The sequence below is a fragment of the Amblyomma mixtum genome, chromosome 1, assembly GCF_055824585.1.
Source record: "Amblyomma mixtum isolate Tamu chromosome 1, ASM5582458v1, whole genome shotgun sequence".
In the NCBI taxonomy this organism is placed as follows: domain Eukaryota; kingdom Metazoa; phylum Arthropoda; class Arachnida; order Ixodida; family Ixodidae; genus Amblyomma; species Amblyomma mixtum.
Window position 1 is genome coordinate 171,723,477 of NC_143012.1, and position 60,948 is coordinate 171,784,424.

A 60,948-nucleotide genomic window follows, 5' to 3' on the forward strand; every position below is an offset into this window, starting at 1 on the left:
TCTTTATATTTGTGCGCCATTGCATGAAACCTTAGTTTTCAATATCTTTATACCTTTTGTACTTCGATTTATGAAAGTGTGAAACCAGCAGTAAATGTCACATTTGGCACGCCAGTTCCATACTATGTGTAAGTTTGTTCCACATCGCACGCCGTTACAGGCGCGCGAGCAATGGCGGCTATTTTCGCAAGCTGCTCATGGAAGGAACTATATTGTTAAAAAACGAGCAGGCACGCTGCCTCATCGCAGCAACGAAGAGGCCGCGGTCAAGCCGTGCTCATAAACCGAGTCTCGTTAACAGTCACAAAAAACGGCTGCTGCTGCACAAACCAGCGCCAAGTACGATCAACCCCCCGCTTCCCTCATCATGGGCGATAATACTTCGAACAACACCATGTGAGACAAGAAAATTTTATATTGGTGAAAAGAAATTCAGTGCGAGGAAAAAGATGAAACACCACAAAGAGGCATTTCACAATGATTAACTGGTTCCTGATTCCCTTAGTAGGCAATGTTTTGGCTTGGGACGCGGGTGGGCAGCTCGAGCCGTTGACTCAATGTGGGTGCCGTCTGCACGCTCAATTAATGTATATGTACAGAGGGCAAAACACATGCCTGGAACAACCAAACTCTGCGTTCCGGAGCTCCCAAAGCCGCTGCAACCAAGAAGGCAAAAAATTACGATGAAATTCTATGAGTTTAACAGCCCATGTTTACATCCAGACCATTTTTAACCTAATCTAATCGCTAGTTATCGCGTGTTACGCCCGAAACACGCTCAGAGCGTGTTCTAGATATGCGTTTTGCCCTCTGTACGTATGTATGTCAAAAGAAATTCAGTGACAGGAAAAATATAATACACCACAAAAAGGCATTTCACAATGAATAACTGGTTCCTGATGCCCTTCGTAGGCAATGTTTTGGCTTGGGACGGGGGTGTGCAGCTCGAACTGTTGACTCAATGTTGGTGCCGTCTGCACGTTCAGTTAATGTATATGTATGTATGTATGTCAAAAGAAATGCAGTGACAGGAAAAATATAATACACCACAAAAAGGCATTTCACAATAAATAACTGGTTCCTGATGCCCTTAGTAGGCAATGTTTTGGCTTGGGACGCGGGTGGGCAGCTCGAGCCGTTGACTCAATGTGGGTGCCGTCTGCACGTTCAATTAATGTATATGTGTGTATGTATGTCAAAAGAAATGCAGTGACAGGAAAAATATAATACACCACAAAAAGGCATTTCACAATGAATAACTGGTTCCTGATGCCCTTAGTAGGCAATGTTTTGGCTTGGGACGCGGGTGGGCAGCTCGAGCCGTTGACTCAATGTGGGTGCCGTCTGCACGTTCAATTAATGTATATGTGTGTATGTATGTCAAAAGAAATGCAGTGACAGGAAAAATATAATACACCACAAAAAGGCATTTCACAATGAATAACTGGTTCCTGATGCCCTTAGTAGGCAATGTTTTGGCTTGGGACGCGGGTGGGCAGCTCGAGCCGTTGACTCAATGTGGGTGCCGTCTGCACGCTCAATTAATGTATATGTATGTATGTATGTCAAAAGAAATGCAGTGACAGGAAAAATATAATACACCACAAAAAGGCATTTCACAATGAATAACTGGTTCCTGATGCCCTTAGAAGGCAATGTTTTGGCTTGGGACGCGGGTGGGCAGCTCGAGCCGTTGACTCAATGTGGGTGCCGTCTGCACGTTCAATTAATGTATATGTATGTATGTCAAAAGAAATGCAGTGACAGGAAAAATATAATACACCACAAAAAGCCATTTCACAATGAATAACAGTGGTTCATGATGCCCTTAGTAGGCAATGTTTCGGCTTGGGACGGGGGTGGGCAGCTCGAGCCGTTGACTCAATGTGGGTGCCGTCTGCACGTTGAAATTAAGGTATGTGTATGTATGTATGTGAAAAGAAACTGAGTGAGAGGAAAAATATGAAACACCACAAAAAGGCATTTTACAATGAATAACAGTGGTTCATGATGCCCTTAGTAGGTAATGTTTCGGCTTGGGACGGGGGTGAGCAGCTCGAGCCGTTGACTCAATGTGGGTGCCGTCTGCACGTTGAAATTAAGGTATGTGTATGGATGTATGTGAAGAGAAACTCAGTGAGAGGAAAAATATGTAACACCACAAAAAGGCATTTCACAATGAATAACAGTGGTTCCTGATGACCTTACAGGGTGTCTACCAAGTTGACGTTTCCAAATTCCCTGAGTTTTCCAGGTTTTGCCTGAGTGCATGTGTTAAATTCCCTGAGTGACACATTACTTTGGTTTATGCGAAAACAGCCTAACACAAAGCCGCCTGATGGTATAACTCTCCAGTAAGCATGTTAAAAAATAAAAAAAAAATAAAAAGAACCCTTTAGTTCTATTTGAATAGTAAGGAATAGCGTTTATTTCATTTAAAAAAACATAAGGGAGAGAGTAGCAAAATGCATAACAAATCGAATATCGTCGAAACAATGCTAAAACAAACTGCGAATCGAAATTAACATTTTCAAATACGAAATAAAAGGAAGATGCGTGCGGAAAGAAATACTTTCAAATATTAGATATTTCTATCTACTGATAGTAACCGCGATGGTGCGATTACCCCTCAGCAAATTTATTCAGAAGAACTGCGGATTACAGAAATCTTAGTTTGTAGAAAAGAAATAGTGACAAACCTCAATGTAACACTGAAAACTCAACCTCAAGTTCGTGCACAACGCTTTCTTTTTGTTTCAGTTATGTTTCACTGTTTTAGAGAGTTTATTTTAGTTTGGATGAGTGACACTTGCATCTCGGCATCAACCAACACTTTGTTTTTTCAGCTCAAGCTCTGTCACAGAAGCGGCGGCACGCTTCCTTTCCCGTTCCTTCCTCACTGCATCAGCCCTTTCTGCTCTCGTCCTCTCCAGCTCCTCTTTCCACCGTGCGTTCGCCCCACGGACCATTTGGAGCATCCTCTTGGTCAGCTGAACGTTGGCAACTCCTCCAGCCGAATTACGGCGTCATAGACGATTCGCTAGGCGACCAATGATTGCTCCTTCTGATTTTCAACAAGGCATTCTTTGTTAATAGAAAATCCCCGCTCGACAGACGCATCTCCGTGCGAAACAGACAGAATCATTTTCACAAACGTGAAGAGTTTTGTTCGAACCACAGATGCCTGCCCAAATCCAGCCGATGCGTGCTCCTATTGAATTTTTTTAATGTCGCTTGCGTCGAGGCTAAGTAGCATACATGCTTGTAGGACCGCATCGCCCGGTCAGCTTCTGTTCCTGTCATCCACTGGTGCTCCATCACAACTTCAAGTGCATGAGTTAGACGCCGTTCCCCGAGATCGGGAATCAGCGCGCACGCGGTATCCAGAGATGACGATCGCCTCGTCAGCTTGAACCTCAACGGCGACCTCTCCACGATCTTTTTGGCGCAGTTCTTCACGAAAGTGGCGCAGTCCCTTCTGAACCCCAAGATAGCCGAATCTGAAAGTTTCGGGGCCTTTCGGAGCGCATTCTTCATAGCAAACCAAAGGTCAACCTTGGGGGTCACAAGTACGTTGGCAGTCAGGTCCATGTCCGCCTTGATCAACTTCAAAGGAGTGTCCGCTGTCATTATTAATTATTTCTTCACTATTCTGCACATTAGTAATCGTAGAAGGTTCTCCAGTGCTGCGCCAAGAAATGGAAGCATGGGCGAATCGGTCTGGAACTCAGCCAGGAACGGCTGCAGTTCCTCCGCGATGCCAAGCATAAAGGTTAGCTTTGCAGACAGCAGAGGATCGCGAATAGCTGTTTCTACCACGCAGTAACTGGAGCTGGTCGGTTGGTTATCCTCGTTTCGGCACGACTCGACGTACACTTTTAGGTACGGTAGAATCTCAATAGCTCTTGAAATTACACGAACATTTTCAAGCCACCGCACAGCGCAAATCTTCATAGGGTAAATGTTGCTCCCGGTTATGCGTGCGTATTCAGCGCGTCGTGCAGGTACACATTTGAATAAGTTGTACAAAGCCCGAAGAAATTCCACGAGTTGCCAACCTGTTGCCGCATGTCCGGTTTCGAAAGCGCCGTTCACAACATGAAGGCCCCACCTACCAACTTCGAGAATACGACGGCCGTCGCTGGATTCACAAAGTTCTTGTTTGATCTCACGGAGAAATTCTGCATTTACATTTGGCCCATCCATTGAGATCTGAAGAATTTTAGATCGGGAGAGTCCATCTGTGGAAGTTTTAAAAGCGGACACCAATTCTTCCGCCTGCGTGCGCCCCAGATAGCTTGACGTCAAGTAGCGCGTTTTGACGCTCTGCTCTGCATCCGACCAAAAGCGAACCAACACGTCCATTTGCTCTCTTTGTGCCGCTTTGTTTAACGATTCGTCAAACGCCACATATAAGTGGGAGGCTTGGCTTACTTCCGACATGAGGTTCTCCTTGAAGAAAGGTGCTAGGCCATAGAAAATAGTATATCCTACCTTGTCTTTGCCAAGCTGCATTTTCTTGGCTGTAGCTGATGATGGGAACATCAAAGGGAACAGAGAAGCTGATGCCGCGGCAGAACGGAGTGATGTGTGTGTCACAACAGCATTGAGGCACCACGTTACTTCAGCATTTACGACTTCTAAGTCACGCTGAAAGATATCCTTTGCTGTACGGTCGGGCTCGATGTTCGTCGCCGTAGTTGAAGCACTTGAAGGATGCGCAGAAACAGACGGCACTGGCTCGGCATTGGCCTCAACGGTGGCCGGCCATGTCAAAAATGAGGCTACAGAGGGTGTCCCGGCTCCGGTAATGGCCAGTCGGTGCTTCTTACTTTCAGCGTGACTTGTCACCGCTCGTCCTCCCCTGTTGCTGAGCGAAAACTGCTTTCTGCATAGCGCGCAGTACGCTGCGTTTGGGTTACATTCGACGGGTCTAATCCAGGCTGCAAATTCGCAATGTTTCGCATTCGTCCAGTCCTGGACGAAAGTGCACTTGAAGGCCATCACGCTTGACACGTCGCACACAGAGTGCCTGCGGCACCACAGCAGCTATTAAAACTAAGTCGGTTCAAAACGGCGCAGCTAAGTACGGAGAGACTTCGTTGCTTCGCCAGCGTCGCCAGATCGCGATAAGGCGGGAAACTATCCCCCCCCCTCCCAAAGCTGCGCTGCTTGCGTCGCGTGTGTGCACCCCCTGCGGCAGAAATGGACGCTTCCATCAGCGAGACGCGCAGGGAGGAAGAGTTCACTCAGAAACACAGGAAAACAAGGGGAGGCCGCTGGCCGTCGAACAGCGCACGTGCGGACAGAAGGAACCGTGCGCTCTGTCGTCGCCCACTGAACCAATGTTCGCAAGCTCCGACCCTCAGGCCTCTCCGACCAGCCGCTCGTCGTCGCCTGACCGTCATCGATCTCCCTCGCCCCAACCAGCCGCCCGTCATCTCCTGGCCCGTATGTTCGATTCCGTTCGGAAAACTAACGGCTTCAGCGTGAAAAGAAATTCAGCGAGAGGAAAAATTTGAAACACTGCGAAAAGGCATTTCACAATGAATAGCAGTGGTTCCTGATGCTAGGGGAGCAAAAGTGCACGAAACAATTCCTTTTAAACTTGAAGCCTGAGTGCGCTGATTTTGGTGACAATCAATATGAATTCACTCATTTATATCACTGAGCATAGAAATGTTTCCAGGACAAGAAAGGAAAACTTGTTCTTGTGTAAATCATTGCGTGTATATTCCAGCAGTGTTAGTGGCTGGAATAAAAAAAAATGCCAGTGGCTTACCTCCGGTTAAGCCTGGATATACAAGCGAAAAGCTGCAGTTACACTTTCTTTGACGTAATGGCTGTCGCAGTTCGCGCACAATGCACTGGGAGCACCATGGTAGCGGTGCAGATTTTGAGCCAACTCCCTCGCTACCACTTTTGGGTCTTCTTTTCTTCCTTCCATGGCGAATGTCTGCGCCTCTTCTACGGCCGCCGCCGCCGCTCACGCGTGCGTTCTCGCTACGCCTTGCGAAAGAACCTTCTCTCGGGAGGGAGACCGCCGTCCCAACCGTCCGAAGCGGTTAACCGATGGCGAGGAGAAGTAACGACGGAGCGCGCGCCACGGCGCGCGGCCTCTTTTATGTCCGCCGCCGCCGCTCGGGCGTTATCGCAACGGCTTGCGATAACGCGATAAGAACCGCTAGCAGCGGCGAAGGATAAACCGATGGCGATGAGGAGGAAGCTCACCGCGGCGGCGCCGAGGGATGGCTCACGCGAAGCGCGGTGTTGACGAGCCTAGTGAAGCTTTTCGCTTCTAAAGTGAGGATAAGTAGGTGTTTTTTTCAGTATCAACCTAAACAGGTACAGATGTCAAATATTAAACCAGGTCACCTCCGTACCACCCGGCGCCAAGGCGGCGAAAAGCCATCCCTGTGTGACGTATGTGGAAAAAAATTCAGTGAGAGGAAAATTTTGAAACACCACAAAAAGGCGTTTCACAAAGAGCGGCCGTGGTTCCTCCTGCCCTTAGTCACTAGTTTTGCTAGGTACCATTTCCTATGCAAGCTAACGAGCTGAGTACCCTATGAAAGGTGTCAGTAGCTAACATGCATCATTAACTACATTCCAGTACAGAAGACAGCAAATATTTGCTCAACTAGGTCCGATAGGCCAGCTTTCCAGGCATGCGCTTTCGAGGCGAAGGCTGTCTTGTGCATCAAAGTTTACAGCCTTTGTTTAACCTTATCCTAAAACCTGGCAGTTCTCGGAGGTTGGCCCTGTGCTGCCCTGTTGGAGGTATGGGCTTAGCGTAGGCCTGATCACTAATGCTCCGTCTCGAGGACATTGCACGCTGTGCAGGGCTTCCTGGCCGACCTGTCGACCAGGACTCGGACACTGACGCACATTCGTGGTGCACCAATCAGCTGCAACCACTTCGTGGCCTCTTCTTGGCGGCGGACATCGGGCTACGCGTCCCAGTCAAAACGCACTACAGGAATTTACGACAGAAAACTTCTGTAGTCTGTCGTATATTGGGCTTGTAGTATTTGTGTAGTCTGTCTTCTGTCTCAATTCTGTAGTCTGTAGCATGGTGTTACCATGGTCTGTAGTGTCGTATTTCTGTAGTCTGTCTTCTGTAGTGTAGTGTTTCTGTAGTCTGTCTTCTGTAGTCTAGTATTTCTGTAGTCTGTCTTCTGTAGTGTAGTATTTCTGTAGTCTGTCTTCTGCAGTGACGTATCTCTGTAGTCTGCCTTGTGTAGTGCATTTCTGTAGTGTGTTGTATTTCTGTAGTTATTACCAAGTACGCTTTATTTGTCAATTAATATGCAGCTACAGAGCAGCAGTCCATGCATTCCTGCAGTACAGCCAGGAACAAGAACACCTCACTTGGAGCAAATCGGTTATTTATTTACATATATACAGAACTTTTCTTCAGCAGGTCTCTCTTGTTCAGACTGTCCTAGTGAAGAAAAAGAACAGTGCTATATATAGTATGCATGCACAAGAAATGCATGTAAATGTTACAAAAGTCATAAAGTGGAATCTCGATTATCCATTCGCCTTTCATGCAACGTCCCGCATTTTACGACAAATTGGCATGGGCCCGACGTAAACTCATAGGAATAATGCATTAAAAGCCTCAATTATACAACTGAAGAATATGCACGTGCCGCTTCATATGATGGCTGGCGGGAACAGTCCAGAATAGGAGAGACATTGGCATGCAGAGCACTTTATTGGCAGAAGTGACGTCAACCAAGCTGTTTCCAGACAGAAATCAAGGCGGAGACGTGCATGCAACGTGTGACCAATTGCACCGTGGCCTGTAATGACGGTTCTGTCGACGGCTTAGACTGAGTCCGTGCGTGCAACCCGCATCCACCAGTGCGAGGCGGTCCGCCTGGCCCGTTTTTCTGCGCGCTTCACTTACGAAGACGTTGGGGAAATAAACTGCATGTTCATAACACCATAAAGTTATTGTAGAGGCGGTAAAAAGATTAGACATTCCTGTGATCGTCGGTGGCTAGTTCAAAAGAGCTTCCCGCTACATCTTGAGTAAGGCGCAGGTTAGGCCTACAACACCAAGCAAGTGGTGTACTGTCAGCCGGCAGAACGCACATCACTGCAGAAATCGTGCCGAACTTGAACACTGCGCTTTCTGTTTTTCTTTACATGCGAATTCTTAGTACAGATACTGATGCCTTCTGCGTAGTGACAGCGGTTCTAGAGAAAGTTTGAACAGAAAGACATGTCACTGGCATGGTCGTATACTGCGCGTTGCACATCTGCGAAGCGTTGGAGTAGTCATATTCCTGGCGCGTCGTCCATATATTTTGTTCGAGATTCATCGACATCTACTTAATGTGCAGGAAGAGAGCGCTCGCATGCCTTGTCTAAAACCACCTTTTCGACGCTGAAAAGCCTGGCTGCGCACGGTCTGGAACAACGCATCTCCCGCTTGAAAGGTACCTGAGAAACAGGAAAGGCAACAGCGTAATGCTAACATACCTATTGTATGGCTATATACATATGCCGGCATTAGTATTGTGCGTTAGCGAGAAGATGAATAAAAGCCTGTTGGTGTCAGGCATGCCGGCAACAGTTGAAGTGCCTCAAAAAGTGCTTTACTGCAGCATTTGCACTATGAAATCATGGTCTTGAACTGTAGTTGTGAAAACGTGATGGTGCTTGGGTGTAAAAACAGTCAGCATGTTGACCTAAAATGCAGGAGTTTATTGTAGGAAATGCTTTGGCAGGTGCTGATTTAATTAAAGCCAAGTCAGCAGGGTTAACTGGAGATATGGGAGAAGCCTTTGTCCTGCAGCGAACATAATTAGGCTGATAATGTTTGATACATTCATAAGCGCCAGTGTTGGCTAAAATTGGCACTTTGTACCAGTGCAAAGCCAGAAGAAATTAAAAGACCTGTTGAAGGTTCCAGAGGGTCCAGTAGGTGCAAACAATGTGAACATGACGGTTTGACATCTCAGACATGCAAAAAAAATGCTTCAAATGTTCCTTTTATCTCAGGAGCTCCAATTATCTGCTGAAGCACGGCAAATGGAGGCCAACAGAAGGCAACAGTCGCTCATTAAGGAATGACACTCTGCCCGGAAATAACGACTGACAGCTTTTTTCATTTGGTAAAGTAGCGAAGCGAAAAGAATGAACTGAGAAGGCACTAGAAAATCTCTTTCACCAAAGGACCTTGCAACAGTGCCTGCAATTCCGTATGGGCACGAAAAATGACTCGGCTGCATCAGAACGGTATGCAATGGTCATGAAAAGCGTGGGACACAATGTACTGGTACGGCACTGTGGCCTCATTATTGACCCGAGCTCGCCATGGTTGGGTGCCAGTCCTGACAGGCTTGTGTTTGATCCAGAAGTGAATCATGGTGGCTTAGAGATAAAGTCTTTCTATTCTCTGAAAGACAGTGATGCTAGTGTTGTGGCTAGCAAGAGCTCCATTCTTACATTAGAGAATTAAGGCCCACGTCTCAAAAGGGACGCGGAATATTACTATCAGGTGCTCGGGCAGATGGCCCTGATAGGTGTCTGTGGGCTGATTTTGTTGTTCACTCCGAGAACTGGATAGTAGTCGTGTGGATTCGTTTTCTTAAGGAGTGGGCAAATGTGTTTATGAGTGGGCAACTTTTTCAAACTGCAGCGCCTTACTTTTCCAACCGGCAGACCTCAGCCACTACAGTTTAGCCATGTGACGAACCACTGCCTAAATGAATGATCCCTTTGAGTGTGTAGCGCCCGGCGACGCTATAACGCGCTGGCGCTGAGATCGGCGTTCCCGCGCTAGAGGAAAATAAAGATGGACAGCGCGTGCTGGGCGCGCACGCCCGGCACGGGCAGTCCTGAACTAGAAGCCTGCCACGCTGGTCGTCTCTCTCTGGTGCTCCGCTACGACCCCGCAAATCTTCAACAGTGGTGACCCGGCGAACCGTGCCTTCTATCCCAGCGGCGTCCTAGCATGGCGTACTGGTAGCACCCAAGTTTCGACCCGCCGCTCCCGGCGTTCCGGCCTGCAGGCGTCGGCGGGTGGTTCGCCCAACTGGAGGCTGCGATGTACCTGAACGGCATCACCATCCAGCCGTTCAAACACGCAGTCCTTTGCGACATCCTCCCGCCCGATCTCCTGCGTCGGCTCACCTACTCTGCCTTCGGCTGCCGACCATACGATGAGCTGCGTGCGGCCGTCTTGGCTCACTTCGGCGCCTACTATGTTCCGCCGCCGCTCTACGACGCAGCGGACCCGTTTTCGCCGCCGCCAGCCTCTGGCCCTGCACCGGCCTCGCTCGCGCCCACGCAGCCTTCATCAGAACCCGGCCCGCCTCAGCTGCCCCTCGCCGCCACTCCAGTCCAGCGTCTCCGGCCCAGCTTCTTTAGCACCGACCGCACCAGACGCTGCCGCATCGCTTCCGACAGCACATCCTGCTACTCCGGACACGCTAGCAGCACTGTGCGACGACTCCACGGCCCCAAGTCCGCAGTCGCTCCCTCAGCAGCTCGGTGAGGTGCCTGGCCCACCGCGGTTTGCCACGTCAGCGAACTCAGCGACTGATGCGCCTCGCGCCACCCTGTTGAGCGCCTCTGGCCATACCGCCTCCCATACGGACGATACAGCATCTACGGCACAGCCCGGTGAGCAACTTCTCTTATCTGCAATAGTGTCGCCGTCAGTCGAGCTCTTCCTCGACGAGTGCCCCACTCCGCCAACGTCTGTACCCTACTGCGTAGCATCGCTGCCAGCCGAACGCTCACCTACCGCCTCATCGCTCATTCCGCCAAAGTCGTCAGTCACTGACCTGAGCGATGGTGCTAAAGGCGAAGTGAGATTGCCGCCACCGCAGCATATGCCACATACCAGCCCCACTACCCCGCGGCCACACCGCCTGCCCAAGAGGCCCACCCCAAGCCCTCAGTATTGTCAACCGCTTCTCGGAGTCTGACCCTGGCAGCTCGACACTGTCGCAGCAAGCGTCTGTTTTCGTGCCTGACTTGAGCCACCTTCAGCAGCGAATGGTCCAGCTACCCACACCGAGTAGTGCGGCAGTTGTCCATCCAAAAGCTTTGTCTTTTGCTCCCAGCCAGCCATCTGATGTAGCAGTCTCAGCTGCACGGCCTGTCACTGCAACAACCTTTTTGCAGCCACCTACAGCCGACCATGCTCACACGTGCATCATCCCTGGCCAACCGCTCCGGACTGTCGATCCGCTTCACCCAAGCACCTGACACTGAGCCCTGCAACTTCCTCCGCCATCGTCACGGCTCTCACCGTTGTGTCGACGGTCACACCTGTGCCTAGAGATGTGAAGGCCTGAAAAAAACACTGCAATTTTGGAAAAAAAACCGTTTTTTTTTCGTTTTTTTCAGACGAGAAAAAATGGAAAGAAACATCGAAAATTTCACGCTGCAATTTCAAGGTCTTATGATTGCTTGCTTTCTCTTAGGTTTTTGTTATTCGTTTGATAACCATTACAGTGTGCATCGTTGAACGATTGGAGAGCAGTCGTCATCGCCGGTGCCAGGTAGTGCTTTTAAAATGTTCGTGCTGCGAGTACGCGGGTTGAAGGCCAGGTCACATATAAGATCCAGGTTTGACTTAAAAACACACTAATACTTGAACTCACGGCTGAAGTAGAACAAAATGGCTGGAAATTTTACAGCGCGACACACACGGCATAAATAACATAGGCTGCTGTGCACGTAAGCGGTTTTAGCCAAATACATGCCTAGCTTCTTGATTTCCAACGTGGCGGAGTACAGGACATCCGCAGGAATTTGATCCAGGACAGGAGTCTGGGACTCAGCGAATCACGTGGTCCCATCTACCTGGTGGCAAGGCCTTTGCATCAACCAGCCGCTAACTCACTGGCTTGTCGACTGCTGCAGATGCCACAATCAGTCGCCAGCTGCGAACGAAACTGGTCACGTTTCGGAAACGTGCGAACAAGGATTCGCAACTGGCTTTCAGGGGAACGCGTTCGAAAGCTCGCGTATGTGCAGTCGAACCTAGCTGTGGACATAACTTCAATCCATGCTGCTGCGCGTAGTGCCGCATCCAGCGACAGTGACTCTGAGTCCGATATGGAGTGACTTATGTATCAGTTTTCATGTTCCCTTTCTTGTCGCAATAGAACACGAAGTTCGTTCCACAAATATGATATTTAGATCTCCATATTCGCCTGAAGTGCAAATCATTATTTATCTTCTCGGTGCAATAGAACAAATTTGTTTCGCAATATGACATCTATAACTGCATATTCGACTGAACTTCGGAGCATTATTATTGATCGTTGCGCTGTTGCAAAGAAATCTGATTTTGACACGTTTTGCAAAATTTCCAATTTTTCATGAAAAAAACCCTGAAAAGAATGGTTTTTTTCATGCCGTTCAAAATTTCTTGAAATTTTACATCTCTACCTGTGCCAAATACTGTTACAGCTGCTGCTGTCGCAGCACAGCTGCTGTCAGTCCACGGAGCCGTTTCGCCCATTCCAGCGCTTGTGACGACGTACTCGGCGTGCCACATTCCCACCGACACCAGCTCCAACGTCCCAACACCGACGACACTTGTGTCCCCGGGCAGCACCACAAACGGTGACGGCCCGACCTTGGCCTTCCCTGCCCCCATGTCCTTTGTCAACTCGGCACCCAGCAGCATTCGCCCGCTGCGAAGCAGCCAGGTTCGTCCACCTGAGCCCGCGCACTCCACCCGACGGCTTTTCTCGGCCCCTGACCTGAACTTACCGGACCTTGGAGCGACCCCGTGGGGACACTGTTACTCTAGCTGCCTCCTTGGCTGCCGTGGCTACTCCATCTCTGCCCCGTCGGCACGTACATTCCGACGTTCCGTCTAGGCGGGGGGCCCTGTAGCGCCCGGCGACGCTATAACGCGCTGGCGCTGAGATCGGCGTTCCCGCGCTAGAGGAAAATAAAGATGGACAGCGCGTGCTGGGCGCGCACGCCCGGCACGGGCAGTCCGGAAATAGAAGCCTGCCACGCTGGTCGTCTCTCTCTGGTGCTCCGCTGCGACCCCGCAAATCCTCAACAAGTGCGTGAGGCCTGTTGATAGTACTACCATATTTTAAGCCGCAAATCTGCTACCCTTGTTGTACTAAAAAATGAGGACAACTTTTTGCTTTGAATTTCTTGCATTTATGCTGCGCGCATTTACGAGCGCATGTTATATATAATTGTTTGAAACAGATTCATCAGTAACATTACTCAGCTAGTTGACCTGCACAGAGCCATCATGTTTATAATAGGCATGCGTTAATTATGACCTGATGTACCGTTGGAGACAGTTATGTATCAGAAGAAAATATTCAGCATACAAATGTGAACAATCTTTTGTTTCACTGATTGAGCCAGCAGGATCCGTACAGGTGTGATATGTCGCACTCTTAATGGCAGTTGTGGCCAAGCTCATTTATTTCGCAACTTCATTTTCTGTTTGGACACTACATCAATTTGCATGGCCCATTCATATACCTAACATAAGAACATAATTAAGTATGAATAACAGAAACTGCAGCGCCCATGTCAATCAAACCCTCTAGTCTTATACCTTAAACCCACACTGAAAGTATATTGGACGGGCGCTCCGGAGGTATTTGTCTGTGTCCAGAGCATGCAGCTTTCCCTCCAAAAACTGCAGCAGCCAGTTTTCCGAGCGAAAGACAGGCGCGGTAGAAGCCGGCCGGAGCGGAGAGGAAGAGTGGCGGTACGTCGAAGGGGTTCGAGTTCTGGTGGGTCGATAATCACGAGGCGGAACAGAACTGGAGGGAGGTGAAGAAGAACGTCCGGAAGAGTCAGTGATGGAACGGCGCTGATGAGAGGAACCACTAGTTGTGTCGGTGCTTTCGAAGGCTTCATTCTCGCGACGTTCGTCTTCAAGGCGCCGACGGCAGAAGCGGGAAATATGGCCCCGGAAGCCGCAATAATAACAAAAAGGGCGGTTGGGGCGCCAGAGAGATTTGAACGGGAGCGTTGAGGTTGGAGGTGCCAAAGCTGTGACATGATGACGTGGCGGCTCTCGCGTTGGAGGCGGGCCATAGACGGGTGGCATGGCAGCGACCTGAGCGTACGTGGGTTTTGGGCGAGGAGCAGGAGTGTCGAGTCCGAGAGAGCCGGTGATCAACGCCAACTCTTCTTTAATCATGTTGCCAAGGCCAGCACTAGCAGAGGACGGAGCAGGAGGCGCAGGTTCAGTCAGGCGCGAAGAACCGTGTGTGAAAAGCTCTTCACGAATGAGCGCACGAATCAGGGCACGCAGGTTGGAGTCGGTGGGCAAAAGAAAGGCAGCCGGGTCAGGTTGCAAACGGATGGATTGCAGTTGATCGAGGCGCTGGCAGGTCTCTTTGGTTGCATCGACGGACGTAGGGTTTTGGACGGCAAGGGCATTGAACTCCATACAGCCATACCCTTGAGGACGTGGCGAACACGGTCAGCTTCCGTCACTGTTGCACTGACACGCCGGCAGAGAGAAAGTACATCTTCAATATAAGAAGTGTACGAATCGGTAGGGCGCTGGATGCGGTCAGCGAGAGCTACTTCAGCGCGAACAGCCGGAGAGCCAAAAATCTGTCGCTGCTGCTTGAAACTCTGCTGCTTGAAGCCAAAACTGCTGCTTGAAATTCGTCCAGTCTGGGATATGCGTCTCATGTGCGTGCGACGTCAGTCAAAAGGACACATCGAAGATTTTAAGGGGGTCGTCCAAGCGTTTGAAAGAACTCACGCGGTCGCAGGTATCAAGCCAGTCGTCGACGTCGTCGCCGCGAAGGCCAGCAAATATCTCAGGGTCGCGTTGACAGCTGCTCACGGTCCAAGTTGCGGGGCCATCAGAGGACGAGCACGAGTGACCCGGGCCGTCTGCGTTCTCCTCTTCTTACATGACGGTGAGAGTACACAAGCGGCGACCGGAACGCAACTCCAGGGGGAAGCATGGAAAGAGGATACGAGGAATCCAAGGTGCACCTCCACCACGTGTAAGGGAAGACCACGTCAGACGTTTATTCTAGCCCTCTGCCAGAGACGTGTTCCAAGCGAACAGCCCCAAACGATGACGATGGGAATTTACAGGTGAAAGAGAATGAAGTCGCAGCTAGAGAGGCGACTTCAATCCAGCTTCCAATCCAGCTTCAGAGGTTAAACCAGCGCGGGCACATTTTCCAACTAAAACAAAATCCACAGCTTAGGCATCTCTTTTCTCCACCCTTTGTTCCTGGATTTACGTTGCTGTAGATATTATTGTAATGTTAGGGGTTAACGAAGGTGGTAGAGATAAGGGAAGGACTCGAATGGTGCATTTCCCCACCAGCAGGTGTGCATTTCAGCTGATGTTAGAGAGAGACCATTTGATGGAGATGAATAATAACAGGATGACAAGCCTTGATACGCAGGTAAGGAGCGAGCCTTAATGAAGGTAAATTTTGACCTCAAAATGTCATGTTTAAGCTTAAAGACACATGCATTACAAATAAGGAAAAAAAGTGTGAATGAACGAAGTGTGATATGATAACCTTACAGTCCACAAGAGAGCTGGACTAAAAGCCCACCTTGCTTGGTAAAGGGACTCTCTTGACCGATTGTAGAGGTCCTGTATGCAGGTTTCAAAAATTAGGTTTGTTGCTCTTTGAAGTTAAAGCGGACACATGACAGGCGATATCAACGGGAATCAATATTAGGCAATAATTTCGGGCGTTGTTGTTTTGGAAAAATACGTGTTCTATTGCAGAGCGGATCTTCTCTTTCCAAAGCGACAACAGAACACGCGCTCATTTTGTTGTGGAAAACTTCAACCATTAGTTTGCCCAAGTAGCTAACATCGGTTGCTCCCACTGGTGTATTTGTAATTATTGCAGTAATTAAAGCGCGATAATTAGTGTAGTAACTAAAGCACACAGGTGAATTCTTGACATACTTGTGCTCGCTTGCTTATATTTACCGCGCGGCTAAACCTTTACGCGAAGAGCGCAACCGCATCGTGTTGGGCAGTGCTGTGCACTACCGTGAAGAGTTACCTCCCGCGTAGCGAGGCGTCGACATGCACGTCGCTGCGCATGGTCAGCAGGCGCAAGCAGCGGGGAGTGTTGCTTTTCTCTTCATACGAGAACGCGCAAGCAGCGGAAGAGCGCACTGAGGTTCCGGAAACGGAATGATTTCCTTTCAGTTTGTTTTGCAGTAATTGAGAGTTGGTTCCATAGACTGTATGTAGCACTGTGTTTGTATTACCAGTAAGTTAGAAAACTGTTATGCTTACGAACCTCTCCCGATCTGTCGTTTGTCACTGCATTTCTGGGGTAGCCATGAGCGCATTTTGCCACCGCCACCTTTCAATCGGTCAAGTCACTTCAAGCCAAGCCATGGCACACTTTGATGGGAGTCAGCGAAGGAGCGAAGAAAAAAAGTCATGGAAGCGACCGCGACAAACCAAGGTGAGATACTTGACGTTTTGTTTTAAATTTGTTTTGAAAGTAAAACTTGCTAACTTAGTAGTAATCACGATAGGCAAAACTGCTAGCTGCTTGCGCTTGTTTCTATGGCACTCGCTGCTTTCGTTGTGCTTTTGTTACAGATGACATCACATTCGTGCCATTTTTAAGCCAGACCGGCAGACATGCCGCCAGACAAGGTAGACAAGGCTTCAGCGCCATTCAAAATGGCAGAGTTTTGATCAGCAGTTCCGCCGGGAGACGAACTGGCGTGTTGACTTCCTGTCTTCAGCTGCTGAACTTGGACCGAAATGAATTAAAAGCAGGGCCATCCACTTCGCTTCAACTTTAGCCCCCTGCAACGTGCGTTGTGTGATCTGTCCAGAACCCCTGCATCGCGCAAGCGTGGTGCGAAGGACAGGCGCTTGTCAAGCGAGATTAGGGCAGACAGTGTAGAAGTGGCTTATGGTGTGCCATCGGACAGCGACAAGCACTGTGGTGTCGAGGCAGCCTGCTTGTCATCCTTGAACAGTGATGCTCGGTTGGCGTGGGGATGGGAAGCTACGGAAGGTATTCCCGGCGTGGACGGTGTTGAAGGAGGAATGCCTCCCACACCCAACTCCAATGACAGCAGGCTTCTGAACTGTATGCGTGAAAACATTCTCCGTCTTTCGAGCAAAGGCAAGTGCAGGTCCTTTTTTTATTTCTGTTACACTGGATGTTCACCAATACTTCTGGGATATAAACCGGGCGGCTTTTTTTTGTAAGAACTAAAGTTTCCCTACTAAGTATGTTTGATTTCGACTCCATATCAAGGAGGCGTATTCCACTTTCGAGCGCACTAATTGTATGCCAAGAGCTTTGTGTTAGTGTTTGCTAAACGAAGGTTTCGTCGGAGGAAGCCAAGAGTTTTCGATGCCCTGCTAATAATTGCATCTATGTTACAGTTCCACGATAGGTCGGATGCTAAGTGAACTCCTAAGTACTTGATGGTGGGTACTGATTCTATAGGCACATTGTTCAGGGTGTAGTGGCATGGTAAAGGGCTAGAGCCTGTGGTAAATGTGATTACTTTTGTTTTTCATGTGTTAATTTTCATTTGCCATTGCATGCACCAGTCATTAATCTTGTTAATATCTAACTGTAAATAATTGGTGTCGGAAGGATCATATATCTGCCTGTATATTACGCAGTCGCCTGCAAATAATCTCACTGTGGAATCCAGGTTGTTACCTAAGTCGTTAATATAAACTAAAAATAAAATAGGTCCGAGTACAGACCCTTGTGGTACTCCATATTTAAAGAGATACTGAACCAAACTTTTGGAACTGCTCTTTTGCTGTAAACAGGACCTTGACTCCTAAAATTGACAAATTCGACAAGCATTTTAGCGAAAAAGGCGGATAACACTTTTTTCGCGATTTATTGCCGTATCGTTGCATCTGGCGGTCGCCTGTGGAAGCTACGACTAGACGTCACTACTGCCGCGCGCCCACCGTTCCCGCAGGAGCACGATTGTCATCGCTGCTCGCGATTGTCGTCTGCTCACGGCGTACACAGATATGTCAAGATGTTAATCGATGCTGTCTACCTACCATAACCGTATGCACGCTTACGTACATTAAATGAGTTATTTTGTTCCGCACTTTACGCCGTTTTTAACATTGTTACTTTTAAAACAGAGGCAGACGATGTTTTGACTAGTGGCGCCATCTGGTGGTTAGGTGGGAAACCATTGTTGTCAACAAACCGACGCCCCTCTTATCCTTAAAGGGGGTAGAATCGTCACTCTAAATACAAAAAATAAAAAAAATTATTACTCGTACGTTTTCTTATGGGCGACAGGAGACGAAGCGAAAAACCGGTGGCCCATTTATGGTCACTGAACGCGCTAAAGAAGGCAGTAACGACGAAACCAGTCCGAAGCGAGGCTTCATGCATCGAAGGGCGCCGCCATATTTGTCGCCTCAAGAGGGTGCCATGACGTCACGCTCCTTACCTCGCGCCGCTGGGAGGGCTTGGCGCGGGCTATATATTCTCTCTCGAGGATGCGAATACAAAATGAAATGTGGTTAAGAACAGTTATCGCATCTACTATGACTGTAAATGAAAAGTTTATTCTGCAGCCAGATCATTTGATTTAACAAATTACATGACAGGGGAGGGATAGCTTTCCAGGTGAAATTGCTTCTTCAACTTGTTTGTGCTTACTGTAGGAACTCAAATGTTATGTGCATGTATTTAGCATGAAAAAAAAACTGCATTTACTATACAATAATGCAGGATTCTAAAAAAGGCATTATATATTTTTCATTGCTGAAACGCTTTTTGCGCGTATGCAGTGAAATACAAAAAGTATAAGCTGCTAATGTTGGCCTGGCGGTGTATTGCTTTTGCCAAGATTGATTCTCTTAGATCAAGACACCGAGATGCACGAGCAGAAGAATCAAAATTTTCTGACTGAAGCACAAAATGAGCATTGTAGTCAAGTGTCAACATCAATAAATATTTATGCAGTATTATTCTTGTGTATTGTTCCTGCTAGCATGTCCATAGTAATTGAGATGATTTGCCAAATCACCCATCACAGCACTCTTCTTTTTCACTTCCCCAGCGCAGAGTAGCAGGTCAGATATTCAACTTTTCGGCTGAACTCTTCATTTCCAAGCAATAACTCATCTGTCTGAGGTTGCATATATCAACCGGTTTATTAAGGATTAAGGCGGAAGCCTTTAATGTCTCATCGTTGTAAGCAGCAGTTGTCGACAGAAAATGTCACGCTTTTCAATTGGTGGAAACGGTCGTGACGTCACAGTGCGCGAATTTCAAACGGGGCCAATTGTACTTTGGCTAGTAACCATGCAACCAATTGAAGAGATCGTATAGTGATGCTCCAAGTAAGTGGGTCTGAGCTTAGTTAATTGCTTAATTACCCAATTCACCTAATTAGCTTTACTAGTCAGGCCATATAAATAAATAAAACCGATTAAGAAATTGGTCGAGCTCAGGAATCAACCCCGGTCTTCGGCGTGAGAGACGAGCATCTATCCACTCCGCCATGCCAGCTCGATGGTTTGGAATGAACAAAGGCGTGTCTAGTGAATACGGTGTCTTCACTCACTCTCATCCTCCTCCATTCCCTTCCGACGAGGTTTAGGTGTCCACCGACAAATAAGAGACAGATACATTTCCTTTCCTCAAAAACCAATTTTCCGACGAGCGATGCGTAGAACCGAATGGGCGATGGCGTTCTATCGACTCCTTGGCAGCGTTGCAAGACGCTGTCGCGTTCCACTCTTAGGGGCGAAGCTTAACATCTTAACCACACATCAGTGACCACACTTTAGGTCAAAAAAGTGCCCCCCCCCCCCCCCTGAATTTTGTGACACAGTTACTGCGTAATTTCCTTTCCTCAAATACAATTTTCATTTTCTTCATTACGGCTCCTCTTTATCTATCTTCTTTCACTACCACTTCCTCCCTTCCTCTACGGTGCGGTTCAGGTGTCCACCGTCATGACAGAGAATTACTGCGCCATTTCCTTTCCTCAAAAAGCGTTGCGTTTAAAGGGCAACGCCACGCGCCGAACGGGTGGTGGCGTTCCGTGGACTCCCTGGCAGCGCTAGAACGCGCTGTCGCGTTCCACTCCTAAAGGCGAAGCTTAAGCGTCATTAATTAGCAGTTAATTAATATTCAGTCATTAATCAGTAATTAACCATTAATTAGTGATTTGTCATCACTTAGTAATTAGTACTCAATTACATGTGACGCCACCAGTGCCACAGAAACAGCGAAGGTGGTGCGGAAAACGCTTCCGCCTCTACCCACTTTAGACAGTCAAAGTGCCCCCTGAATTTTTAAGGACAGCCGTTATAGCTGACATTTTATGGCACTGGGAATGCTAAAACTTCCTGCCAGTTCCCTGCATTGCGCAGTTCATGTGCCTGTGGAAATTATTAGCAGTTTGGCTACAGCTTCGAAGTGTTGCACTACATTTCCTTTCTACAGTAGCAGCTGCTATTGTTCTTGTGGCAGCTAAGTGTAGCTGTACATGTGATGGAGCTTAAATATGAGGAACAGTGTACAGCGCAGTGTGAACTGCAATGAGGCCTTCAGTGTAGTGTCCTCAATATCTCATGTTGCGCTTTTTAGGGCATCCTGTGCATGTCCTAAATTCAGACAAATGTCCTGAAAATGCACTACAAAAGGCCCAGGGTGCCCTTTTGAGGATGTTCTCAAAATGTACTGGGGCCGGAAAAAGGACTTGTTGAAACCCTTTTGAGGATCATTGAAGGACGTCCAAGGAGAACCAAATATCCCAGTGGAGGTATGCTGAGGACGTTTTCAGGATGTATAGGCGTTGTCTGGGAGGCTACGTTTTCTCTGTTGCAACTGAAACAAGGTCTTTGAAAGGTGGTTACCATACCCAACCAATTCCTGGGCAACACCATTACACACAAGTGGACGTACTGGGACGGTTTCCATAAGCGACGTCCCACCAGAGCACAAGACATCGCGGACATCAAAACCTGGGCGGCAGGACTCGGCGATGCAGTGCACTCGGCCACCAAGACCATGCAAAGAGACGACGTCGTCGTCGCCATGGACAGCCGCGTGGTCCATCTGATTGTGACCAAACGTTCGATACAGGCGCGCTGGAAGCGGCAACGGCTGAATCTCAAACTCAGAAAGAAGGTGGCCGACTTAAACAGGGCCATTGACCACTGCACGGTCCTCTGCCGGCAGCTGTGGAACAAATCTGCAACCGAGCTGACACGCAACTGCATCGCGGTTGCACCTGGAACGTATTTCGGCACCTCCTAAACGAAACCATGACCAAGTCGCACCAGCTCGACCGCCTAGCCCGGTTCATGCACACGACCAAACAACAAGGAAAAAACGCCGTTATCAAGAGCCTGGAAGCCAAGTAAGTATTTGCGGGACATGCCAACGGAAACCCACCCGCGGTGCGGTGAGCTGCCCAACGCTTGGCTCGACCGCGACATTACCATGTCCGAGGTACGGGTAGCGCTGCACGAGCTTAACACCCGCTCTGCAGCCGGCCCCGATCTCATTCCAACAAGATGCTACGCAACTTCGACGATGCATCGATCGAGGCCCTAACCCGTTACTTCAATGAATGCTGGCGTTTGGGCAAGCTCTCCCGAGAGTGGAAAACGACAAGAATAATCCTGATCCCGAAATCGGGCAAACCACAGGACATCGGCAACCTGGGTCACATGTTGCTCGACTGCGTGGGCAAGGTGCTGGAGCATGTGGCGGCCAACCGGTGACAGGAATACCTGGAGAAGGAAGGCCTCTATACGGATACGGTGATCGGCTTCCGGCTCAGACTCAGCCCACAAGACGCCATGATACAACTCAAACAACAAATCATCGACAACAAGACAGCAAAGTTATTCTGGGCCTCGCTGCACAAAGCGCATTCGACGAAGTCAAACAGCCATAGTAGCACAAGTATCAATACTCAACATGGGGGCAACAAGCAAAAATTACATCCAAGACTTCTTGACCAACCGCATGGTGGAATGGAACTGCATGCCGGAGACCTCAAGCTCCCCGAACACAAGCTCGGCAGCACGGGTACCCAGCAGGGTCCGGCCATCTTGCCGTTGCTCTTTAAGCTCGTCATGATCGGGGTAGCGAGGGCAGTAGCGGGGATCGGTGTCCAACATACGATCTACGCCGACGACATTAACTTGCGGGTGGCCGGCGGCCCTGATGCCAGACGAGCAACAGCTGAAAGCGGCGGTTACCGCTATCGAGCAGCACCTTGACGGAACCGGCCTAGTGTGCTCGACCGCCAAATTCGAGCTGCTCGTCCTCACACCGTTACAACCGAGACAGAAAGCCGCTCCCCCCGGGAGTGCGATCACATCAAGATCATGACTGCTTCGGGGCAACGCATCTCCGAAGTTCTCAAGATCAGGGTCCTGGGCCTGCTGCTAAACAAGAGCAACTGCAATGACAAGACCATCAACAAGCTTAACACCAATGAACGCCATCCGTCTCATACACCGAGTCTCGACACGACAGGCGGTCATGCATGAAGACAGTCTCGTGCGCCTCGTCCAGTCCTTCGTGATCAGTCACATCGCCTACGTTGGCGCCTACCTCAACAGGCAGGTGACTGACAGGACCAAGATCAACACGCTGAACAAACGGGCTCACAAGGTGGCGCTCGCTTAATTGAGACCTACCAAGGATATCCGTGGTTGACTGGGACGGCCCTCTCCAATGCGCCGTTCCAGGCGTGCGACACTACCGCCACTGACGGGGCGTTTTGTACCAGCCACCACTGACGACTGGTACATTGCTCCGTAGCAGCTGTAGAACAGCGGCACATTTCTCGCTCCTGACTTACCCTACTCCCACCACGGTAAGGAGTTTGAACCTGTTCAAACCAAAACGGAGTGACGCTCCCGAGCCGCACCTGCGACTAGCTTGAACGGACTGAACCCTAAACCAAAGCGAACGCGAAAATCTTATTCCGACACCTTGGGAGAAAAAAACTGCTAAAAGCAGCTGAAAAGTGCCCGAAGTCGAAGCCCGTTTCCATTGCCTAGGTCATAGTTTCGTCACACAGGTCTGACGCATAAATCATGTTAATAAGCAGCAGGTTTCAGCTGTTAAGACGCCGTTATAACTGCCTTTCACCTGCTGGAACCTGTATGCAGTTGTTTTAATATTGGATATGCGATCCAAAATATAACGAGATACAAATGAGTGAACCTAGATTGCATTTCAGTAACCTCTAGAACACTGACCCGCCGGGGCGGCTCAGTGGTCACGGCGCTCGGCTCCTGGCCCAAAAGACACGGCTGCGATCCTGGTCGCGGCGGCCGAATTTCGATGAAGGCGAAATTCTAGAAACCCGTGACCTGTGCGATGTCAGTGCACGTTAAAGAACCCCAGGAGGTCGACTTTTCCGGAGCCCTTCACTACGGCGTCGCTCATAGCCCGAGTTACTTTAGGACATTAAACCCCAATACACGAAGCCTCTACTACAGTGATGAGTAACCCCGTTAATTTGCAGCACTGAATATCAACTAAAGACCCCTCCGCACAAGACCACTCTCTTGTTGCTCACGAGTAGTACGAAGGGGGCGCATGACAAAAGCTTCACATTAAAGACGCGTTTATAGTCCGGCGTGTTTAGCGCGCGGGCGAGCGTCGCTCGCAGTCTGTCGCGCTACGCCGGTTTCGCTGCGCCGGCCGGAGCGCCACCCTCTCTATACTTCGATGCGTCCAGACGCCGCGCGCCGCTAACCACTCACTTCGGAGCATGCGCAGAACGACCGCCGACTCGCGCGCCGATCGTCGGCCCGCGGGTAGTTTTGCATTCTGTTCGCGCTTTTTCTGTGTCGCCTCCTCCGTTTCGCTCCATTCACGACATTGCGGCTACTATATTGCCACCGTACGATCCAATCAGTGGCGCTTTACCGGGGCCGAACTGTTTTACCTGGGACTTGCCATGCCTTGGGCATTCGAGGTGCTCAAAGATCGTCTTCTTCCTTGCTCGAGCTCCCTGCTGTCTGGAACGCCTATATCGTCTTATTAAACCTGGGCTTTGTTCTTCAACCGTTTGTCGGTGACATATTTGGTGGAGGTGCTGAGTAGCGTCTTAAGTACTCAGACTGCGAGGACATTCTTGTCGCCTGTTTTCCACGCGTGGACTCAACACCCGTCCACAAAGGGAGCCGCCGCCTGCAAGGCCTACAACCAGAGTTCGGTCAACTGACAGCGGCGGTAAGAGCCATGACATCCACCGTGGCTAGCCAGACAACTCACCATTCCGGGAATGCCTAGCCATTCGTCCTCCACACACCCTGGTCGCCACCACCGTTCCACGGGGACAGGTTCGAGGACGTCGAGGACTGATTGGCCAGCTTTGGTTGGTTGGTTTATGAGGTTTAACGTCCCAAAGCGACAAAGGCTATGAGAGACGCCGTAGTCGAGGGCTCCGGAAATTTCGACCACCTAGGGTTCTTTAACGTGCACTGACATCGCACAGTACACGGGCCAGCTTTGACCGAGTGGCAGGTTTCAATGAGTGAGACAGCGAGCGCAAATTGCGCAACGTCTACTTTGCACTGCAGGACTCGATCAAAACATGGTTCGAGAACCACGAAGCTGCCTCTGCCACCTGGGAGGTTTTTCGCCGAGAGCTGCTAGCGACACTTACCACCGGCGAAAGGAAATGCAAGCTGAGGTCGCCCTGCACTGGAGATCACAGCGGTCGAATGAGAGCGTCGCGATGTTTATCGAGGACATGACGCTACTGTGCAATCGGGCCGACCCCGCTATGCCCGAGGCCAAGAAAGTGCGCCACTTAATGCGCGCCGTAAAGGAGCAGCGGTTTGCCGGAGTGGTCCGTGACCCGCCAAGAACAGTGGCTGACTTTACGAGGAAGACCACGGGTATCAAGTGCTCTCTGCAGGAACGGGGCGCGCACTATGGACGTCAGGCTACTGTAGCATCCGCTTCCCAGTGCACACCTACGTCGCTGCCCGCCGAGGAGCTTCGGGAGCTCGTAAGAAGCGTTGTGCGCGAGGAACTGGCGAAACTTCGCTTTGAAGCTCCACAGGCCACTGTTGCTGCCGTAACGGACGTGGTCCGTGACGAAATCCGATGAGCTGTGCAGCCGCCCCAAGCTCCACACCCGGCGCCTACCGTTATGACGTGCAGCGACGCACTACATCTGGGCCTGCGTAGTCCTGGGCCAGAGATGCAAGCCTTTTCCCCAGTCGCTCCTGTGCCAGTACCATCTCTGCAGTACCCTCCGTGCCGCAGGAGTCCAGGCCACCCATGAGCAAAGCGCACGTGTGGTTTACGCCAAACAATCGGCCGCTCTTGCCACTGTGGGGAGCCCGGCCACATTCTCTGTCAAAGCCCCTACCGCAGAATGGGTTTAAGGGGGTTTTCATCTGACGCACCTCGACCGCGCTACGATGGAAGACCACTGGATATCGAGCTATACCTGGCTGATAATGTGCAGTCTTAGACTTCGCAGCGACGCCAGTCCCAATCGCCTTCCCCAAGGCGGTTCCCTTCGCCCGGCCACCCGTCATCCTCTGGCCAGTTCAGAGGTGCGTCCCCACATTCGGAAGACTGAAGTCCTCCGGGGGTAGGGCCACCGTTACTGGACCGTGCCAAGAGCGTCCACCCGAAGATTCGCCGTGACGATCCGACCGACGACGAGCTGACCCGACGGTCTCAACGACGCGCTGCGACCGATTGGTTTCCGCCGAAATCCTGGTATCAGCCGACAACCATGACGTTACTTCACTCGTGGATACCTGCGCCGATTTCTCTGTAATGAGCAGTCGGTTAGCCACGGCAATGAGGAAGGTGCTTACCCCTTGGTCTGGGCCGTAGATCCAGACAGCTGGTGGCCATGTCGCAACTCCGATTGGTGTCTGCACTTCGCGAATCCTGATCCGCGGTGTTACTTTCCCTGGTTCCTTTGCTGTGTTACCCAGGTGTTCCAAGAGACCTCATACTCGGTTTGGATTTCCTTCAGGAGTACGGTGCCGTCATCAACCTTCAGGAGCTAATCGTGTCGTTTTCCACCCAAGGCCATGTCCACGACGATACCGTGCCACGCAGAGCTAATTTTTGCGTCTGAGACGACCAGGTGTTGATCCGGTCAATAGCCAGCATGTTTGTTACCATAGAGTGCGATAACAGCCCCTGCACTCGTGGCATAGCTGAAACCAACATCTCGCTGCTCCTGGGTGGGCAAGTCTGTGTAGCTCGCGGAATTATTGAACAGTGGGCGAACCGAACTTTTGGTGGCCAATTTTGGTTCTGAACCTCAGTGTTTGGCTGGAAAAACAGCTATTGCATATTTCGAAGAACTTGGTGAATTCGTGGGACAGCATGCGTTGTCCAAAATCCCGGCATCAGTGGAGACGCCGACCACTCCCATAAAGACCGAAGTGAGCCCGAACCTCTCGTCTAATCAGAAACGCTGCCTGGAGAGCATTATCGAATCTTTCCGCTACTGCTTTGCCACCACCTCCAAAGTTAGGCAGACTCCGCTCACAAAGCACCACATTATAGTTGACGCAAATCAGCGACCGTTATGCCAGCCGCCTTATTGGGTTTTTTCGACGGAACGTGACGCCATTTGCCGACAAGTTCAAGAAATGCTCCAGGACGACGTTACAGCCGTCGACGGCCCGTAGGCATCGCCTGTTGTTCTTGTGGCGAAGAAGGATGGAACCCTACAGTTCTGTGTTGATTACAGGCGTGTAAACAAAGCCACCAAAAAAGACGTTTATCCTCTGCCATGGGTTGATGACTTCCTGGACCGGCTATGCCCCGCCACGTATTTCGCGTCGCTGGATTTATGCACTGGCTATTGTCAAATCGAGGTGGACGAACACGACCGGGAAAAGACCGCATTTATTACACCGGATGGTCTGTACAAATTCCGGGTGCTCCCTTTCGGCCTGTGCTCGGCTCCTGCCACCTTCCAGCGGATGATGGACACCGTGCTTGCCGATCTAAAATGGCAGTCCTGCCTCGTGTATCTGGATGACGTCATCTCCACGTTCGAAGAGCACCAGAGGCGCCTGCGCGCCATGTTCGCCGCAATTCGTTCGGCTGGTATTTCCCTCAAGCCCGAAAAGTGTCACTTCGCTTTCGAGGAGTTGAAGATTCTGGGCCACATCGTGAGCACTAAGGGAGTTAGCCCTGACCCCGATAAGATATCCGCCCTCGCTGCTTTTCTCATGCCCACTGGTAAGCGAAGTGTTCGCCGCTTTCTGGGTCTCTGCGCCTATTATCGGCGTTCTGTGCGGAACTTCTCCCAGATCGCTGAGCCCCTCATCCGCATCACGGATGATGCCGAACCGTTCTTCTAGGACCAGGAGCAACAACAGGCCTTCGAAGACCTCCGCACTCGTCACTAAAGTACGCGCATCCTTGGCCACTTCGACGAGTCAGCCGACACTGAACTCTACAGACACCAGCAACATAGGCCTCGGTACGGTCCTTGTGCAGTGGCAGGATGGTCTTGAGCGCGTAATCGGATACGCAAGTCGCACCTTGTCGCGCTCGGAGGAGAACTATTCCACCACTGAGAAAGAATGCCTGGCAATTGTGTGGGCAGTTACTAAATTTCACCCGTACTTATACGGCCGCCCTTTTAGAGTCGTCAGTGATCACCATTCGCTGTGCTGGCTGGCGAACCTCAAACATCCCTCGGGCGGCTTGCACGCTGGAGCCTTCGCCTTCAAGAGTTCGACGTCACCATTGTTTATAAGGCCGGTAGGAAGCCCAGTGATGCCGACTGCCTGTCTCGTGCTTCTGTTGAGGACAACCGAGCTGATCCCGACGCCGATTTTGTGTTTCTCGGTGCCATCTCCACGTCTGTCCTCACTCAATACCAAAGAGACGACAGTGAACTACGGCCTCTCATTGAGTATCTTGAAGGAAGCGCTCAGCCACCACCGCGAATCTTCTCACGTGGATGTCACCCGACTTCGCGCACTTTTACGTGGGAAGCTCCCAGACACCCTTAGAGCGTGTGGGGGTAGCAGTCTCGGACTCGAAGGAGATGCCCTCGACTCAGCGTGGCAAACTCAGCGGAGACCAGCTACCAAGTGACAAGAGGTTTTTGGGCGTTCGGTGCCCAGCTTTCGCTGGTCGCAAGCCAGAGAATGGGTCGGAGCCAAAGGTTCACAAAACAAAACAAGGTTTATATAGCAAAGAGACGATACAGAGGATTTCACAATCACTAGTACAAACACATACAAAGTGATTGACAGAACAATGCAACTCGAGAGAGAATGCAATACAAAGGCAATATTGCACCTAAAGTGCACTAACACAAGAGAGAGAGGTAAACAAACAAAACACAATTTGTTCACCGGGCACTGCGGCAGTCCGACGACCAGAGTTCCACGACGATGCCGTCCCGCAGGCTGGCGAACGTTGCCTCGTTGGTCCGATGCTGGCCGAGTGGTGTTTTCCCCGGGAGTCGAACGGGCGCGCTTCGACGAAGCTTAAACGGCGGTCCGGACTGACTGATAGCGGTCAACGTCCTTCTTTATAGGCTCGCTCTCCCGTCTGTTTGTTGTTCGCGTCCGAGTAGGCGCGCACATACACGCAGCATTGGCAGTGCTGTCTCCCTTTCCTCTTCTCACCGGCCGCGCGTCCCCATTGGTCAGAGGTCGCGGGTCGCATCTCGAAGTTTCGAGCGTGTTCTTGAGTGGCGCCGACGCCGACGGGCGAGGGGGACGTGTCTTAGTGCACGCAAGGCTACGCCCTTTCCCCCCGTCAGCTGTAGAACCGACTCGCATGTTCGAGAATAATCGGCGGGGATGACTCATTTCGTCGGCGCACGCCGCGGCGGTGGAGAGAGAGGCACGCGCTCGGCCAACACCTCCTATAGACCTTTTCAAAAAGAGGTCCATGGGCGCCGCCATATTGTGCGCTGGGCTGTGCTCGTAGTACAGAAAAGAGTTGGGCACGAAGCTCCCCCACGTTCCCGGCACAGCCCAGAAAACCGGTTTTGCCGGGGGTCCTGAAAAGGTCTATTAGGAGGTGTTGGCTCGGCGGGGGCTTTCCCTCTCCCCCGTCGGGCTCGCGCCGGCGAGACGCCCTGCGCGCGGCGGTTTTTCTTTGTTTGTTCCTAAAATGCGCCGAATTTTGTGACAGTGGACTGTAGTCATTCTGCTTGCGCAATGTCGTACTGTATAAGCACTACCACCCGACGGAAGTTGTCCATCTGCTCGTTGTACCTGCAGCCTTGCGAGACGAAGTCCTGCAGGCGTGTCATGATGACCCATCTTCTGGTCACCTGAGTTTTTCCCGCACTTTGGCGCAGATACGCCAAAAATACTACTGGTCCAGGGCTGCTGCAGTTGTCCAGCGTTACGTCAGAACTTGCCGCGATTGCCAACGTCGCAAAACGCCACCGAATAAGCCAGCCGGACTACTACAGCCTATTGATCCGCCACAATTCCCCTTCCGCCAAGTAGGCATGGACTTTCTCGGCCCATTTTCAGAGTCCACACTGGCTAACCGTTTCATTGCGGTCACCACCGACTACCTCAGCTGGTACTGTGAAACTAAAGCTATCCCTCGTGGTACCGCTGACGAAATTGCTAACTTTTTCGTTCAAAACATTGTGCTTCGTAACGGTGCCCCGATCATCGTTCTCGCAGGGGAACGGCGTTCACCTCGGCCCTTACGCAGGAGGTTTTGCGCCTTAGCGGTAAAAGTCACCGCAAAACAACGACTTACCACCCTCAAACGAACGAAATTTTTAAATATTTAGCTGCATAGTAACGATGTTCGGGGTTGTTTTAAACACGCCTAGTGCATCCTTGAAACTCATGTAAAATGATTTTCTGCGCGGGATGACCAAGGCCTCATTTGATAAACTTTTGAGGCTTGTCCGCGACCGCATCATCCATCCACCGAACCACTAGAATCCAATCACCCCAGGAGAAAGGCTGGCAGTCACTTTATGGTAAATATTCCCCACTTCAACCACCCTTGATTGCACTCACTGACATCCGCTTGTTGTCATACGGGATACTTTTCCATCAACAAGGCTAACATGCGTTTCTCGCTATGAATAGCTTGTCCCTTGACCCCAAGCTGAAAGTGGCATTATAGCCGCCTGATGAGCTTAGAAACTGTTCTTTCTACCTTTCTTGTTCTTATCCAGTGCAGTAGCAGGAAAAGCAATTGTATATCGTTTGCCCACTTTTTGCGCTGGTTTTCAAACGACCATTAACTTTGTCCGAGCATGGAATTCTCTCGCCAAATATTTTTTTGTCCCCATTGCCCAGTTGTCTTCTATTGGTTAGTTGCCTTCCGTTATTCACATTAATTTCTTTCCACCTACGCGCCGCACGTTAAAGGCCACTTTTTTTAATAAACAACACGTCAGACGTGACTCGACCTTTGAACATACCTTAATATAGCTATGTTAATCATACCCCCTCCCCGCGCGACTCTGATTGTATATTAACAAATCTCTGCAACATAGTTGCGCCTCATATACATGATAATTCAATACAGAAAAATCTTTTAACGAACGATGGTGCTGCAATACAATTAATTTGCTACTTCTACTATTCACAGGTTTCTGACCACAGGCGGCTGTATGATGGACGTCGCTGTAAGCTATCGTATGCATGTATCGACAGTCTCTCGCATTCTGAAAGAGACCCTGCCTGCCATCTGAGACTGCCTTTCCCCACTTGTGCTCAGCCAGCCGACTTCCGACCAATGGGAGTTCATCAGACAGGAGTTCGCCACGAAGTGGAACTTTCCCAATTGTGTAGGGTGCATAGATGGGAAGCACTTTGCAATTACTTGCCCTACTGACAGTGGTTAAGTTACACAACTATAAGGGTTTGTACTCATTGCTGATGTTGGCAGTGGCAGATGCAAATTATCGCTTTCTGCTAGTGGATATTGGTGCTCAGGGCAGACTTTCTGGAGCCACAGGGCAGACTTTCTGATGGCTCTATCTTCCGAGAAAGCCCAATCAGAAAGCTTTGAGAACAATACCCTCAGCTTGCCTTCAGGTCATAACGGATGGCCACTGCATCGTGGGCGATGCAGCATTTCCAATACGGGCCTATCTCATGCGCCCTTACCCCGGAAGACAGCTAAACGAGACAAAACGAGTCTTTAACTATAGGCTGTCAAGGGCGCGCCGTTGCGTGGAGAACGCTTTCGGAATATTGTTTTCCCGTTGGCGCTGCTTCCTCAGGACCGTGAGTGGCGACATTGAGTTGCTCACGGCCATGGTAGGTGCGGCGGTCTGCCTGCACAACTTTCTCCTGGCTGACAAGGCATATTGCCCAAATGATTACGGCGACCGGGCCACTGGCGACAATGTCCAGGAAGGCGGGTGGAGGCAGACCGTAGCAAACGTAAACCCTCAGAGTACTGCCGGCGGCACCTGCTCTGCTTCAGATGCTATGCGGATCCGGGATGCCATAGCAATATACTCCATGTCCCCAAGTGGTTGTTTACCATGGCAACTGAAATTGTAAGGCGGTTTTGACGGCTAGCGTGAAGCTGTTGACTACTTTTTTCGGTCAAACAAGAACATCCCGCACTAGCTAAAATGTATAAAACTTTATTTTGATATCTCGTGACTTCGTAAAGGACTTTCGAGTGGATTGTAATTGAAGATATCCCACGGATGTCAAAAGATATACGAAACATTGGTAGTTCTGCTTTTGTGCAAGCACACCACGTTAAGTTTGTTTTGTTTTCATGTTTGTTGTTTTCATGTGAAATATTTTGTTTGAACATGCCAAGGTGGTGTACTATTGTTCAATATGGTTCATGTATAAATTAGCAATAAATTAGCAATGGTGCCTGTTATAATCATGAAATCGCTTGTAAATGTTGAAAAATCACTTGTAAAAGTTGAAAGACGAATTACCATGACAATGCAGACAGCTTGAATTCCGAAACAATGAAGTGGTGAAAGAGGTAGGAGACTATTAACGACATTGGAGCTTACAATGAAACATTCAAGTCTAACAACATATATCACAGATTGGTAGTATACTGAAACAATGGGAACACGAACAGAACGATGTTAGGAAACTGCAGTGCATGGCAGGCAATGCAAAAAATGAAATGGCAATGATCTTTAGGTTATCAAAAGAAACACAGTGCAGATGATATCTTTGCTCTCACCTACACTCCAAAAACTATATCTTGAAATTAAGCCTCAAAGTTGTCATATTCACCTATTAGCTCCATTATTCTAACCTTCAAGCGAGAGGCGATTTCCTTTTCGCATCCTGTCAAGGCTCATGCCAACTGATTGCGCGAAGTCTCATTTTCGGTGTTCTTGCCCAGCTGGGAAAGGAGCTCCTGCTCGAAGTGATCGCAAATGGACGCTTTTTTGATCGTTTTGAGGGCGCCTCCCGCACTGTGGAGTCTTCCTGCCTGGCAGGCTGACCAGGACTAGCTGCTTCAGGCTCCAGCTCTTAATCAACATTGGTGGTGGGTGATGGTGCTGCCGAATCACCTTGCATACTGTTGAAAATTTCTGCTGTTAAGGGGATGTCATCACCTCCTGGCAGGGCCCTTAAGCCCACGCTACAGGTAGTCCTGAAATAAAACTGGTATGACTCCAGTAAGTGCAGTCTTGTCATTTCACTTTTTTTTACTTTACTGCTAACAGAGCACTAATGCGAGTGTAACAGCGTTATGCACACGGATGAAGAAAAAGAAAACGACACGAGCTCTAATTTACACTGATGATTTAAATTCAGTTGAAATTCAAGGCCAATGCATTTATCTTGCCTTCTATTCACGCGTGTGAGTAGTGTCATAAGCAAAATGCTGAACTAAGTGCTCCAATTATCCACATTACTACTAGTGCCACAGAGCGAAAGTGTTGATGTTGCTGGGAATTTGCCTTGAGCAAATCTTCTACCTTCCAAAAGCAGGAGCTACAACCCCGACATATAGCCTGGGCAGGGGGCTGCCCACTAACCGTTCCCAACCCTCAGCCCACCCTCAGCACAAACAGTAAAGCATAAAAAATGACAAAAAGCCAACACCATAGTAGCCGAAAACAAAATATACGCGAGTTCTAAGAATGCAGCTCACCCGAACCTATGAGACCACAAACGCTAAAACACATAACACAAATGCACAATCGGAAACATAATGATCTACAGAAATTTGCTACAGATCTCTCACCACCTGCCAACTTTTTATTGCATGTTTGATATTGCTGTACATTTTGAAGCTGGTAAAAATTTTATCGCATTTTATTACGGATTCGGTCCCCTGATTTCATAGCCGCACAAAAGCCGTGAAACATTTAAAAAACACGAGCAATTCTACAGGCTCTTCCAGGGTCTTCTCCTAAAGCCATGCTAACGTAATAGAGTGCCGCAGTTCATAGGCTGTTACATGGAAAAAAACTGATACTAAACCCCGTCCCTCAGAAGCGGAAAGTCACGGTAAAAAAGCATAAATTAACGAAGGAGGCTTAGTATAAACAAGGTGCACCCCCGCACAGAAGGTAAAAATCACGGTAAAAAAAATTAACGAAGGAGGCTCAGTGAACAACCTGTGCGTGAACGTTGCAACCAATTTATGCCGTGCATTGAACACGTTTCGCGCTCATAACTCCACGTTCCTCGATCCACGAAAACAAACATTCCGAAACAAAGCAAAAGAACTCACTTTCTTGGATGACCACAGTTCTTGAAGAAACTCATTGCTTCAGCAAACTGCCATGTCTGCCGCGCAATGTAGGCGCTGCCGCTCCTCGTAGCGAGCTCGATGGCTTTTAGAGTCGGCATGCATGCGTGTCCGGCTGGCGTTGCATAATTCTAGGATGTGGCAGAGCAGTTGAGCAGAAATTGAGCTTCTAAGGCCGTCGGAAGCGTGCTAGATTTATGAAAAGCTAGCCAGACACGTATGCATGCCGACTCCCAAGGCCGTCGGAAGCGTTCTAGAATTATGCAACGCCAGCCGGACTCGCGTACATGTCGACTATAGCGGCCGCGAATAGGCAGTGTTTGAGTCTTGTCAGAGCGGCTGAGCAGAAATTCTGAGCTCCCAAGGCCATCGGAAGCGATCTAGAATTATGCAACGCCAGCCAGACAAGTATGCATGCCGACTATAGCGGCCGCAAATAGGCAGTGTTTGAGTCGTGTCAGAGCAGTTGAGCAGAAATTCTGAGGTCGCAAGGCCGTCGGAAGCCTTCTAGAATTATGCAACGCCAGCCGGACACGTATGCATGCCGACTATAGCGGCCGTGAACTGGGCGCGCCCATTACGTAGTCTCCAACACGGTATATGAGGAGAAAGGTGGAGAGGAGGTGGGGGTGGACGCCCACTCTTTTCCTTCGCGGCGCATTCCTCCTCGTTTCTCCTCGCCCACCGGCCGCCCGCGCTGCACACGGCACTCTTTTTCACCCAAGCGCCCGCCGGCCAGCCGCGCCTTTCAACGCTGGCGTGCTGCTTTAGCTTCGGTAATGAAAAGAATTCTCATAAACGGTTCCCCAAGCGATGAGAATGTTGAGAAAAAAAAATGTTTTTTAAGGGACTTATTTTGTAACTATTTCCCAAAAGCATTTTTCTGCGGGTCTCATTTACAAAAACTGCCCGTGAAAGGAGATGTGATGTTTTGCGACGCGTAATCAACCAAGTACTGCTACAGGCATATGTTAATGCGTGTTAAGCTTATCAGTGCAAGACATCTAACGGTTTGCTAGTGTTTATGGCGGCGTACAATAAATTAGTTGCAAGTGCAGTGGAAGACGATGTGTTTAGTTTCCTGATGCGAACGTAAGTGCATGCAGTGAGATGCGCGGCCCAGAAGTGATGGACTTACAAAAGCTTACAAAAGTGGCAGATCAAAACAGAACACAAAAAGCAAGCACAAGTAACCAAAAGCAATAGTACGCCATGCATGAATAAATCACTTTTAGTGTGGCCAAAAATGACCAATACAGTCATTCCAAACGGAGACTGATGTAATGACGCCGATGCTACACGGTGCAAGGGCTAGCACATTATTTAGAGCCGAAACTCTGCATTAAAAGGAAGTTAAACGCACGAAACGCAGTTTTCTTAAAGTTTATTCTCTCTCCCTCACCCCATATGGACGCTCTGAAGCTTTTTTTTTCCTGTTGCACTTGCCCATTGAGCTCCTTCAGTTTTATGTTACAGGAAATTGAAAGCGGGTTGAAATAAAAAAAGTCGTTCCTGTTGTGAACGAAATTTATTTCGACATGAAATGCAAAATTCTCACGTTAGATATTAAGTACACAGTGGCTACAAAATTTTACAATCTATCCCAGACAGTGGCTTGCTGCTTATGAAAGATGTTTTAAAAGTGTCATATAAAGGCCCTTTGCTTTGCAAGCACTGAAACGTCAACATCTCATTTAATGTTTGAAACAGCAACGCGCATGCCATTACTTTTACTGGCACATTTGGAACTCTCATCGGAAGATATTTTTAGCCGCTTTTACTTTTCACTAAAATTTCCATGCGCACTTTGCCGAATATTTTAACAATGTCTTCAAGTAAATTATGGCAAGAAGGAAAGCATGTCTGTGAGGTTAGGCTTTGGGTGATGGTTTTTGCACCTTTGACTCATGTACAGAATTACGGATTAGCTTTTCCTTATCAGTGCGGAAGTAGTTTTCAGCTATTTTTATCACTTCGATCACCCCTTGTGATGGAGTGGTCAAATATTGGTGATGCTTTGAAACATTTTTGAGCTCGTATCAGCATCGTGGAGCTGTCTCGTTCAATTGGAGAATTATAGCAATTCTCGCACTGTACTCGCTTCGCAAGTTTTGAAGCAACGTAGCCTGCTAGGTACGCTAATGACTGCTCTATTTCAGGGCTCAGGTCAAGAAGATCGTCTGGCGCTTGAATAGCATCTGTGTCGCTTCTTGCTTCACTTGTGTCGCGTAAATGTAATAATAAATAACCTTCCTCCTCGGAGTAGCTTCCAGATTTGCTAGGCTTCAAAAAACTGACCGAGTGTTGCGTTCCTTAAGCTACACTTAAACTCATAGTCTCGGGATGGGGTTTTCGGCACGTAATGTAGAAAAAGTTTTCTAGCCCATCCTGGCCTAACCTGCTCAGGAACACGTTGTACATTGTGAGAAGGACGTCTTATACTTCTAGTGCTTTAACACGTTTTGGCGGGCTAGTTGGTAAAGCATCTTGAATAAACAGCGCAAACGAAGACAGGCACAAAAGACAAGGAAACAAGACAAGGAAAACAAGGAGGAAAAAAGACAAGACAGGCTTCCGGACAGCCTTTTCTTTCATGTCCAATTTGAATTTTAGAGAAGACCTCGATTATCATTTACAAAAATGCTACACTGGAGTCATACTCCTCTTGAACTGCGTGGCTAAAAACTAGCTTCGTTGTCCGTGACGTCATCAGGCGAAACCACCTGAACACGGTTTCGATAAACCATACAGTAGTAAGAGGGTTTCTCGGAATTTTTCCTCTGCTTTGAAGTAAGCACAAGCCTGAAGCAGTGTCGTTATAGAAAATGCAAAAAGCTGGACCTACCTTCATTTTGTCGTAGTGGCTTGGATCAAGAAAGGAAGCATTTAGGTGCGGGACAAGTTATATTTGTTGTCAGGGTGAAACCAGCGGAACACAGACGCAGGACAAGAAAAAGGAGGTACACACACCACACCGCGGTGTGGTGTGTACCTCCTTTTTCTTGTCCTGCGTCTGTGTTCCACTGGTTCCACCCTGACAATATTATGAACCAACTAGCCCAGCAATTTACGCTCCAAGTTTTATATCATCTGTTTTATCATGGCTTACGAGAGCTTTAATGAACTCGAAATTCATGAAATTAGTTGGCAAGTTATGCAGTTGGCAGCATGGCGCTCCTCCGGCTTCATGAGATTGATCTGCAAAATGCAAGTCAACATTAGTAACGACTAAATGTTGATACGCACTAGTAACGCTAAGATGGGAAAAAAATATGGACAGAGAAAACGAAAGAACAGTAAAAAGGCGGGAATAGCTACACCCGTACTGAGAAAGCAATTCAGGAAAATTAGATTGTACTGTAGAAAAATCGACAAAAAGCTCTGTTATCAAAAAATTCACAACTACCTTCACCTTTAGCGGTTCCAAAATATCAGTTAGAATTCCAGGTCGAAACTTCGCATGCTCGATGTCTCTTTGCAGTGTCCGTTCAGAAGGCAGTGGGTAACCATAATCTCGGAGCAGATTATAGCCTTGCGTTCCGCATGCAAGCTGTAGTCTCAGCGACTTCACCAGTGTCAGCTTCCCATCGTCAACCATGAGTGGACAACCGCTCCATTGACGACATTTGATCATCATTGAAGAGGTGCTTGATTTTCTTCTGTAGGTGCGCCTTCTCCGCTTCACACTTCAGGTATCTCTTTTTAGCTATTTGTAGTTTTCTGTTCGCACCCTTTTTGGCGCGTTCCAAATCTGCTATGCGTTCCAGGAGTGCTCGCTGGGATGCTAAAAAAGAAAGCAGATTTCAAAAGGTGAAAGTTAAGCCCTAAACTCACGAAAGTCTAAGAAACATAACATTCAGGGTTTCTAATGAGGCGCGAAAGCTCTGCTTTCTTTGACGCATATTAGTATAGTAGTAAAAGCCGCATCGCAGCACAATGTGTTCTAAATTGCTGTATGTTACAAGCTACACTTAAACAAAAAGCAGCATTTACCATTCACTGAACTCTGCTCGTGAGGCGTGCATGGTACTTCTTGATCTACTTCGGATGGGGCTGTAAAAAAAAAGAAATAATGTTCTGAACATGTACTACAGACTATATTGAAGTATGAACACGAAGGCAGCCGCTCACAGCACGATTCACTTGTAGCGGTGAACTGTACTGCTGACTCACTGAAGTCTACAGAGACTGCTGCTGCGCTCCTGAATTCTGGATGAAAAATCACGCTACCATCTGATACAAGAAAAATATTAAAACTAACTCACCATTGGTTAAATCTGGTTCATGGCACGTACTTGGTAGCTCAAAGCACTCTTGAGATGGGGCTGAAAGAGGTATGAAACTAATGTAGAAACTGACTATCGGAGCCAAATTCATGAGTAAATAAAAAAAAGATGCTTACAGAAGAGATCCCTTGAAAATGGGACGGGCCCTATTGCTGCGACACTGCATGCAGCGGGCAAGCGTGCACTGGTTGAAGGCGCTGCATGAAAGATCAGAGGTGATTTATGAACAAAAGTAAGGATTGCTTATACCTTTGGCCAAACATTATTCCTGCATTGCATCAGGTAGCAACGAGAACTTTTGGGGAAGCGCTGATTGAGGAGTAAAATTATTGCAGGAACGTGCGAAATTCAGAATTAAAACGGGTACGACTTACAAAAGACTTCATTAGGATTTGTGGCGGGTGTCGAGGCGTGGCATGGAGCGGGCAGCAAAGTGGAGGTGGAAGAGGCTGTACGAAAAATCATTTCGTTCATATCACGCGCTTTAAAAATATGAAAAATGGACGTTTACCATTGGTTAAATCAGGATCATGGCACGCTTCAGATAGCTTGGAGCTCCCTCCATCTGCTGCTAATGAACATTCATTGTAAGAACGCATGACCAGGCACTAAATTCATGTGTTCACAAAGAACATCGCTTACAGTTTTTCATTCGAAGTGCCAGACTCTATGCTGGAGACATTGCAGGAATCAGGCAAGCCCGCACTGTTTACACTTGCTGCAGAAAAAAAATGAGGCGATGAACTGCATCGCTAAGCGACAGAACTGATACGAATAAATGAACAAAGAAAGAAAAAACCCGCAGTTATCCTCACTTCTGTTTTCTCGGGGGTCAAGTCTTAGTTGGTGCGGTTTCCTTGGTTTTACAACAGGTCTGTGCGAGAAAAGCTTCGGAACCGCATTTGGCTTCAGCTTCTTTTTTCCATATTTTTGCAATATGAGTGGTTCAAATTGATCGTCACTGAAATGTGCCTGGAATGAATTCGAAGATTGGGTGTCTCAAGGAGGATGAATCAAGTTTCGTCAAATGACGCGGCTAAAAATTTATATAGTTAAACAGCAATGCCAAGAATGTATTCGCATAAGCATCCCCGTAATATTTCGAAAGAAACTGAACGCCCATCGCAGCTAGAACTCCGTTATTTTTGCCGAAATGAGAGCTGTTAAGAAACATCTAAGGATAAAACGCGAGATGCCATGGTCACACTGCTACGAACGAAAAATTACAAGAAAACAATAAAAATAATAATTTATCATGTATTTGATTTTAACTTAGTAATCGCAAACTGATTTCACGAAATTAAATATTTCGAACGAAAATATTTAGAGCGATCTAAATATTTACGAATAAATGACATCTAATTAAGGTGATTACACAATAACCGAACGAAGTCCACTTGGAATTTCAGCGAATATCTCGCGCTCCCAGATTGAGTAACACTGATTCCGTAAATTTGCTAAAAGAATGCATGGATTACACCTCGTCTATTAAACTTGCACAGAACTGCCTGTATTCTCAAATGAAAAAAAATAAAAGAAACGGAGAGAAACGCTGGGCCCCACATATTAAAGCAAAGGTTCCTGGTTTCTGCATAATTTGGATGCAGAAACCGGGATTCGGGTTCGAAATGAGTTGTGGCCCTATTCGGAAGAAATTAAATTTTGGGGTCCGGTAGGCGAAATTTCGGGCGTAACCCACCTAAATTTGGAGGCCACCATTCAGTCAGCCATACTCAAATTATGTCGACGCCAATTTCGATCAAAATTAGAATCAGTCGAATTGCGGAGGTCCGGTGGGCCAAATTTCAGTGGCGGCCCACCTAAACTTGCAGGTAACCATTGAGCTGGTCATACTGAAATTACACCGCACGCGGATTTTGGCCGAATCAAGACGGAGTCGAATTTCGGAGGTCCGGTGGGCCAAATTTCGGGGGGTGTCCCACCTAAATTTAGGGGTGACCACTGAGTTGGGCATACTCAAATTAGGCTGGACACCGATTTTGGTCGAATTCCTATGAGATATACTGAGTGACGTCACCAGAGGACATGACATATTTGTGCACACCTTTCTGTGGACACCTTTTCCATCATGATCCTATAAATGCAAGAGCGCATTAAAGAGAAGTTTTTAGGCTGCTAATTACAGCTGGCACGATTAAGCACGTGCACCTATCCGCCTGGGCTTCACATTAGAAAGCAGAATCTGCAGTGCTAGCTCCTGACCAGTAGCCCAAAGGCGAGGCAAGTAATAACGAGCAGAGTGATGCGCTAGAGCGGGAAAATGAGAGAGGCGCTTTACCTCGCACACAACGCTGCTTCTTGTCAGCACGAAGTTCTTTCGCCCGATATAATGAAGCCATTGCTTCGTCCTCAAGCGATCCCGCTTTCCTCGAGGTATCAAGAAAACTGCACAGCCATCCTCAGGCCGGTTTGAAGAGTTATATGCGCAACACTGTGGCATTTGGCGAGCGCGCCGCGACGAGAAACAACGAGCGCAAGGTCTTCTTTGCCCGAGTGGGTGAAATATGGCGCGCGAAAGCAAAAAACTTCACGAAGAAAACAAAAAGCGCGCGCGTAACCACGGCGACCCCGGGGAGAGCTAGAGTGACCAATCAGCGCGAAGCGCAACCCGGCGCGCGTCTGCGTGCAGCCGGTGCCCGTCGCGTGGAGCTCTGAATCTAGTAGGTGGCGAGGAGGTGCGAGGAGGTGGCGCGGCGGCGGCAAAGTACAAAGCGAGGCGGTACTGTCCTCTCATCGCGGGACTTTACACTGGGCCTCTTCGATTAACCGCGTTCGGGGAGCCCGCAAGTTCGTCTCTGACAGGAAAACGGATCATGGTCACGTGGGCTGGCAGCCACTGGAACATGGAGGAAGGAAAGAACTAAGGAGAGGCCCTGACGTCACTTTTTGTGAAGCCGCACCGCAACCGGAAGTTGGATCGGCTCTCCTCACTATCTTCTTTCTCCACCGAGCTACGGGGCGGGTTTCGCGCGCGGCTCGCAAGCGCTTCGTAAAAGGAAGGAATAAAAAAAAAACCGCGCCGCTCGCCGCTACACTCCTACACCTCCCTCCCCGCAAACACGCACCTAGACACAGACCGGCGCACAGGTGCGGTGAACCTTTTCCGACGCCAGGCGAAGAAAGACGACATTGCGCGCCGCTTATAGCTCAGCTCACCATCCTCCTCAGGCTACCGTACACCCGCCGTGTGGCCTTCGACACGCAGCTCAGCATCGCCGAGAGCGGCTTCATGTTTCTGTGCTGTTTGGTGAGGTGCGAAAGTTCGCTGATCAAAACAATCAACGCTTCTTCGCGTGTCGAAGCGCGGTTCCGGAGTGCCACCTTTTCGCGAGGTTCATTTCAATGCATCGATCGCTCCGCGTAACGACACCAAGTTTGACGAACAAAATATCAAATGAGCGGTTATTTGCTGCATTTAAAAGCAATCTTAGATGCGTGCGTAACCTCACGACGCCAGGCATGTAGACTTTAACACGCAAGGCCGAACGCACCGTGCCGAAAGCCCGTCCACCGCCACCGAGAAACACTCGGGCCCCTAGCAACAACGACGCTAACGACGCCGTTGCTAGTGGCCCGAGTTTTCTTAGCAACAACGACAACGTTGCTAGTGGCCCGACTTTTTAAGGCTAAATTTTGACGTCACTTCCGCCACATTTTTGCCAATGCATTGGGAATACGAAGGGCCTCTCCTTAGTTTTCCTTCCTCCATGCACCGGAACCAGCCGGCCGACAATGAAGGCGGCAAGCAAGGCGCGGATCACGGAGGGCAGATGCTCTCTCTAGCTTCGCGTTCTGCGTCTCATTGCTACGTACGCGCACCGTAGAAATAGGCTGCTTGGTATCGAAAACAACGACTTGCAGTTATTGAGGGCTGCGTGCCGCAGACTGCAGAACATGCAACTGATCAAGCTCGCACTCGTATACATCGGCAACGACAACGCGAGCGTGTGCCTTCGGTGCACTGTGTAAGCTTCAAGAAATCCTCAAAAGCATGCGATGAGCAATCGCAATATAAAACGTGTTTCAGTCGACACCACATAGGACGGAAAAACTGCCTGTGCGTTGTTTATCAAACGACAAGCCGTACTCTCGGATTATTGCGTGTTTGCTTACTACGCAGTAAGTATATATGACTGGTATTACCGCCGTCGATCGACCCTGCATGGTGGACTCTGCTGTGGTCGTTGCGATTTCTACACTCGTAACCTGTTTCCTGTAAGCTGTAAGGAGAAAACAATCGGGATACGTTTCGTTCAACTGTAGTCTGTCGGGCGCGCCGGCTTTTGCTGCGGGCAAGGAACGCATAAGCTCGGCAAAGGCGCATATCAGCTTGTTGAACGTCCACCTAGAACAAGCGGGTGCACTGTATAAATTTAGCTGCGTATCGTTTTTGTAATAATAGAGCTTTATAGCAGAGAACCGGCACTGGAATGAAAGGCGCTAAAATAAAGCCCTGCGTGTCGGCGCCTCACGTTCCGCGTGTGTTTCCATGACAATCAGCGCTAAGAGGTCATTTTTATCTCTTTTATAAATGAGCCAAACGCGAGGAGGTGCGTACCTGCGGTACTTCTCAGATATTTTGAGCATATGTAGCAGAAGGCCCGAGCATGAAGCTGTACAACAGTTGGCGACGACAGAATCAGCACTTGGTCGGCGCGACAACTGTGTGGCCACATATATGCCCGTAGAGATGTCTCGAGCAATGTGCTCGTGAGGGCTTTTAATAAAGGACATGTTTCAGTCAAGCGTTTTTCAAAGCATACCCACTTTTGCACTGCGCCAAACGCAATGAAGATCGTACGCTCCCGTACCGCGCTCAACCAAAACTTCGTAAAACACGTTCAGCACATGATGCGCGCGTCTGAACGCGTACTCGGAACTGGAATCCGGCTGTTCTCGTGAAAGGCCTCGAACACCATCGCAATATCCGCCGGGCGCACGAAATTAACAGCCGAAATATGTTATGAATCAGAAGTATGCGATCGTAATATGAAGCGTGAGACGATCGAAATATGATCGCGCATACGCACGCAAAACATATCAATAAACAGCGAGAACTACCGCAAAAGGTGCCATTGCAGGCCACAGTCGATATGCACCGTGGCCTAGTCGAAACAAGCGCTCTGCATCGCGCAAAAAATTGCATTAAGAACCGGGGTCCTTCTAGTCCTTATAAAAATGGCCGTGCGAGCTTCCCGCTACCATACACCTCTCTGTCGTCTGCTAGCTGCCCGAGACCTGCCAGCACAAAATCGTCCTGGAGAGTCTGGCCGCCGGCTGGCAGCCCGAAACCGCCCAGCCAGAGAAAAACGAACCCGTTCCGGGCAGCCACCGGAAGTGGGCGGAGCAACCCGAGAAAATCGAGCGCGCTCGGTCAGCCCGCAAGCAACCCGCGGGCATAGAGTTAATACAACCAACTCTAGAGGGAAAGCTGCCCATTGAGCCCATGCATTCCAGTGGGCAACGCATGAACGCCGCCATGATCCAACGGTTTGTGTATGTTGCCAGCTATTTAGACACTCGCTAAATCTGGACAAAGTACGGAGTTGGAACCTGGCAACGTAGTCCGTGGGAAGAAGGCGGCTTGCAGTGTAGCTGCCGACTGTCGTGAATATGCCGTAAACAACGGCAATATCGTCGCGTTTTGGAGCATATTTGATGGTATGTAGCGTCGCATACCTACTGCAACTTCGTATGGCTGCCTTGTTTCTAAATTGTTTGAAGGCGAGTACCGCGATTGTTACGCGCTTGGCGTGCATTTCTTCCGTCGAGCACACGGGATTATGCATCTACTCTGTTCTCGATTACCAAAATAAACGTCGGAAATTTGCTTTGGCGCGAGAGAACGATCACAGATCCCAAACGAAATGGCGCCGACGCCCACAACAACGGCTCTGCCTGGTTTATTTTGGATGGTCAGCGTTTCTTTCAGTTAATGTCGAAGGTTTCTTGAACTGCCCCAGGCCTCAAGCTTTCTTTTTTTTTGTATTTCACTGAGGATGACGCCGCGTCTTACCTGGCGCGGCGCGAGTTCATAATGGGATTACACGGCCACGGCAACGCTCAGAGCATCATCATGAATGATTTAGCAGCAGCAGCTAGGTGGAAACATAAATGCACGAAACAGTGTCACCTGTGTTTCAAGCGTGCATTAGTGCTGCAAATGTACTCCGGAACGCAGCTAAACGCTGATGAGAACCTTTATAAATAGCACAAATGTGTACTCTGCAAAGCAGATTTAGGCAGTGGCCGAAAGAAATCCTAATTTAATGAAAAATTAAACAGCAGCAAAATGTGAGCTTAATGCACCGCATTGTCAAAAGTGCTGTCAGAACTAGGCATACCACTGAAGAGTTCTTAAATGCAGGGTTGTAGTCCAGAGTTAGAAGTGGGGCATTTCACTTGATTCAATGGTGCGTGCAATGCTTACAGCCTAAGCATTCAGCATGCTTATGTAGGCATATACCTATATACACACAGTCCTATACATGCTAACCAATGGATTCAAAACATGAAAGCACATTTTTTTGTCAGCATGCGCACAGTTGTACATGACCGGTGTGCATATGGGTGCCTACGTACAATGTTTGCAATTCGCGCAATAGATTATGCACTACGACACGGCAGCAACATATTTATTTATTCAGTGCGCTCTTAAAGGCTCCGAAAAGTAGGGTATAACATGGGAAGTGAGGTTTGGGGCGGGGGGGTAGGTGGGGGGGAGCGGCAACGCATAAAATACTACGTAAACAAATTAAAACAGGGTAACAATTGAACATAGTGCGCTGGCATAAAAGGATCAGGAAAACAAGTGAGGATAAGCAAATGGTGATAACAAACAAGAATAGAAAAGTACAGATGAAAGCAGTAACGACAAAATTCAGAAATAAACCCAACAACAAAAGGGAAAAAAGCAGGTAATTTAAGCAACACGTAAACATGGTGTGATAATGATGAAATTGCAAGCAGTGAACGTATATGCATCAAGACAGGATCAGTACAGGAAAACAAATAAAAGTGCACCGAAAAAAGCTGTTTGAAATAGATAAAAACCATTATCTGAGATCGTGGATACTTGGAAAACAGATCAATTTAATTCAGTGGTGGTGGCTGGTGAGGTTATTCCAATCAGCTGTTATTCCATGTGAGCATGCATCAGTTCTCTTCCTTGTGCCATGATGTGTCAGACCAGTTTAGATATCCCATGGCAAAGAAGTGTAAGGCACAAAGCAGTGTCACCAGTACTTACTAAATGCATTACTGCTGATACAACTATTTGGACATGAGTTCAAGCATCACTGAGAAAGCTAATAAGCCTTTGTAAACAGTATCAAGGTGTACTCTATCAAGCTTATTGAGGCTATAGCCAACCGAATATGTTGAGAAAACAAGATGTGAGCTTTATGCACTTCATTGTAAGGAGTGTGCTCAGCGGGTGGCATACAGTGAACCATCATAATTGCAGGACTGCAGTCAAAGTTAAAAGTCTAGCGTTTTACTTGACTTTTTAGTTCTTGAAATGCCATACCTGTAAACATTCGCACATATATACACACCCCGCCGCGGTGGCTTAGTGGTTACCGCACTCGGCTGCTGGCCCGAAAGACACGGATTTAATCCTGGCCGCAGGAGTCGAATTTGGATGGAGGCGAAATTCTAGAGGCCCGTGTACTGTGCGATGTCAGTGCACGTTAAAGAACCCCAGGTGGTCGAAATTTCCGGAGCCCTTCACTGCGGCGTCCCTCATAGCCTGAGTCGCTTTGGGACGTTAAACACCAATAAACCAATACACATATATACACGTAGACCTCCACATTCAAACGCACTGATTCAAGAAAAAACAAGGTGGTGTGCCCAACCACGCAGGACAAATGGTATGCAAGTGTCCACAGTACAATGTTCTCAGACTAGAATACCTTTACAAGTGCATAATCCTCGTCTGCCCTTGATGGTTTCAATTATTGATTTCCATATCTGCAGCGCTAAAGACGAGACAGAAGGAACACACACGTCGCACAACAGAGTGCTGTTGTGTGTTCCTTCTGTCTTGTCTTTAGCGCTGTAGATATGAAAGCTAAAACCCCACTCACCCAGCATATTGTATTGTGGTTATTGATGTTGGAATAGAATTTGTTTGGTGAGCTGTGCACATACATATGCACCTCTTGTCTGTTCTGTGATCCTTTTTGAATGTTCCCTTAGGCGAAGTGTTATGTAGGTCTTTAGTATGAATTTGATTAAGGCAATCACATGTTCTGGACTTTCTCTGTAATGTTCAAGGCACTAAAAACTCTTCTTGTGCCTTGCACAGAATTGTTGAAATGACAACAAGGTTATCCGATGTGCTGTCATTTTTTCAGCTTTTTCCAATGAGTGCCTAAGCACATACTCGGCCGTATGAAGGGTGTGGTGAACAATTTCAGAAGGCATAATCAACCCTCCATTATTCCTTATAAAAATAAGTATGCTGGTGATGCTGCCCTTCACCAGCATACCAGTACAAGCAGTGCATGTTATTTTTTTTGATACAACCCTCACGATGAAGCCCCCAATGTACTGGATGACCTCACTGCTGAAATTGCTGAGGCTGTAGCCAAGGTTTGCATAGTCGTGGCCTGCTGCTGTTATAACTGCTGCTTCTTCAGGTGAATCAACACCTTCTTCATCATCCTGACTCTGCTGTACCCTCACGTGTGGCAGTGTCAGGGCCCCTTCCAGGTCTGGGGCCACATTCCCGGTGTTTGGTGGCCGCACATCAGCATGTACGAGAAGACTGCGGTACGCATACCGGAATTGCAGAGCTGACGGATTATTGTTCCATCCCCCTCGATGGCGCACACAACTGAAAAACATTTCCAGGTGGTCGTGACTAAGGCGATAGGTGCAGATATAACAGTAACAGAAAGAAGTACACAGTTTTTGGTATGGTCTCACTACAGGCACAGCATTTCAGCAAATGCATATGAGCCTTCCTGGCATACAGTTTGTGCTGACATGTTAACATCATTTAAAGGCAGTACTAGGTTCGAGGAAGTCATTGCCATACCCCATTTTTTGGTCAAATATGTCGAAGAAATGCATGGCTCAGGTGGAACCGCCCCTTACTAGAGTGACCCATAATGCTTGCGTTGCTACAGTGCAAGGTCATTTGTGACGAGGGGCTGATATAAATGTTATTACTGCAATCTTCTACTTCATCATGGTTATAGAATTACTTTAGTTGCCTACATTCTGCATTGTTTTCTGCGTTGCTATGTAGCTCATGCTAACATATAGGATAATGCAATTTCTTGCAAGATTGTTCTAGCAGTGGTAACAGTTACAACTAGTGCTCGCTAGTAACCTTGACTATGAACGAAACAATTTTCATATAAAATATATGCAGCTAGGTAGCTAATCAGTTGGGTTATATGTAACCCATGTAACTTCATGCAGTTAGGTATGCTTACTAATTCCACCTGGTTCAAGGAACAGGGCAAACTAGGGTCACAAGACAACTAGGAACAGAGTAGCCGTTTGTTTGAGTCGGAAAAACCAGTTTGAAGATATTTCTGCTGGCATTATATAGAATTATTCTGTCTGGTATTATGTATACACCCAACACTAGCTTTGGCTATGGGTTCAGTACCATTGTAGTTTCATTGTACTATTTTAGTTTTCAAATAAATAAAATTTAAAAAGTACTCATGCGTACGGGAATCTTCTTGATGTTGGAGTAATTTCCATGCATACCTGCACACCGCAGACTTGAATATCCTTTCTGCCAGTTCAGCCACACTTTTCAAAGAAAAGGCAAGACTGATGATTGACATCCGTCGTCCGGACGTACAGACGAGGTCGCCAGATTATAGTTGCAATGTCATCAATTTGGCTGAGAGGGCCAACATCGTTTTTTTCTGAGTTTGGAAGGTTGACACCCGCAGTGGGGCTTTTAAATTCAGTGCAGTCGGGTTTTGAGAGTTCAGCATGTCAAATGAGCTGAAAAGGAGAGTTGTAAATTCAGCAAGAATAAGGTTGGTGCCACAACTTACCGGTCAATGTCGGCAATAAGCCTTGCTGTTCCTTCACATCCCGTGAACTGTGACAGCTTCAATTGTAGAGCGAGGTTCAGGCTTTTGCTCACAGAGGAGCTCAGTGTTTGGGCGGCCAGCTTCACTTTCATTATTTGCCGATAATATTCAATGTGGCTTCTCCTTAGCTTGTTAGCAGCTCGGAGGCCTTCGGCCTCTTGGAGATCTTGCAGTTTTTCAATATAGTCCCATTCAATTGTCTGTAAAACAAAAATATTGCATTAGAACCAGCATGGTAGCCAGTCACATAAACTGCTTCTTACTCCATATTCACTGCTCAGTAGAAGTTTCTTGTGTCCCAGAAGGTTTCGAAGGAGTTTCAGGCCATGTGCAGCATCAAATATTATTGATACTCTTTGTGATGGTTCTTTGGGATGGGGCAATCATGTTTGGAAAAGGCTGCTGCTGGTTTCATGGACGCGGCATCCAAACAACTTTGCCATTGAAACATTCGCTGCAAGTGCATCACATGTTACTGCTACCACATTTAGGGAGCATTCGCTAAGCAGGACTATAGCTTCACTAACAATTTTCTTAAGTATTTCCCCACTGATGCCGTTGTTCAGAAAATATCCAAATGGAATCTTCCATGGGGCAGCCACACCCACAGCCATAACAAGAGCATCACCAGCCAGACATGTGTCATCAGTTTCCCTAGGATTCTGGCAATTTCCCAAGTCTACATAACCAATGAGTCGTCCACTTGGACTGTCCAAGTCGCACTTTTTTCTGATAGCCATGCCATCCACCATTATACAGCAAAGCTTTTCTCTGTCATTTTTTTCTCTGAATCTTTCTTTCATGTGCTCCAAGGCCTCATGAGTGAACCCTGGCCAAGCATCCACCACTTTAAGCCATGTCCGAATTGTTTGCCAGCTTGGCATTGGGAATATGCTGGACAGGTAGTTGTAGGCGCTGGGGGAGTGGTAGTAAAGTGTTGTTGCAAACTTCTGCAGCTTTTCACTTCGCCCTGGTGCTTTTTGTATGTTGGCACTCCAGTTCATTACAAGTTCTTTCGGAAGTTCTCCAAATGATTCGAGTAGCTGTTGTCCTTCTAAAGAAAGCAAGTTTTTCTTTTTCATTTCCTTTATCAAGCTGTTTAGAGTTATTAGTTTTGCTTTTTTTTCTTCAGCTGTTTCTTTGTGGCCTGGAGCTTCCACTTTGTTTCAAAAAGCTTCTTGCTGGTACTCAGAAGCCTGGATTTCGGAGATTGTGGTGTAAAATATCTGTGGTCATCGCTTTAGGTTTTCTTCTCTCCATGAAGCCGAGGAGATGATGCTGCCTGTAATGGAAGAAAAGCTACTGGTACATGTATAGCAGGTACAACGGAATTGCACCTTTGCTATTTTAAGCAATATGTCTTTGACCAGCCAAATTAACAGAGAAGCTATTGGTGTCAGCATACTATGATGTAGCCTCCAATGGCAACAGCAGTGCCATTTTAAGTTTGCGATCTAACATCTGATGTGAGCCCCATACACAAATGGACTTCCATGCTGAAGTGGTACTATCTAAGGCAGAGCAAGTTTCACATGTGCACATATGGCCTTCTCGTTATATGTTTGTTACCTGCAGTCGCCTCTTTGGAGTCTTTGTTTCTGTACTGGCTGCAGCTTCACCATCACGAGAGGGAGTAAAGGACACCTGAAATAAAAAAAGTCCCTTACTTGTGGGCCCTGGCCAATCCGCTCATTGTGACTTACCAAAGGGCGCTTGATTGGGGACTTTCGTGTGGGAGTAACGCCCTGAGAAGGCGTTTTGGTTGCCTGCGTGAGAAAAGAGGAGAATAACCGGAGGAATAAGCACTATCGCTGCATGCCTCTTACCTGCAGTCGCCTCTTTGGGGTCACTGATTGTGAAGTGACCGCAGCTTCAGATCCACGGTGGGGAGTAAAGGTCCCCTGAAAGAAAGACAGCCCATCACTTGCTGGCACTGACCAATCTGCCTGTTGTGCCTTACCAAAGGGCGCTTGATTGGGGACTTTCGTGTGGGAGTAATGCCCTGAGAAGGCGTTTTGGTTGCCTGCATGAGAAAAGAGGAGAATAACCGGAGGAATAAGCACTATCGCTGCATGCGTCTTACCTGCGGTCGCCTCTTTGGGGTCACTGATTGTGAAGTGAGCGCAGCTTCAGATCCACGGTGGGGAGTAAAGGTCCCCTGAAAGAAAGACAGCCCATCACTTGCTGGCACTGACCAATCTGCCTGTTGTGCCTTACCAAAGGGCGCTTGATTGGGGACTTTCGTGTGGGAGTAATGCCCTGAGAAGGCGTTTTGGTTGCCTGCATGAGAAAAGAGGAGAATAACCGGAGGAATAAGCACTATCGCTGCATGCCTCTTACCTGCAGTCGCCTCTTTGGGGTCACTGATTGTGAAGTGACCGCAGCTTCAGATCCACGGTGGGGAGTAAAGGTCCCCTGAAAGAAAGACAGCCCATCACTTGCTGGCACTGACCAATCTGCCTGTTGTGCCTTACCAAAGGGCGCTTGATTGGGGACTTTCGTGTGGGAGTAATGCCCTGAGAAGGCGTTTTGGTTGCCTGCATGAGAAAAGAGGAGAATAACCGGAGGAATAAGCACTATCGCTGCATGCCTCTTACCTGCAGTCGCCTCTTTGGGGTCACTGATTGTGAAGTGACCGCAGCTTCAGATCCACGGTGGGGAGTAAAGGTCCCCTGAAAGAAAGACAGCCCATCACTTGCTGGCACTGACCAATCTGCCTGTTGTGCCTTACCAAAGGGCGCTTGATTGGGGACTTTCGTGTGGGAGTAATGCCCTGAGAAGGCGTTTTGGTTGCCTGCGTGAAAAAAGAGGAGAATAACCGGAGGAATAAGCACTATCGCTGCATGCCTCTTACCTGCAGTCGCCTCTTTGGGGTCACTGATTGTGAAGTGACCGCAGCTTCAGATCCACGGTGGGGAGTAAAGGTCCCCTGAAAGAAAGACAGCCCATCACTTGCTGGCACTGACCAATCTGCCTGTTGTGCCTTACCAAAGGGCGCTTGATTGGGGACTTTCGTGTGGGAGTAATGCCCTGAGAAGGCGTTTTGGTTGCCTGCATGAGAAAAGAGGAGAATAACCGGAGGAATAAGCACTATCGCTGCATGCCTCTTACCTGCGGTCACCTCTTTGGGGTCACTGATTGTGAAGTGAGCGCAGCTTCAGCTCCACGGTGGGGAGTAAAGGTCCCCTGAAAGAAAGACAGCCCCTCACTTGCTGGCACTGACCAATCTGCCTGTTGTGCCTTGCCAAAGGGCGCTTGATTGGGGACTTTCGTGTGGGAGTAACGCCCTGAGAAGGCGTTTTGGTTGCCTGCGTGACAAGAGAGGAGAATAACCGGAGGAATAAGCACTATCGCTGCATGCCTCTTACCTGCGGTCACCTCTTTGGGGTCACTTATTGTGAAGTGACCGCAGCTTCAGCTCCACGGTGGGGAGTAAAGGTCCCCTGAAAGAAAGACAGCCCCTCACTTGCTGGCACTGACCAATCTTCCTGTTGTGCCTTACCAAAGGGCGCTTGATTGGGGACTTTCGTGTGGGAGACTTCAGATGTGTCGCTGCCTGAGAGAAAGAAAAAAAATGACACCAGGTTATTACTCGTTTACACTATTGTTCCAGAATGCAGGCAGGTGTGTGACCAACTGTGATTCTGAGCTGTGAATGTTATTTTCTAGAAAGAATAATTTTATCTGAACTTGTCAGTGTATTCACTGTTTGCACCCTCTATCAGTTGTTTACGCTAGCGCTTTTTAGAATGCGGACTGCATTATGTTAATATACTACAGACATTCAGTCATCATAACCATATTATGGTCATTACGATTCTTACTTCTGAACAAGGTTGCTATTGTTCATACATTTTTTTTGTTATGCTCGGGGCAACCTTTTTTGTGAATTTTTCAAACTACCTCACAAATTAGATGTAAAGACAGTAGGTAGTAAATAAGAGAATGCTCTGGCTAGGAAATTAGTTCACTGCTTGCTGAAATTTCTATTCGTTATTGTGGACTTATGTCTACAAAAAGAGGGGTGATTGAATACAAGCTGGAGGTATTACAACTTTTTTGTTTTCAAATATATGAGTCAAGATCGTAGTATCAAATTGCGGTAGGATCGCATTCGGGGATGTTTTGGCGCTGCCATAGAGAAATATTTGAATATTTGTAAGTATAATGCACATATAGTTTCCCTTTTGTTGTTATTTACCTGTTGGCGTTCTTGCAATGCAAAAATACTCGGCACTGCATCAGGTTTCAAAAACCTCCTGGTGTGGCCGGTATAAAAGGATGACGGGTCAAAATGCTGAGAGCAGATCAGCGCCCTCGGGACAAGTTGAGACAGTGGTAACTTCGTTGCGACCAGCCACCTGCTCAGCAGTTCCCTGTTCTTGTGAGGAAACCTTAAAAAAAAGAGGTTAATCCGCTTGGTGTCATCCGCCTTTAGAAAGAGGGTCCGGGAGATTTTCGTTCATGGGCCTTGCAGTACGGGCCTGTAGCTTTCATTAAGGAATCTAAAACCTATCGTGAAAAGTGCAGATGTATCATTTGGTGCGTTTACTCACAGGTGATGCGAGATGCCCGATCCTTTTGAAGCTTTTGCCTTGCATACAACACACGAAGGAGGCATCGCGGTGCATGAGAGCGCGAGTAGCTCTTTGTCCTATGCGACTCCTTACTTAAGTGCCTTAATCGCACAGTTTAATCTCCCTAACCAAACCGAAACCTCACTCCCTAAGTTTGAAACCGGAACTGAGCGTCTGCTCGTGAACGTCGTTCCGAATCGCCCTAAAATAAATAAAATGACCGCAATAAATATTTTAAACATCTCAAAATTTGTCTAAAATTGTGTAATTTACGTGTAACAGTGGTATATGATTATTTTTTTCTATCACAACTTTCTGAACTTGTTCAAAGTTTACCCAACCTTGACTTAGGAAGAAAAAAATGTGCTGGCCACAATATAGTGTTGTAAGATGGCTTCCAAGATGGCGACTTACATGCGTGGACCGCTTTGCTAGCTCAGCTTTACCCCCCGGCCCGCGGGCTGCCAGAGGCGGATAATCGAAGAGGCCCACTGTGGTCGCCAAACTCGTCGACGTTCAACGCACGCAGTCTGGCAACATTGGTAATACTATACTGGCGGCCATCTTTATGTTACGCTAGCCGGATCCATGCTGGAACTCAGCCGTGGAGAGACCGGTGCTTCGCCTTATCTGTTCCCAAGCGTTCTCTCTGCGCTGGTGGTCTCTGAAATCCAGCCATTTGGTGTTGTATACACAAGGGTGTTGTTTGATGGCTTCAATAAACCGTTCTATAACGATATACGGCGCAATTTCAATGTTTGGGCAGCTCGCGCCACTCGCGCTGGCAACCGTCATTTTTCTAAGCGCAATGCATTGTGGGTCGACGCGAAATTGGGACAGGTGCCAAATCTGCGCCGGGCCCGTCGGGGCACGCCGGCAGCCGCCGGTTGCGTTGGCCGCTGCAGTGCGTCGAACTATAGACGGAACTGTTTTCACCAACGCAACGCAGCGTGCGCGTGCTCGCTCGCGTGCGTTAAGGCCCATCTCCATGGACACATCCAAGGCGCACCAGCGCAGCGCTTACACGCCCAGCGCCGCACCGCGACAAGCGTCAGAAAACATGCAACTCGATGGCCTGTCGCTGCTACCGCGCTCAGCTCCGCTCGGCGAAGCAAACGGCGCGAAGGGCCGTACCGGATGCTAGAGAACTGCGTTCTCTGATTGGTTACACCGACCGCAAACCAGCGAGCCACTTCCGGCGCCAGCGCGAGCGAGGCGCGCGCGAGGCGCGAATATCTGACATGGACAGATATTTGACAAGCGTCCGCGCCAGCTCGCGTCTGCGCGTCGCGCATGCGCGGACCGGCTCCGGCCTACGCTGGTACGCGTAGGCGCTGCGCTGGTGCGCCTCGGATGTGTCCGTGGAGATGGGCCTTTACGTCGTACTGAGACGTCGCGACGCAGAAAGGAATACGTGCAACGTATCCTATGCGTATCGCAACAATATTCGCTGCAATATTGAAAGGAGTGGAGGTCACGACATCGCTGCAAGAGTTCCAAGCAGCAGTGCTTACTTTGGATTGCCGAATGCCTCAAACACTGGTCTCCACATGATGAGATTATAAATTCCTCCAATTGTTTCGAGTGCACTTGTGCAGTTCAGTAATAAAGCCTAAAACTTACACTCTCACATTAACCGGGTCTTGAATATTTGGGGGCCGGGTTTTAAAAAATTCCTATGCAAAATCTACTACCCCATTCGAGCTGAAATAACGTTCACAAAGCAGCAAAATGTGGTCTACGTTATCTGATAAGTGATTCAACACCGGTACTTGCCTAGATTTTCCGGAATGGACGGGAAACTGCTCTCGGCGGCGTGCACAATTTTCGCAGAAGCGAGTCGAGAAGCTGCGTTGACATGGTGCGCTATCTGTCGAACAGCGAGGCAACCGCCATCTCCGGCAAGGGCGTTGGCGCGCTTGCTTCGCAGGTGCAGATCGTCTGCTCGTTGAAGATAATCCCACACGGAAGTCACCGCTTCTCTTACTAAAAACCGTAATGGAAATACGACATCAGCAGCATTAGAAACAATAATAAATGTTAACTCGTCGCTTGCTCTTACGCTATGATTCCGGTGCCGTCAATTTCTGGTCCAATCAGGTTGATCATTTTCTGTGGTTCAACGTCTGGAAGCTGCTCATGGGCTATGAAAGAGATCGTAGTGGAAACACCTGAGACTAACACGCACTTACATCGAACAGTACTCAGGCGTTGATGTCCAAGTGTTTGCTGTGATTTATACCTCAAAGTGTCCTCCGGTGGCGTCAATACATCTTTGCAATCTTTCCTCATATTCTTTGAAGACAGATGCCCTCATGCGCTCCGTGATTTCTGCACAAGCAGCCTCAATTCGCTGCTTCAGCTCAGAACAACTGTGAAGTCGGCCTCGGCTGTACACGCGGCTTTTTAGATAGCCCTATAAAAATAATCGCATGGAGTTAGGTCAGGTGAACGGTGCGGCCATGACATGTTGGACGAGCCTCGACCCATCCACATGTTAGTGAATGTTGTATCGAGCCAGTTGCGGACACTTCTGGCGTAATGAGCAGGAGCTCCGTCCTGCTGAAATATGCAGATCTCCTTCTGCATGTGTACTTCTTCCAGCTCTAGCAGATTCTTCTGCCGCTGCACTTCCAAATATGATTCGGCAGTGACGGTGTCCTCAAAATAAAAAGGCCCTAGCGAGGCCCCCGCACCACAATCCACACCAAACCATGATATTTGGGGTCTTGTCGTTCGTGGAAAAGAAACGAGGATTGTTTTTTGCCCAAAACCGTGTGTTCTGTTTGTTGATTTTTCCATCCAGGTGAAAAATGGCTTCATCGGTGAATAATAAAAAGTTCAGATGTCCCCGGTCTTGACTTATTCATTGCTGTTCCGAGTGGCAGAATTCAAGCCGACGGTCTCTGTCGTCTTCTGAGAGCGCTTGCAAAGTTTACATTTTGTACGGATAGGAGCCCTTGCGTTTCATCGCGCGAATTACCGTTGACAGGCTCACTCCCAACAACAGCGCAGCGCACGTACAGCACACCTGCGGGTCCAACGAAAATGCACCCTCAAGGGCATCTGCAATGCTGCGATGTGCTGCCCCTTTATCACTTTTTTCTTTCTTTTTGAGACAGCCTCTTTCTTCGAACATTTTCTTCCATTTTCCTTTCAGAGGGAGGACGACGGCGAAATTTTACCTTGAATTTCGTGCGCACGCAACGAACTCACCCAGATTCAACAAGTCACGACACAGCTGCCGCCTTTTCCATCGATGAAAATGAGCGCTTATCTCTGCAGCGCACAATGCGTTATAGGGCGAACACACAAAAACGTTCGATCTTCCCTCGGGATGAGAACAGAACAAGAGTCGTCAGAACAGATCAACAGTCGAAAGCAGACGGTGCCGGAATCATAGTGGAAAGAGCAAGCGACGAGCTAACATTTATTATTGTTTCTAATGCTGCTTTGTAGCATTTACACTACGGTTTTTAGTAAGAGAAGCGGTGACTCTTCCTTGTGGCATTATTTTCAACGAGCAGACGATCTGCACCTGCGAAGCAAGCGCGCCAACGACCTTGCCGGAGATGGCGGTTGCCTCGCCGCTCGACAGATGGCGCACAACACAGCTTCTCGACTAGCTTCTGCGAAGATTCTGCACGCCGCCGAGAGCATTTTCCGTCCATTACGGAAAATACAGGCAAGTACCGATGTTGAATCACTTAGCAGATAACGTAGACCACATTTTGCTACTTTGTGAACGTTATTTCAGCTCGAATGGGGTAGTAGATTTTGCATAGGAATTTTCTTAAGAGTGATTGTATACGCACGACGTGATGCGGTTGCGCCATCTGACAAGAAAAACGAATATCAACTTTGTTTCTCCGTGGCCTCCGTGATCTGCTCCCGATGCGCGCCGCTGTTCTTTGCTCTATCGCGGAGGCCACGGTCCCACCGCTCCGTCCCAGCCGTCATATGACACTCCACGTAACGTCCTTGCGGTCGCATTTGTGTGTGTTTTTTTTTTACTTTTCTTTTTCCTAACTGCGGGCCCGAGAGGAAAGGCGGAGGGAGTGGTGAAAAGTCGTCCGCTTCTACGCAGCGCGTTTGAACTTGTTTGTTGACGTCAGTCTTGTTTACAAAATTGTCAGTCCAATGTTTCCAATGCTGCTACAGCCTTGCTGCGTCCGGAGCTAAATGTGTGTGTGCGTGTGTGTGTGCGTGCGCGCGCGCCTGTAGCCTGTACAGACGCGTGTTCCAGAATTACAAAGCCGCTAAAATCGTTCTTGGCCGCCTAGACGCAGGCGCATTTGGCGGCAGGCGCCTCGGGCGCGACCGCGAGCGCCCGCACCCCGCGCGCGAGCGCTGCTTCGTTTTAGAAGTTTCAATGATAGGCGAAATACGAAACAGAAAGAAAGCAAGCAAGCGCGCACTTATGCTGCCGCTACACATGTGTAGCGGCAGCTCCCAAAGGCGATGCGCTCGATGGCAGGCTCGACTACGGCGATGGCAGGCTCGACTACGGAAAGGGACGCCGAGGGTGGCTGCAGCCGTTGGGAAGGAGTTTGAAGCTCCGCTGCGGGGCGGGCGAACTATAACGAAGGTGGTGAGGGGGAAAACTACTTGTTTAGAAAAGCAAAAGGTGCACGAAGGTCAGCAGCACGGGGGCCGGCTGCCGAATGCCGCGCGGTATCTACTAGAATAGTTTAGAAGAGGCAAGTGGTGTACCATTACGAGAGCGCCTAGGGCCCGCCTCGAAGGAAGCGAAAGACGGGAGGTGGCGGTGAGGGAACGGGAATGGTTCAAACAACGTTATAACTGTCGTCTTGCACTCGCGAAAACCACTCAAGTTACAAATTTCCGAACTTAAGACTCGCGTCATGCAGGCAAGCCGAAAAAGTGCTCGTTCACAACGCTGTATTTAGTAACGAACAGTGTATTCGTTCTGACTCGGAAAATCTCTGAACGCTTGTTTTGCGAACTTCGCAAAGCTGTCATACTTCTCCCCTAAGCAGATCTCCATCACAGCAACGCCGAAATGCTTGTCGTCCACGCTAAGCCATTGGCGATCTGGTGGAGGCCGTCGAGCATGGATGGGGAGAAAAAAAGAAAAAAAAACGCAGCACGCGACTACGCGCGGCGAGAGCGAACGCCAATTTTCTTCGCTAGACGGCGCAAGCGACCCACGTCGTGCGTGTACAAACCTCCGGTCGGCGAACACGACGTCGTGCGTATAGGAGGTATTCACATGACGTCATCCGCAAGGGGCGCTAGCGGCCGGCGCGGCATTCGCCATGTTGGTGGTCGCGCGCGCGGCCGCCGCAGCCAGCCGCAGCGTTTGAATAGCTGGTGATGGGTTAAATGTGAGTGTATTTCGCGTCTCGCCGCACGTAATTTCTGTCCGACCCGTGCCGCCGCGTGACTGAGTGAATACTTCGTGAACTGTGCGAAGCAGAAAAGAGCGGGCACGCTCAGAAGGTTCTACTTTGTGAAAAGGTCGACCCCCCCGTAGGAATGCGGAGGCACCGGCATGGTGTGCGACGTATACAAGACTGCTGCCGCGCGTTGAATTCACCGGTATCGAGGCCCACCTTGTGCACGGCTTAAGTTTGCTGGCGGGCCAAGGAATTAAAGGATATAAACCTATGAGAGGGTGCAATTACTTGACAAGCGGCATGCTGTGGGTGCCGACGTCCGCGGTGCCAACGGCCGAAGTGCCGTTTTTGAAGAGGTGAGTAATTCGAAGGGTCTGTTCACTTAGCTGTAGCTTAACTTGTCATCTCTACCTGCTGAAAGTGACGTGTTACAACTGAATCTAGCGGAATGGCTGCACACTGCGTTGCTGCGAAAACGGTCTTGTGCATACGAAGCAGCGCTACGTAGCTACAATCAAAACTGCAAAACATTCTCGCTGTGTCTGCCGTTCGTGCTGCGAGCGCAAGGCAGTATTTGTTCTGTCGGGTAAATAAGGCAGCTATGACGCTTTGCCTTTCTGCTGAAAGACCGTACGTCTGAGAAGCGTCAGCAGTTCGCGGACTACAGCTAGGCGCTTGAATTATCAATTTCTGCGGTGGCAGTTCTGGAATTTCGGTAATTAATCGTGCTGTTTATCCACGATGTGCCCTGCATGACTAGCTGACAGTTATCAACTGATATTAAAAGCTGCAAGTTGTGTACGTTCTTGCGTGCAGCGCAGCCAGCCAGTTTTGCTGCCGAGTTGAGGCAGCTCGGTTATATCGCGGCGCAGAAGAATTCTGCTGCAAACTTCATGCACAATACGCGCTCCACAAAGATAAGTGGTCGCGGACGTATTCAACAACGTACAAATATGTTACGGATCACTAACAGTTCAGGCCGGGTACCTCACGACGCACCGTGACACTGCGCGAGCTGGCCTGAAACGACCGCAAACATGGCGCGCCTGCCGCGACGACGCTCGCGCCGTCTGGTAGCGCGGCCTCAGTGAATACCTCCTATACAATCAATCTTTTTTTTTAAGAAAACCCGGCCCCCAAATATTCAAGGACCTCTACTTACTTCGTAACGAGACAGCAAAGAAATTACCTTTGCCTATTAAGGTTTTTCAGGGGTCCGTGTCCAAGCGTCTACCAACGTAAGTTCCCGAGCGGAAAAAATACATCTGCAGCCACCCTCGACCCTGAGTGCATACAAAACTCACACACGCAAACAAAACCTCGAGCGCAGAGTTGCGGTTAATGTGCAATAAGGTCTGCACGAAGCAAGCTCATAAAGTGCGGTGTCCTAAGAAATACATATCTTTACGCAGTGCAAGCAGCCCTGCAGGTCTGGAAAACGGAAGCGTCAGGGCCGATTATGCATCTGAAAGTGGTGCACTTCACTTATGACATATTTAACGATTACGGTCACGCGAGCAACAGCCAACGAAGAGTTTCGTCGTACAACACTGCATGTTTTTCAGAACAAATTCAAAATGAGCCGTGCAACGCAGAGAAGAATCTCGGCAAGTTGGTACAATGTCATTTTAAATTCACCAGCGCAGACGCGACATGAAGTAGACACGAGTCGCACGGCAGGCGCTGGGCATACAAAACTCACTCACGCAAACAAAACCTCGAGCGCAGAGTTGCGGTTAATGTGCAATCAGGTCTGCACGAAGCAAGCTCAAAGTGAGGCGCCCCAAGAATTACTTATCTTTACGCAGTGCAGCCAGCACTGCACGTCTGGAAAACGGAAGCGTCAGGGCCGATTATGCGTCTGAAAGTGGTGCACTTCACCTATGACATATTGAACGATTACGGTTAAATATGTCAACCGCCAGCGCACAGTTTCGTCGTACTACACTGCAAGCGAAATCCAAAATGAACCGAGCAACGCAGAAAATAATCTCGGCAAGTTGGTACAACGTCATTTTAAATTCACCAGCGCGAAAGGCGCGACATGAAGTAGACACGAGTCGCACGACAAGCGCTGTAACACTGCAGGCAATTCAGGAGTTGCAAACTGCCTGACGGTCACTGGAAATGACCAACTCTCAAGTGCGGTGAGGGCGGAGTAAACCCATTATAAACGAAAAAAACAAACGCTGCCGAGGGGCACGATGCACCCTTGGTTCGCATGCGACGCCATTGGCGAATTTCTAGACAGCACATTCCCAAATGCGCGCTACGAGAACACAGAACAAAATGAACTCTTGCCTCAACCCCGTCCGTCTACGCGTTTGAAAACACGGCTCCATCGCGTAGTCACTTTGTCTTCAGTCCAGATTGTAGCTCTACGAGGGTGCAGCGCTGCCGAACAACTCTGCATCACAAGCACACAGGCAGCAACATCCGACTAGTCACGCACACTTCCGCGCCGACCACCATCTCATCGCAAACTCTCAACGCCGCGGCGCGGGCAGCGCCAGCCTCCCGGGCAGACAGAGGTCATGTGACATGCTTGACTGGTAACATGACCGGCGGCCTTCGGCCAATAGCTCGCTCTCGCCACCGCTGCTCCTGCGCCGACAGCTCTCTTTCTCTCGCTTCCTCTCTCTCTCTCTCTCTCTCTCTGTGTTTTTGCGCTTGTTTTTATGTGCGCCTTCTTACTTTTCTCCTTCAGCTCCATTTGTTACCGACCAGCCGGAGAAAAGAATATCCTGACTTTACTTGAACGGCGTACAGCAAGGGTGAGTCAACCATAGCCAAGAGGGGCCGTACTTGACGCTAATCCAACGGAACACCTACAGCCGCTTCTCGCTATGACCAGCTACTCCGCAATTCAACTGCGTGCTTAAAGAGGGCCCCCACCAACTGCTCTTCACGCCTCCTCTTGGGATTCGACAGAAAGCTCACAGCGCTGGAAACGAACGCTTCCC

The 60,948-nt window shown here is 48.8% G+C and overlaps 3 protein-coding genes, 1 long non-coding RNA gene and 1 pseudogene across 5 annotated transcripts; all 5 read right to left on the reverse strand.

The window, feature by feature from the left end:
• Window positions 1-3,636: 3,636 nt before the first annotated feature.
• Window positions 3,637-5,004, reverse strand: LOC149369802 (uncharacterized). The gene has a single exon (XM_089576469.1). It carries the CDS (start codon window positions 5,002-5,004, stop codon window positions 3,637-3,639), a length of 1,368 nt encoding a protein of 455 aa, XP_089432595.1.
• A 31,745-nt stretch (window positions 5,005-36,749) lies between these two features.
• On the reverse strand, window positions 36,750-38,661 carry LOC149369803 (uncharacterized). 2 transcript variants are annotated; one of them, XM_089578230.1, is made up of 8 exons: window positions 38,600-38,661; window positions 38,469-38,528; window positions 38,332-38,406; window positions 38,074-38,154; window positions 37,937-37,996; window positions 37,665-37,724; window positions 37,084-37,455; window positions 36,750-36,869 (listed from the first exon to the last, which is right to left on the reverse strand). In XM_089578230.1, the coding sequence occupies exons 1-7, from the start codon at window positions 38,607-38,609 to the stop codon at window positions 37,262-37,264; spliced, it is 540 nt and encodes a 179-aa protein (XP_089434356.1). In that variant the 5' UTR covers window positions 38,610-38,661; the 3' UTR covers window positions 36,750-36,869; window positions 37,084-37,261. The 2 variants fall into 2 exon arrangements, with proteins under 2 accessions (XP_089434356.1, XP_089434354.1); XM_089578228.1 differs by lacking the exon at window positions 38,600-38,661 and having other exon boundaries at window positions 38,469-38,576.
• Window positions 38,662-46,087: 7,426 nt separating this feature from the next.
• Window positions 46,088-48,140, reverse strand: LOC149369804 (uncharacterized; annotated as a pseudogene).
• LOC149369805 (uncharacterized) lies at window positions 47,597-50,334 on the reverse strand. Its single transcript, XM_089576478.1, has 9 exons — window positions 50,266-50,334; window positions 50,132-50,206; window positions 50,009-50,071; window positions 49,875-49,949; window positions 49,752-49,814; window positions 49,618-49,692; window positions 48,312-49,330; window positions 48,010-48,248; window positions 47,597-47,956 (listed from the first exon to the last, which is right to left on the reverse strand). Exons 1-7 carry the CDS (start codon window positions 50,332-50,334, stop codon window positions 49,289-49,291), a joined length of 462 nt encoding a protein of 153 aa, XP_089432604.1. The 3' UTR covers window positions 47,597-47,956; window positions 48,010-48,248; window positions 48,312-49,288.
• A 237-nt stretch (window positions 50,335-50,571) lies between these two features.
• LOC149369806 (uncharacterized) lies at window positions 50,572-52,475 on the reverse strand. Its single transcript, XR_016290018.1, has 8 exons — window positions 52,250-52,475; window positions 51,551-51,604; window positions 51,417-51,491; window positions 51,160-51,356; window positions 51,037-51,099; window positions 50,903-50,977; window positions 50,780-50,842; window positions 50,572-50,720 (listed from the first exon to the last, which is right to left on the reverse strand). It is a non-coding gene; the product is annotated as an uncharacterized LOC149369806 (long non-coding RNA).
• Window positions 52,476-60,948: the final 8,473 nt, after the last annotated feature.

Excerpts from the sequence above, each read along its gene's own strand:
- LOC149369802 (XM_089576469.1), bottom strand. The coding sequence starts at position 5,004 with ATGGCCTTCAAGTGCACTTTCGTCCAGGACTGGACGAATGCGAAACAT.
- LOC149369803 (XM_089578228.1), bottom strand. The coding sequence starts at position 38,556 with ATGCGTTCTTACAATGAATGTTCATTAGCAGCAGATGGAGGGAGCTCC. Across the intron at positions 38,407-38,468 it reads TGATCCTGATTTAACCAATG|CCTCTTCCACCTCCACTTTG; the intron begins GTAAACGTCCAT and ends TTTTTCGTACAG. Across the intron at positions 38,155-38,331 it reads AAATCCTAATGAAGTCTTTT|CGCCTTCAACCAGTGCACGC; the intron begins GTAAGTCGTACC and ends TCTTTCATGCAG.
- LOC149369805 (XM_089576478.1), bottom strand. The coding sequence starts at position 50,334 with ATGCAGGCAACCAAAACGCCTTCTCAGGGCATTACTCCCACACGAAAG. Across the intron at positions 49,950-50,008 it reads CCCCAATCAAGCGCCCTTTG|GGGACCTTTACTCCCCACCG; the intron begins GTAAGGCACAAC and ends TCTTTCTTTCAG. Across the intron at positions 49,815-49,874 it reads CCCCAAAGAGGCGACTGCAG|GCAACCAAAACGCCTTCTCA; the intron begins GTAAGAGGCATG and ends TTTCTCACGCAG.